Here is a 72089-nt window from a genome sequence, read left to right as displayed (position 1 = left end):
AGGTTGTGCATCTACATTAGGAATGGGGGACCTGCAGCTCTCCAGATATTGCTGGACTCCAGTTCCCATCAAGCCCAGCCATATGGGCAATGGAATAGTTTGGTGTGGTGGGAGTTGTAGTCCAGCAACATCTGCAGGACCACAGGTTCCCCACCCCTGAGCTGCATGAAAACACCCATCTCAGTTCAATAAATACAGTTCTCCACATTTTGTCCCCATTCCTCTTGCAACTCTTACCTCTGCTGGAAATATCAACATTCAGAGCCAATCTGAATTTTTCATATTTCTCCAAGGTCTTCATGAGTGTCTAAAATTGACTGAGAGGTGTGTGCTAACATTTGAAAGGATTGTCTACAATGTCATATGTGACATCTGTGAAAACAAAGCAATCAGTGATAGGAAACTGTCTATCCAGTGCAGCAAAGATTCTTCTAGAAGATTTTTGCATATCCCAAATTAACTGTAAAGAATGTAATTATGCAAATTTACTCATGAGAACTCTTGTTGACATCAGTGCATCATCTCTCAGGAGATTTGCACACTTCCATATGCATGCAACTTCCATCTGAAATACATCACTAATTGGACTATTTTTACACTATGTTCCTGCATTTAATGTTGACACTTGCCATGTACCTGACAAACTCAGGTCTGCACAGATAAGTGGGCTATAAGTTGCACGTCATAGCTCAACATCCTGTTAAATGTTGAAGTGTGCTTCTCTTAAAATGGCAGTGGTTAAGGTGTTGGATTATGACCTGGGATACCAGGGTTCAAATCCCCACACAGCCATGAAACTCACTGGGTGACCTTGGGGCAGTCACTGCCTCTCAGCCTCAGAGGAAGGCAATGGTAAACCCTCTCTGAATACCGCTTACCATGAAAACCCTAGTCATAGGGTCGCCATAAGTCAGAATCGACTTAAAGGCAGTCTGTTTCCATTTCCAACACAGTATACTGAAGGAATGGCCAACATAAAATAGACACCTGATCCTTAAGCGAAATAAGCAGCAACCTGGCTCTACATAATGCTCCCTTGCCCTGATCATGCTCAAGCCATGCATGCAAAATTGACATTGAACTTTGCAATTACAGCATAACACATAGGAAGTGTTCAGCATCAGTCACATTAACAAGATTATGTAAAGTATTACAATGTAGTGAGGTATGCAAATCCTGAGACCAGTGGGACTTTTCTATGGTTCTGTTTCTGAATGGTTCTGTAAAGACATCTTATCAAAGTCACAGATATAGGAAGGCAGACAGGGAGACAGGAGCCCTTCAGCTGATTGCAATGTGATTTGATCGCAGGACTTTTGCAATATTGGTCCCGAAAACCTTTGGGTCCTAAAAAGATCTGCATAGTATGCTTTCAGTTTTGTGGCATGCATGACCACAGGATGTGAGGCCCATGAGCACTGGCATTGGGGGGTGTGACTAATCAGCACAATCCTGCTCTCCATGTATGCCTTGAAAACTTGCAGTGAGCAGCACTAATGTAAAATAGCACATAGAATCTTATATGTTGTGCTCAGAAATAAACCCCATGTTTTCAGTGGAGCTTACACACGTTACAGAACTGCAACCTGGAGCCTCCGTACAGAGCTTCAGTCTGTAGACTGAACCCAGTTTGATCCATTGTTTGTTTCCTGAATAAAAAGCCATTAGTGGGAAACTAGATCCAGCAGGTGAGCCGGATCCTTATCTCCACCCACCCTGTGGGCTAGGTTTAACAGATGGGTGGGGCCATCCACCTATCAGTCACCTGACATCACACTGATGTCAGGTGACCTGTTTTTGCCTGAGCAACTTGAAACCAAATAGTGAGGGGTGAAGAGGCACAGCATGTTGCAAGCCCTGACAATCAGCTGATTGGTGGGTTTTGCACATGGCTGTACAGGTGTCAATGATCAGCAGTACCCACAAAAACCCTTTTGACCCAGCAGTATTTTTACCTGCCCCACACCTGATGTCATATATGATGGCAGATGGGCATGGCTTTGCTGAAACAGCCTGGCAAACCAAATGGGGAGGCTTGGTGCTTCTAATTATAAGGCCCACAGAGATCTCTCCCCAGTTGCTTTAAGCCATCCTAAAAATCAAAGCCTCTACCATTAAATCCCTTCTCTCCAACTGCAGAGGTGTAGGTGTCAGAATTAGTGATGAAAGCCACTCTGCACATGCTTAAAGGTGTTCATGACTTTACAGGGCAGGACTGAAAACAGATTCTAAGATTACTCCTTGTGGCAAAACTTCCACTTTTTTTGGACTGCAATCCGATGCCCACTTATTTACTTACTTATTACACTTATTTACCACCCCATAGCCGAAGCTCTCTGGGTGGTTTACAGCTTACTTGGGAGTAAATCCCACTGAATTCAATGGGGCTTACTTCAGAGTAGACATGTATATGTTTGTACTCTTAATTGGGGCTGGAAGTTAGCAGAGCAAACTCTGAACATAATGATATTAAGTAAAAAATAACAGGCTGCTGCTTTGAATATTGTAAACCATGGCACACAGATTTTTCATCAGCTAATCAATGATACAGACTGTCAATGGATTTTACTATTGCTTGCTGAAGATATGGATTTGTTTAGACCTTTGCTTTGGGACTGAATGAGCCATCTGCTTATGTCCTCTGTGAGTAATTGGAAAGGCAGAGCAGATGTTTCTGGGTTTCCAAGAGAGTTGTAAAGCATCATAGCAGCTGATGCTCCTTTTATCTCCAAGGATAGGAAGGGAAGCACCTTGTTTCTGATTCCTAAGCCGATATTGGGACAGAATCTCCAGCAAGCTGCTTTAACTCACATTTGTATGCAAGCAAATTTGAATTTGAATTGCAGGGCAGATCCTACACATGGCTTCTCAGAAGCAAGCCCCACTGAGTTCAATGGGACTTACTCCCAGATACACGTATATAAGCCTGCCGTCTCAGTTACGGATGCATTTGAATTTATAACATTAAAAAAACCCAGAGTGCACAGGTCTACTAGCCATTGCCAATCCAGAGAGAGCCATGTGGTTAGAGTCTCCTTTGAGTCCAGGGGTAGGGAACCTTTTTCAGCCCAAGGGCCACATTCCCTTATAGACGATCTTCCAAGGGCCACATGCCAGAGGGATAATCGGGCAGAGCAATGAATGAATTTTACCTTTTATAGTAGGCTAGTTTCTACAGATGCTCGCACTCCCCTCTGTAGCTTCCAGCAAGGCAAGCAAGAAGCATTATCAGAGTTCAAGCACACATTCCAGCCAAGCAAAAATACCTGAGGAGGTGGCAAAGCTGGGACGATATGTGGCCTGCTGTGAGTCCTGAGGGTCAAACAGAAAGGCCTGAAGGCATCTGGTTCCTGGAACAGAGATTCTCCATTCCTGTTCTAGTCCACGAAAGCTTGTTACAACACTGTTAGTTTTCATGATGCCATAAGGCAGTTGTTTTTGCTGCCGCAGGACTATCCCTCCAAAAATGAGTATCACATGTCCATTGATTGTTTATGGACCTTAAAAGAGGTGTAGTCACAGGAACACAGGAAGCTGCCTTATAGTGTCACACTGTTGGTCCATCTAGCTCAGTACTGTTTGCACTGACTGGCAGCAATTTTCTGCAGGTTTTCAGACAGGGGGCATTCTGAGCTCTACCTAGAGATGCGAGGGATCGAACTTGAGGCCTTCTGTGTGCAAACTAGATGCTCTACCTCTGAAGTATGGCCCCTGCCCCTAAAGTCAACAGAGCTGCATACCCACCATACATTTAAAGCACATCCACTACCTCCCTCCCAAAAGAATCTTGGGAACTGTAATTAAAGTGTGCCAGGAATTGTAGCTCTGTGAGGAAGAAACTACAGTTCCCAGGGTTCTTGGGAGGGGGGGATGTGCTTTCAATATATGGTGCGTACACCGTCTGAGAAGCAATCAACAGACTGTCTCGTTAGCTTTTGATGAGTATCTTAGGGTGATCTCTCATGACATTAGACCTCATGGACATCCAATGGAGCTGAATGCTAGAAGATTTGGGACAGAAAAAAGAAAGTCCTTCTTCGCACAGTGCATAGGTAAGCTATGGAACCTGTTCCCATAAGAGGCAGTGATGGCCACCAGCCTAGAGGGCTTTAAAAGAGGATTTGACAAATTCATGGAGGATAAGGCAATCAGTGGCTACGTGCCATGATGGCTATGTTCTACCTCCACAATCAGAGGCAGTATGCTTATGAATACCAGTTGCTGGAAACCACAGGAGAAGAAAGTGCTCTTGCACTCAGGTCCTGCTTGGGGACTTCCCATTGGGGCATCTGATTGGCCACAGTGAGAACAGGATGCTGGACTAGATGGGCCACTAGCCCAATCCAGCAAGCTCTTATGTTCTTAAAAATACAGCAGTAATAAAAGAGTCAAAAAACAAGAGGAGGCTACAAACATTAAAGATGTGTTAAGGTTAGGATTGCCAGCCAGGCTCAGGGCCTGAGAATGATTCTGTATCTTTAAAAGAAGAGAAAATTCAAGGTTTTCTTGCAACACTGTAATGGGAAAAACCACAAGGTAAAATTCTCCCTTCCCCCTGCACAACTTCTCAACCAAGACGACTTCTGTATCTTTAATAGGGAGAATTTCACTGTGTGGTTTTTCCCATTACAGTGTTGCAAGAAAACCTGCACTTGGCTGAATTTTCTCTTCTCTTAAAGATACAAAATCATTCTCAGGCCCTGAGCAGGGCAACCCTAGTTAAGGTAGGTGTTCTCACTTGCTGCTATCATAATTCAGATATTGTCATCATAAAAACTAAACTATCATTTTACTTGGGTATTAGACTAGCACAGTGGGGAGCTGTGAATGCTGCCAGATTCCAATCGTAAAGTTCATAATGAACTTGGCGAGATCCACTTCCACAAAAACATTCAAAAGAATCAGGCTGCAAGGCTGCCATCCTGGGCATTTTTCCTTAAGAAGTTAAGGTCCACCACACTCATCGGGTTGCATCCAGACTTCAGAGTCTGAATTCAGTGGGTCTGCTCCAAGTTTGACTAAGGACACATCCAGACAGTTGCTATTTTGCAACTAATTTTGGGATTCACTTGCATATAGGCAAATTGACGTTGCACAATTGAAGTGGGATTTGGTGCTATAAAATGGAAATGGGCTGTCTTCAAGTCGATCCTGACTTATGGCGACCCTATGAATAAGCCTCCAAGACTTTTTGTGGTAAGGAAGGTGACAGGAAATGCACTGGAAAGTGTGGAATTAACAACTACTTGACACACGGGGGTATCCTATGATCACCCTGCAAACAAATTGGAATGAATGTTCAATAAACAGCCAGCTTTGTATAACCTCCTGAACAGTAGTGTAGTGGCAAATTCAGAAGTGCAGGATCCCTTCATGATAGTCACAGCCATGCCCCTCTCTGTTTTTTGGCTGCTAGTTTGAGTATGGGATCCTTGTTAATGCCTTCTCCCATAACAACAGACATCCCTAGGAGCCAATAAAGCAAAAAAGAGTGTTAGCTACTGAAAAGAGTCTTCTCAGTGGCCAACTCACCTCCTTTCACTCTGATTGGCTCCAATTAGCAGGAAAGGACAATGAAGCATGTTAGAAGATTCACCTTAGCGGCTAACTAACACGCTCCCCTTTCATGTTAATTGGCTTATAGGATGCTGGAAACATAGGAACCCTGCTGGGACTCTGCTCCCAAAAACATAAGGGGTCTAAGATAACTACACCCCTGCTCCTGGCAAACACTATGCAAACAAATCAGGAGGCATGCTCAATAAACAGGTCATGCAGAAGTGACAAGTCTGAGTCCCATTGGTTTCAGTGGGTCTCCTCCCACAGGCACAACTAGGTCTGGGCCCCACTGATTTCAAAGGGGCCTTCTCTATTCATGACCAAATCTGGATCCAACCCACTGAAGCTTACTTCCAAGTAAGCATGTAGGCCATCGGGCTGTCAAACTACCAAGTGCTCAGGAAACAAACTTTTTGCAAAGGCTCGTCTGTTTTTGCAGCTTGTGCGCCCGAACTTCTCCGCTTTGGAAAGGCTCTTCCCTTCGTAGCCCCGTAGCCGCCCACTCCAGGATCTTTAAAAGCCGCACCGGGCTAGTAAGCTCCACTCTCCTCTTCTCTCCCCACTCTCCTCTTCTCTCCCCACTCTCCGGTCACCTCGGAGAGGCGCTCTGATTTGTTTCGCTGCCGGCTCACGTGACTAGCCAAGAAGCCGCCCTCGAAACGCACCGCAGAAGTTGGTGAGCCGGCGGCGCCGGCGGCAGAGTGCGCGTGTGCGCTGAGATGCGCGGAGCTCGCAATATTCCTACCTTTAAAGCCAAGCGCCAGCCGGGGTTGGAGGAAAGCAGTGAGTGCTTTGTTAGCGTAGTAGCCCAGATGTGCCCAGGGCAGCAAGAGGGGAGGCAGGTAAGCGAGGAGGCGCGTGATAGTTTTTGAACCGTGATGAGAATGCATGCTTAAATGGAAGAGCTTGTATAATTTCAACACATCAGAGTTGCTTGTTATGTGGCGCTCTTGGGTTTTTGCCTATGTATTTCGCTTTGACAGCCCACTCCTAGGCATGTTTACTCGGAAGCAAGCTTCTGTGTTCAATGGGACTTACCCCTAGGCAAGTGTACGTGAGATCGTACGCTCATATATCTTTAGGATCCTGCAGTTTCTGTTGCTGTTGTTATGTGCCTTCAAGTCGATTTTGACTTATGGCGACCCTGTGAATCAGTGACCTCCAAGAGCATCTGTTGTGAAGAGTATCCAAAATGCAGTCTCTAGTGTCATTGATTTTTTTTTTTTTTTAAGTATTGGAAAACCACATGCTCTTGAGATGAATGGATATACAATCTCCTTTGGGCTGAAATCCTAAGCATGCTTACCAAGACAGTAAGTTCTATTAAAATCAGTAGAACTTGCTTCTGAGTAAAACGCATAGGATTGTGGTGCGTGCCAGTGAATCACTATTGACTTGTTGGTGTTTCCTGCTGAATTGTTTCACAGTTGTCTGCCATAAACCTGTAATACTCTGTAGGTACCAGTGGCAGATTTTAACCTCCTTAAGGAAATGAAACAAAACAAAATTGGAAATTTCTATCCAATTTTGCCACATATTTTACTGATGAATCATCATCAGGGTTGATATAACTTGATTAAATATGTTAATTTAAATATTAAGTATGGGATATGTTGATAAAATGTACATTTATATTATACTTACATAATTGGAGTGATAATAACAATATTGTGCTCTATTATTTAGTGTTCAATAGTTGTAATGGTGATGAATGAAGTATTTAATGTTGCACTAAGTGCTGGACATAGTAACGCACCCAAACAAAAGAACGGCTCCACAAATAAAGAGAGGCTGTAAAGGACTAATTAAAATAAATAAGTCACTTTTAAAAGTGCCAATGGAGCCAAGAATAACGGAACAATCCGATGTATATTTACATGGAAGAAAAAAGACCCATTGCGTTCATTGGGGCTTACCCCCAGGTAAGTGCACAGGGGATTGCTGCCTAAATATGGAAATGGAAAACTGCCTCATATTGAATAAAACTCTAAAGAAGAAATCTAACAAGCTTACAGCCAGACTAATAGCCAGGGCCATTCATTTAATTACCAGCCAGGAGAAGCAGTGATCATGAGCTACCTCCTTTCTTTCCAATCACAAGGGATGGTTTAGCAGTTTCAAGAGATCAGGAGGGGCTAAATGGCTCTGGTCATCCCTAAATGTCAAGGTGTGTAACTGCTCTGTAGTTGTACTTTTAGTGAAGCATTTTCCAGAAATGGCTTTGGGTTCAGAATAATAATTGGAAGGATGGTCATTGTTGTTAGTCAGGCAAGTAGCCGCCAGATAAGGTGCCTTGGTTTTTTTTACATCTGGTGGGATGTACAAGCTCCAAGACAGAAGATGTAGTAGGGGAGAGATGGTGGGGAAAAGGTGACCCTCCTGCTGTTATTAGACTCCAACTCCCATCAGCCCCAGCCAGGATGGCCAATGGTCAGAGACGATGGGAGTTGCAGTTTGGTAATATCTGGAGGGCTACAGGTTCCCCGTTCCTGTTGTAGTGGAAAGAGTGCAGGACTTCAATCCCATGAAGCTGATCTTGGGCCAGTTCATGTCAGGCTAACCTAGTCTGCTATTTAGTTGTGAAGATACAACAGGGCAACCTCAGTAATCTTGAGCGCCTTTTTAGACGAAGATACAAACAGAGGTGCTGAATGTAAGGTGAAGGGAGGGAAAAAATCTTTCTGAAGGCATAGAAAGTAATCTTCCTTGAAACCTTCACTTAGATGTCCTCAATATCTGTTACATAGCCTGCAGTCTTATCAAGCCTGGTGTTACAAGATATATGCGGTGGTGGGGGAACCTGACTTTTCTTACTGTTGATGCTGTGTCGGAAATTTAGTCATAAGAAGTTATTTATTTAAGACACTTGCGTCCTGCTTAATCATTAGCATTTCTAAGCAGTATGCATAAAATAAACCATACAAAAAATAAACAGTAAAAATGTATCATAAAACTGAAAGCTACCTTAAAATGCCTGCTGGAACAAGACAGCCTTAGTCTCGTGACTGAAGTTCAACAAGGAGGGGACCTATCTAATCTCAGGTGGGAAGGAGTTCCACAGGCTTGGGCCCATAACACTGAATGCATGGATTCTAGTAATTATAAACTGTGCATTTGAGCCATGAGGGACCACCAACTGAGACTCTCCCAGAAAGAAGTCTCTGTGATTGGGCCGGGGTATAAGGGATGAGGTGGTTCTTTCTTTCTTTCTTTCTTTCTTTATTTATTTATTTATTTATTTATTAGAATATTGGTATACAGCTATTCATAAAAAAAATTAAGTGGTTTACAACAGTCATACAATACACACACAATAAAACCATGTAAAAATTAAATCAAAATTCATTGACTAGCTATTACAGAAATATCCTGGACCTGAGTTGTGAAAGGCCTTGTGACATTAGTTTCACAACTCACATGTTAGGGCTCTGTGGCAGCTTATAATAATCCCTTACCTGTGCCAACCCCCTTCCGATTCTGCATCTAGAGGGAACATATTCTGAAAACTGAATAATGTTTTTATATTTAAAATATTTAGATCTCAAACCTTTCAGTTAGTGTCCAGCTGCTTCTGCTAACTACAGGAGAGGACTGAGAGTACCTACAGCATAGAAGATCCACACCTGAGCCACTTGATATCCTGTTTGACTTTTGCTAACGTATTTCCACAACCATAGTGGCTAGAATACACCCACCCCCCTGTCTTTAAATGAAATCTGCAATTCTTATGATCCTGAAATCAGTGCAGTGCAGTGATGAATGAACCCCATTGCTGCAGCATTGGATACTCCCCAGTACAAATAAACACCCAAGGCAGAGACTGGATATGTGTGAAGGTTAAAATATTATTTATTTATTAGATTTATATCCCACCCTTCCTCCCTGTAGGAGCCCGGGGAGGCAAACAAAAACACTAAAAACATTCTAAAACATCATAAAAACAGACTTTACAATATATTAAAACAAATCATCTTTTAAAACATGTTAAAACAAAACATCTTTTAAAATCTTTTTTTTAAAAAAAAAAGCTTTAAAAACATCTTAAAAAGCAATTCCAACACACGTAGGTACTTTTCGTTACAATTGAGGAAACTACTAATAATTAACTAACAGGCAAAAAACCCCTTGCGGTTTACAATTGTACCTATAGCCAACAGATATTTCTATTGAACTTTAAAAAGCAGAAAAATTGAGCAGCTCTAGTGAATGCACCAGTGGAGCAGGAGACCTGACCTCCTCTCTGAGATATTGTACTGCCCTACAAATTGGTCAAAATTCAAACACCATTTGGGTTGGTCTTTCACAGTCCAATCCACTTCCTGTGTAACTTGGAAGAATTTGGTAACTTGCCTCTGAGCACATAGTATGTGGCCCTTTAGTGTTGTGGCACTAACACTTTGGAATTCCCTCCCCTTACATATTAGACAGGTACTGTCTTTCCTTCTGAAGTACTGAGACCTTATCCCAGCCTGCTTTTGTATTGTAATTGTTTTTTAAAGATGTTTTTAATTTTTATTAGTGTTTTATCTCTTGTTGTTTGCCTCCCTGGGCTTTCTTTAGGAGAAAGGGTGGGATATAAATGTAATAATAAGGACAAATAAATGAATAAATAAAGGTTAATTGTGTTGCCATGTCCCAGGATGAGCTCTCTGACTTAATATGTCCTTTTCTCTAGGAGAGGGAAGGCTGCTGCTGGCAGCTGAAGGATGAAGTCCCCTCCTTGCTGCATGTCCCTTTCTTCTGGGGCATCTGGAGAAGAACTGGATGAGAGCACATCCCTGGGTTCTCTGGAGTCCAGTGTCTTTTGTAGCGAGGAGGAGCCAGGATCCTTGGTGCAGCCGGTGACCCCATCCTTGGACTGCATCACAGTCAACGTGGGAGGTGCTCGCTTTGTGCTGTCCCAGCAAAAGCTGTGCTGCTACCCGGACACTCGGCTGGGCAAGCTGGCTGTAGTAGTATCGGCTGCCCGAGATGTTGCCGCCAGCCTCCTGGATCTCTGCGATGATGCCAACTTGGTGGAGAATGAATATTTCTTCGATCGGAATTCTCAGGCGTTTAGCTACATCCATAATTATTACCAGACGGGCAGGCTACATGTGATGGATCAGCTGTGTGCACTTTCCTTCCTGCAGGAGATTCAGTATTGGGGGCTGGATGAGCTCAGCATCGATTCCTGCTGTAGGGACAGGTGGGTAATTGATGGGCGGTGGGCCAAAATCCAGTAGGGCAACCTTCCCTCCTCCTCCTCCCTGCCCCAGCCTGCAAGTCCATGTAGGAGGTCACCAGGTATGGGAAGGCTGCGCTAGGGTGTCATAGATGAGTTCAGCTAGTTACAGGCTGGGGGGAGAGGGAGGTGAGCCCAGATGAAGGGAATAAAGATGAGGTGGTAGGACGGGTGGCATTGATGTGAATTCCTGCTACATCGACCAGGTAACAGAGGAAAATAGCAGTGACTGGTGATAACCCCTATTGAAGTAACAGGAATAGCGATCCAATAAGGGGTGCCATTGGCTAAGCGCAACACTTTCTCCAGATTTGTTGATTAACAGGGAATGAGGGATGCAAGTGCAATGGCAGAAGGAGGGGTGATGGGGAATTGGGGGTACTGAACCAGGTTGTAGGGATTTTAAACCAGATTATAGGGATAGCAGGAGAGAGAGGGAAGCTCAGCGGCAGAGCATCTGCTTTGCATGCAGAAGGTCCAGCTTCAATCCACGGCATCTCCAGGGAAGGCTGGGAAAGGCTCCCTCTCTGAAACCCTGGGGAGCCACTGCCAGTCAGCGTTGACAGTACTGAGCTAGATGGACCATTGGTGTGACTCGGTATAAGGCAGCTTCCTATGAGGGGGAGGCAGGCCCACATCTACTGGTCTGGATGTCAATTGCCCCACTGGCCCCACCCTTCCCCATTTGGCAAGAGGCCCCTGTGCACATATAGAGATACGTGCACAGGCATTCCATGCAATCAGCTATTCTGTCTGATCAGGGTTCCCACCTGCATTGGGTCTCTCCATATGTACGGCTGAATAAGCACGGGTGCCACTTTCAGCTGATGTGCAAGGCACACATAATTTAGGGAAGCAATGCTTGTGGGGTGCATCAATCTTAGAACCAGCGGGCCAGTATCTCCCCTCCATGTAGTTTCTTTCCTGCTAATATTAATATTAGAAAGAAAATAAGATACACCACAGTGAGAACCACAATCAGAGAGGTTGTCTATGAAAGTTGTTTGCCTCGTGTCTGAAGTGAGCCCACCTAGCCAGATACTGTAGGGGAAAGGCTGTCGTATCTGGGCAGGAATCAGTTCCCAGAAAAGAGTTCTGGGCTGACTAAACTGAACAGCCTGTTGAGAAGCTTCTATCTTGTGAAGAACAGGTTTCAGAGCAAGTCGTAAGATAACGTAAAAAGACTGTGGGAGGACTGCTGTAGGTGCCTTGGCAATTCTTTATCTTCTTCACTGGCTCTTCGAGTTCCCACTTCCTACAGGATATTCTTTCTAAATAAGACCCAACTTACCCTCTATCTTAGAGAGCCAGTGTGGCACAGTGGTTAGAGTGTCGGACTACGACCTGGGAGACCAGGGTTCGAATCCCCACACAGCCATGAAGCGCACAGGGTGACCTTGGGCCAGTCACTGCCTCTCAGCCTCAGAGGAAGGCAATGGGAAACTCCCTCTGAATACCACTTACCATGAAAGCCCTATTCATAGGGTCGCCTTAAGTTGGAATCGACTTGAAGGTACTCCAGTTCCATTTTTACCCTCTATCTTATACAGTGTGGCTGCTGTTGCAAAACTGCTCGCTTTGGTCAATTCCAATCTTGCTTTGGTATGTGTAAATGTAATCCATCATGGATCAAGTGGCTATTTACCATTCTAACTCTTCCCCCTCATGTTATAGCTAAGGATGGGGGAGAATTTTGATTCAGCTTGCATTTAAAGGTGACCCTACCTAATTTGCCTTTACAGCCATCCTTTGAAATTCGCACTTCTCCAAATGTTGCTATGTAGTTCTCCAACCAAGTAATGTATACAAAAATTATTATTATTATTATAAATTTATTTATACCCCGCCTTTCGGCCAAAGGCCCTCAAGGCGGCTTACAAAAAAAATAAACGCAAGTATAAAAATACATCAATGAAAGCAATACAATTTACAAAAATTAAACTAAATAACAAATAACATAATTAAGAATAAAAAATGTCCAGGAAAGAAACTCAGAATTGAAGACCTTGTCTTAAAAAGACACCCATCCTTTTTTTCTGCAATGTTTTGCAGGAAAAATGTGTATGCTAGGGTAAAGTGTGAATATAAAATGCATGTATCGGTGAAAATAACATACAAAAATGTTTGCTTTGCAAAATTTGCTTTGCAAAAATGTGTACAATGCACAAAATTGTTTAGAAAGAGGTGTATAGTAGGAAAAATTCACACTAAAATGCTGATGAATTCTCATGAGGATTTTTATTTTTTTTAAAAAAATTGCAAACTGATGTAGAAATGTGGAGAACTGAATTTAAGACTGGGAATATGAGAAAAGGAGAGAAACTGAAACTGACAGGTTTGCCCATCCCTGCTTTGGACTGCTGGCATGAGAAATATAACTAACACATACGCACACACGGGGGGGGGTGTAATGAGGGAAAGGCACTCTGCACAGAGCTGCCCCCTTTGCCATGACATTTCCTTCCTTCAAAAACAGTTTTGAAAGCTATGCAGTAAAAACTTACCTATGGACACCTCTTAGTATTTCACACCTTCAGCTGAATTGATGCAGAGGTTGAGCAAGTGCTTGTAGGTTAGGCATATCTCTTTCCTAAACTGGGGTGAAGGTTCTCCCTTTCCAATGCACAATTTTCCTGGTTCTCTTTCCCCATATATTATTATTCTATTCACCCATTGTGAAATATTATTCAGAAAGAAGGATCCAAGACACAGCCAGAGTCCTCTGAGGAACACTAATGGACTGATGTAAGGTTGCCCCTTGTCATATTGCTAAGTGGGCTGGCAAGCCTTGCCTTGAAAGAGCTTGCCCCTGGGATTTGTGTATGTATGTTCTAAAGGAGGGGTGGCTAGCCTGTCGCTCTCTATATGTTGATTAACTACAACTCCCATCAACCCTGGCAATTGGCCATGTTGCCTAGGGCTAATGGGAGTTGTAGTCCAACAATCTGGAGGGTCACAGGTTAGCTACCACTGCTTTTAAGGCAAATGTGATAATGTGGCAGGGCTGAGTTGAGGTTCACTTTACGGATGTCACCTTTGGTGATTAAGACTCATACCTCTAACATTTGCAATGGCACATTTTAAACTTTGTAACCCGTCTTTTTGCATCTCTAATGGAAGCTGGTGACAGTGGTGCCGCACAGGAATGTTGCCATGCATGTTTGCATTTTTCGCTGATGATGATGATTTTGAGAATAGCAGTGTAATATTTGTGGTTCACTGCCCTGCACAGGTACTTCAGACGGAAGGAAATAAGCGAAGCTTTGGATATCAAGAGAGATGCTGAAGAGCTAGATGCCGAAGATGAGGAAGAGGATTTCTCTGGGAGCCTCTGCCCCAGTTTCCGGCAGAAGCTTTGGGAGATATTGGAAAAACCTGGGTCTTCTGTAGCTGCCAGGACCTTTGGCACAATCTCCATGGCCTTTGTCATCATCTCTATTGCCAACATGGCCCTGATCTCAGTGGAACCGAGCTGGTTGCCACCACAGATTCTCGAAATCTTGGAGTATGTGTGCATTGCTTGGTTCACGGGAGAGTTTCTCTTGCGCTTCCTGTGTGCACAGAATAGATTCCACTTCATGAGGAATGTAGCTAACATCATAGACCTTCTGGCCATTTTGCCCTTCTATGTCACGCTGATGGTAGAAAGCTTGCGTGGCAGGCAGAGCTCCCAGGACCTGGAAAACATGGGACGTATTGTTCAGGTGTTGAGGCTGCTGAGGGGTCTGCGCATGTTCAAGTTGGGCCGACATTCGACAGGTAAATCCATATGGCGTGGGAATGTTGCTGTTGTTCTACTTGGAGGAGAGCATGAAAGGGGGAATTCTAAGAAACTGAAATGTGAAGCTGACTTACAAATGAGGAGGGGTCCCCAACATGTTCTTGGCTGCCAGGCAAACTCACCGCAGATCCTTCCTCAGCATAATTTCCACAAGTGAGCAGGTGAACATCAAGCCAGATAGTTTAGATGTCATGCTGAAGGTTCAAGGCAGGGATGCACAATCATCCTGCTGCTCGCCCTGAAAAGCTTTCATCCTTTTGGGAGTGTTCAGACTGAATGCTTGCAAAGGCTTGAGCTTTTTGCAAGCATTTCATTTAAACCCTTTGCAAAAACCTCAGAGGCTTGCATTGCACCAGCTCCTCTTTTTCCCACCTTGCACTGGGAAGAGCAAGTGATGGCAGCAGAGGGATCTTTTCCTGCCAAGACTGGGAGCAGCATGACTCTTCGGACTACCCATTCCTGGAAGGAAACTGTTGCAGAACTGGTTGCAGTTCAGTCATGTGACCAGTCTGAAGTGGCATTGTCCAGAAATCATGTGAGTAGCAACATAGGCAGCTGTCTTATACTGAGTTGAGACCATTGGTCCATCTAGCTCTGCATTGACTGGAAGCAGCTCTCTGGGATTTCAGACAGGAATCTTTCCCAGCTCTGCCTGGAGATGCCAAGGATTGACGCTGGGACCTTCTGCATGCAAAGCAGATGCTCTACCACTAAGCTATGGCCCTTCCCCATGCCGCCATCCCCTAATTATCCCTAGCATGGAATTTGCCTTTTTCACAGCTGCTGCACACTGGGCCGACATCCCTTATTGTCTTCTTGCATTTCTTTTGCCAGAGTTTGTGTTCCTTTTTATTTTCTTCATTCGGACAAGACTTCCATTTTCTGAAGGAAGACTTTTTGCCTCTAAGAGCTTCCTTGACTTTGCTCGTTAACCATGCTGGCATCTTGTAGTTACTTGGCATCAATTTCCACTTGCCATAGGTGACAAGGGGAGAATTTATGCAAAGGAAAATAGGGAATAATGCTATTCAGTGCTTGGTAGTTGCAAAAGAAATTTGCTGTTATCCAGGCCTTAGGAAAGGTATTGAAAATAAAACAGCCGATATCATAATGCCGTTGTATAAATCTATGGTGCGGCCGCATTTGGAATACTGTGTACAGTTCTGGTCGCCTCATCTCAAAAAGGATATTATAGAGTTGGAAAAGGTTCAGAAGAGGGCAACCAGAATGATCAAGGGGATGGAGCGACTCCCTTATGAGGAAAGGTTGCAGCATTTGGGGCTTTTTAGTTTAGAGAAAAGGCGGGTCAGAGGAGACATGAGAGAAGTGTATAAAATTATGCATGGCATTGAGAAAGTGGATAGAGAAAAGTTCTTCTCCCTCTCCCATAATACTAGAACTCGTGGACATTCAAAGAAGCTGAATGTTGGAAGATTCAGGACAGACAAAAGGAAGTACTTCTTTACTCAGCGCATAGTTAAACTATGGAATTTGCTCCCACAAGACGCAGTAATGGCCACCAGCTTGAATGACTTTAAAAGAAGATTAGACAAATTCATGGAGGACAGGGCTATCAATGGCTACTAGCCATGATGGCTGTGCTCTGCCACCCTGGTCAGAGGCAGCATGCTTCTGAAAACCAGTTGCTGGAAGCCTCAGGAGGGGAGAGTGTTCTTGCACTCCCAAAGGCATCTGCTTGGCCACTGTTGGAACAGGAAGCTGGACTGGATGAGCCGTTGGCCTGATCCAGCAGGCTGCTCTTATGTTTTACTCCACACATGCAAGGTTTTCACGGTGTTCACATGACTTTTTCCTCATCGTAATGTCATCTCATATTTGTCCCCTGTCCGATCCAAATTTACCGTTTCCACTAGATTCCCCTCCTCCACCAACTATGCTTTTTTTATGAAACGGCTGTAGCTCAGTGGTAGAGCATCTGCTTTGTATGTGGAATGCCCCAGGTGCAATCCCTCGCACCTTCTGGAAGAGCTAGGAAAGATCCCTGCCTTGAACCATGGAGTGCTGCTGCCAGCAGTGTAAACAATACTAATCCTGACAGATTGCTGGGCTGACTTAGTATAGCGTAATTTCCTAGGCTCAACTTAATCGGATTTTTCCATGGAAATGGCAGATCCAGATTAAATAGGGGAAAATATGAGATATTTTGAGGATGACATTATGTGCAAGGTAGTGGAGGGTGGTCCATTAGAGTGAATGGGGCTCTGCCCTCAGCCAGCCATCACCTGCCTGCCTTCTTACTTACAATCAGCCCAGGCGTTGGCACTGCCTGTCAGCTTCCACCTCTTTTAGTTGCCCTTGTAGAGCTTAGCAGGGAGGAAGATGGGGACAAAACTAGAATTAGTGGCCTCCACCTCTCATTTGCTCAGGCTCCAACTATTGTTGGCCTCCCTGCCTTCTGCCCTACCAGTCCCAATGGGCACCAGCCACCATTGGTGGAGGATGTGACCCAAACTGAAATCCTGTCTTGTCTTGCAGGTTTGCGATCCCTTGGGATGACCATTGCACAGTGCTATGAAGAGGTTGGCATGCTCCTGCTTTTCCTCTCTGTGGGCATCTCCATCTTTTCCACAGTGGAGTACTTTGTGGAGCAAGGTGTCCACGGCACAACGTTCACAAGCGTGCCGTGTGCTTGGTGGTGGGCTACGACGTCCATGACGACAGTTGGCTACGGAGACATTAGACCAGACACAACAATGGGCAAGATAGTCGCATTTGTGTGTATATTATCCGGGATCCTTGTCCTGGCTTTGCCGATAGCCATCATCAATGACCGCTTTTCTGCCTGCTACTTTACGCTGAAGATAAAGGAAGCTGCTCTCCGCCAGCGCGAAGCCTTAAAGAAGCTCACAAAGAACATGTCCAGCGATTCCACTATTAACATTAATTTACGAGATATATACGCTCGAAGTGTCATGGATGTGTTGAGGCTAAAAAGCAGAGACAGAACAAGTACTAGGAGCAGTGGTGGAGATGAGTTTTGGTTTTGATTTAAAACAAAACAGTAGCATGCAGGGGAAGCTAATGTAGTACTATCCAGATGTTATTAGATTACAACAGGGGTTCCCAAACTGTGGCCCGTTATCTTCATTCAGGTGGTCTGCAGCAGATCTGGGAAGAGCCATGGGCACAGCAGCTGTGATCAGCAGGCACAGCGGCTGCTCCTTAGAATCTGGCAGTCCACCCAGAAGATGAGCGAGACAGACCGGAGAAGGAGGCACTTGAAAGGGATGGAGAGGATTAGCAGTGAAGTGAAGGGGGGGGCTAGAATTAATGAGTTTGATCTTGATTGAACAAAAACAGCATCATACAGCATCTAGCACAGTGCTACAATTGCTACAACAGGCAGAAAAATCGTTAAGTGATCCACCAAGAGCTTCAGCAATTTTCAAGTGGCCCATGGGAGAAAAGGTTGGGAAAACTGGATTACAACCCCCATCATTCCTTACCATTGGCAACGCTGGCTGGGACCGATGGAAGCTAGAGAGGACCACATTGGCCATCCCTGTTTAAGATGTATGTCTGACAGCCTCGATAATACTGTGTTGAAAACAAGGCTAACCTTTAATATTCTCTGCTAATAAATTTACTTGTTCAAGTTTTAGAGCATATGATGACAACTAGCCTAGCCCAAAGGCTTATTAAAAGCAAAAACTCTCAGGGTACCGACACTCACTCTTAAAATATAGATCTTTCATTGGGATAACATGGCTGATCTGTCTACATAAAATTATATTTCAGTCATTTGGTTATAGCTCTTATGCTTGCTCTAATATGCAAAAAGTAAAGTGTTAGCAAAATGAAAAGTCTTGCGCTACTTTGTTTTATATTATCAAGGGGGTGGTATTTTTTGCATTTAAATGGATCAATGAAAAACTATGCTGTGTAATTTTTCAAAAACATGAAAAGGGGATATACTACTAGATACCTTATGAAAGTTCCATAATTGGTGTCTTCTGTGTTACATTTAATAGCCAGAACAAGAGCTAAGGAGCCTTTACTAATTGCCTTTACAGTGCATCCACACTAACCAATTTTGGGGTTGATTTATGGAGATGGAGAACCTGAGATGCTTTCTGGATATTGTTGACTCAGTGATGATGGAAGTTGTATTCCAACAACATCTGGAGGGCTACGGGTCCCCATCCCTTTTCTAACGCATATCAGAGTGACTTTCACAATGCATATCTGAATCCCCCTTTCTCTTCCCCTCCCCCAATAAAAAGAAAACTCACAACCTAATCCTATGCTTAACTACTGAGGAGTAAGTCCCACATCGTCTAACGGTATTTCATTGCCATGTGTATGCATAGGATTGCAGCTTTAAACTATCAAAACTGGGGCACAGGAGATTGAGAGGGGACTAAGGTCACACCACACCATACATTTAAAGCACGTGGCATCCCTCAAAGGATCCTAGGAACTGTACTTCACAGAATTACGATTCTCAGCACCCTTAACAAACTATAGTTTCCAGGATTCTTTGGGGGGAAGCCAAATGCTTTAAATGTATGGTGTGGATGTGGCCTTAGAGCAATTGCAGCTTAATAGACCCATACTTCTATTTTGCATATCACTATAACTGCATTTCCTGTTTTAGTAGCGATGCTGATGCTGAACTCTATACGTGTTTAATAATTGATACAGTGGTGTTTGCTAGCTCTGAGTTATACTATAACCCCAGTATATCATGAGGGTGTCTTTTTGTTTGTGGCTTATATGTCATTGACTCTTCTTATCAAGTCCCCTGCTGGTCAGCTGATGAATGCTTTCAGCAACAGTAGCAATTTGTATGTTACGATGATGCCACTGGCACACTGTCAGTGGTATCATCTGTTGGCATTTCCATTTCGAGGCCTGTGGAGCATGTTGTTGCTTGGTTTCCACTCTGTGCATAAGGACGTCATCAGCACAACTGAGTCCATAAATTAACTGTGCCTTCTGGATCTCCTTATTGCCAGGACACAAATAGGATCTTGTGACACACCTGTACTAAGACACTGGAGAAAAACCAAACCTTATGTTAAATTTACAGAAAAATAGGACCACCTAAGCCATACCAGAACACCTTTAACTAAAACAAGTGAGACCTGCTGCAAAGTGTTGCAGTATATCCTCATTCCCTAACAAGAGTTTTCCTGTGCAGAGCTCCAGGCCAGCCAACCATTTCTGCCTCTGGGATTACTATAAGCTAGGGATGGCCAATGTGGCACTCTCCAGATGTAGTTGGTCTCCAATTCCTATCATCCAACTAGCTGTGCTGGCTAGGGCTGATGGGAGCTGTAATCCAACAGCATCCAGAGGGCACCACATTGGCTATTTCTGCAATATGATGTCAGCAGTTCAAAAAAAGCAAATTTACTCTCCCTACTTCAGTTTTCTAGTATACACATGCACACACACTGATGATCACTGAACATGTGCCAGCCTCGTAGGGCTGTGTTTGTTGTTGATGATTATGGGGGGGGGTTCTTTTGTCCTTAGATGTTTAAAAGTGGTGGGCTTTCCTTTTTTTGTATTTTTGCAAACTCCAGGGTCCCCTTGAGCATGCTGATACTTCCTTCACATTTCTCAGTGGCCAGATAGTGTCAAGCCAGACCTTTTGGTAGTGAAGATAACATACAAAATGCATTGTGTTAGGAGAATTTGCTTGCAAAATCTGTAAATCAGTTAAAACTATGTACAAAAATGTGCTTATTAGGAGAAATTTGCATGAAAATGCGGAAGAATTTTCATGAGAATTGCTGCAGAATTGAATTTAAGATTGGAAAAATGAGAATCTGAGAGAACTGAAATTGACAGATCTTTCCATCCCTAGCCATGGCACTAAGCCTGGACCCAATAGAGTCATTGTTTGTGAAAATATGTACATTAGTCAAAACGGTATCCAAAAATGTGTGTTAGGAGAAATTTGCACTAAAATTCTGAAGAATGTCCATGTTTGTTTGTTTAAAAAGCAAATTGTTGCATAAATGTGGAGAACTGAATTTAAGATTGGAAAAATGAGAAAGTGAAAGAACCAACACTGACAGAACCTTCCATCCCTATTTGAGATGAATCATGCTCATAGCCTAATTCAGGGATGGGGAACCCCAGGCCCTCCAGATGTTGTCAGACTCCAACCAGTGGTGGCTGGTGCCTGTTGGGACTGGCGGAGCAGAAGGCAGGGAGCCCACTGACAGGGACAGACAGCCAATGACAGGGACAGCCAGCTTATTCTAGACTTGTCCCCATCATCTTCCCTGTGTCGTTCTACAAAGGCATCCCTGAGACTGAGGAGGAAGAAGCTGACAGGGATGGGTTGCAAATAAGAAGCAGGCAGGTGGAGGCAGGCTCACATTGGTGGGGCGGGGGCCCCTTTTGCAACCAGCCCCCAACTGACTTCAGCTCTCACCATCGCTGACCATTGGCCATGTTGGCTGGGGTTGATGGGGAGTAGGAATCCAACAATATCTATAGGACCACAATTTACTCACCCCTGGCTTAAATGGCCAAAGCAAGTCATTTTTAACTATTCATGCTTCTTTTTGCAGGGAAGATGTGTTTATGCTAAAATCATGTGAGGCCTATTTAACTCATCTATAGTTTTGAAAAAACAAGGCTGGGCATCAGAAGCTAATGCAAGAATCATCCTTCTCTCACACCTTTGATGTGTAACTTAGGTAGCATTTCACATCATTAACCTATTTGATTATTATCAGTGATGTTTTTTGGTAAATAATGAAAATGAAGTGCTGGTACTTGTATCTTGATAAAAAAAACCCATGGACGCCAGCACAAAATGGCTTATGTGGGCAGTAAAAAAGAGGTGTCAGTCCTGGGGACTGTTGTTGTTGTTATGCGCCTTCAAGTCGATTTCGACTTATGACGAGCCTATGAATCAGTGACCTCCAAAAGCATCTGTCATGAACCACCTTGTTCAGATCTTGTAAGTTCAGGTCTGTGGCTTCCCTTTATGGAATCAACCCATCTATTGTTTGGCCTTCCTCTTTTTCTACTCCCTTCTGTATTTCCTAGCATTATTGTCTTCTCTACTGAATCATGTCTTCTCATGATGTGTCCAAAGTATGATAACCTCAGTTTCATCATTTTGGCTTCTAGTGACAGTGTCACAAAACCCAAAAAGCATTGATGATGACGATTTGATTTCTATACCGCCTAACGCCAAGATGGTATTTCCAATTCAGTTCTCTTGAGTGCTGCCATTTGTGTGGCCAAGATGGTAACAGCTACACATAAGAAGGAGGTAGCAACAGATGTGAGATAACCCTAAGGTTTGCAGAAGTACACAAAAAAAATCTTTAGGGAAAAGGAAGATGGGAAAAACTTGCCAAAATAGCCCAGTGCTCACAGAATGCTGACTTGACTGTTAAGAGAAAAAATCTTGGAAACCAGGTGGGAATGGAATGGAGTGGCTGGGAAAGGAAAGTGGAGGTAGATATAAAAACAGAGAGAGCCAATGTGGTGTAGTGGTTAGTGTTGGACTAGGACCAAGGAGAGCAGGGTTCAAATCCTTTCTGAGCTATGAAGCTCACTCCATAACTTTGGGCCAGTCATTGCTTCTCAGCCTAATCTACCTCACAGAGTTGTTATGGGAATTAAATGTGGAGGGGGAGATCCATGTACTCCACCTTGAGCTCCTAGAGAAAAGGTGGGATATAAATGTAATAAATAAATCATCATCATCTGAATAGGTAATTTCCTGCTTCACCCTGAGAAACTGTTGTTAAATGCCCTCAGGAGCAGAAGCGAAAGAGTTTCTCAAGATGGAATGTGGGAGGTGGCAGCAGATGTTCCTCCCACTTTCCATTTTAAGACTATGACCAGATGCAGGCCCCATGACTTCACCATCAGCCAATGTTCTTTCCTTCCTTTCCCTTTCCTTTCTTAATCATATAACCTGATTGAGAGTTCTGGAGAACACAAAAGGTTGCACACTATTTTGGGACATTCTGGTTGACCCAATAAAGATGTTGCCCTAATATGGACGTTGGAATTTCACTTAGATCTAGTTACACATTAAAATGATATAGATATAGATGCTGGCTGTATTATGCTGATTGCATGTTAATAATCCAGGATAGTTGGCTGATGTTTTATGAATGGGTTACGAGATGCTATCCTGCGGGAATCTCTGGTTTTTAATGACAAGTTCATCAGAGCTTTTAGATGACACCAGTTCATCTTAAGGAGGGAACTGCTTTGCATTTGAGAAACAGGAGGGTGAAGACACAGAGACAGAAAGAGAGAAATCTATCAATTGGCCATAGATGAAGCACTTTGGAGTGTAGGACCTCTCTCTGGGGATCTGATGAGGGTTATTTGATATGCTGCCTTTTAGAAGTGCCTCTTTGCTTCCACTTAAGTTCTGCCCTTATATTTGTAACCAAATCAATTTTTGGAATATGCCATATGTTGCCAATGCTCTGTCATCCAGAGATAACTAAACCTAGCAACACAGCTCTTTAGCTCAGAAGCAGAATACATGTTTTGTGTGCAATTAAAAAGATGAAGAGTGATGTGAAAGATTGCTCTATGCTTCAAATGCTGAAGAGCCACTGCCAGTCAGAGTAAGACAGGGATAGCTAACATGGTGACCCCCAGAGTTTGTGGACTCTAACTCCCATCAGCCCCAGCCAGCATGGCCATTGGTCAGGGATGATGGGAGCTACAGTCCAAAACATCTGGAGGACACCTCTGAAGTAGGTAATACCGCTCTAGATGGACAAATGGTCTGACCTGGTATAAGGCAGTTTCCTATGACTCTGGAATTTCTTACTGCTTGAGAAAGTGGGAAGTGGCTAACTATTTTTTAAATGCATATGGTTGTATATTCTCTGTACTTACAAAGAAAAGGCCAGTGTCTATGCTGACCTTCCCCAACCTGGTGCCCTCCAGATGTTTTAGACTATAATTCCCATTGTCCCTATCAATGGACCTTGCTGGCTTGGCATGATGGTAGGTCTAGTTCAAAGCATCTGGAGGGTACCAGGTTGGAGCATGCTAAACTATTCTAGCACAAATCCTGCATAAAAAAGCCACATTTTGCAAAAAGAATGCATTTAGGAATACAAGCACATTTCATCAAGTCATTTATTAGTGTCATTTACATCTAATTCAGCAACAGTGCAAGAGAACCCACAGTTTGCATACTCCACCTCTTGCAAGTGAAAAGTGCAAGCTAGGGGGCTGGCCCTGGCTTCTCTGTTATATTCCACATTTCATTTGTGGGAATGACCTAGTGTAACCACTTTGCTTAAAGCCTTGTGATAGATTGGGACCTAGATTTCTCATGCTCAGACTCTTCTCCTGCATTACCTTTGTTGTAAGCCAAATTGTCATTTCTGGCCAACTTCTTTATTAAAAGAGCAATTCACAGGAAAATTCTCCCAAGTCACTCTTGCCTGCCAGATATGCCTGAATTGTGCAGAGGGATAGAATTCTCCATGTCTACTTGGAGTGAGGATTGGAAGAAGCTACTTTGTTATAACACACCTGCTACCACAGTCCATGAACATTTGCCAGCTCTGATTATTTTTATCATAAGTCTAGGGACTGCAAGGTAGGCATTTAAGAGAATATTGCTGTCCTAAAGCTTCAGCTGCTAGGGGAAAAAATAAATTGGAATCTCAAGCTTTAAAACATTTGTAGAGATGCATTTTAGAAAGAAAGAAAGAAAGAAAGAAAGAAAAAGAAAGAAAGAAAGAAAGAAAGAAAGAAAGAAAGAAAGAAAGAAAGAAAGAAAGAAAGAAAGAAAGAAAGAAAGAAAGAAAGAAAGAAAGAAAGAAAGAAAGAAAGAAAGAAAAAGATCCAGCATATGCAGGTTTGAAAAAATAACCAGGAAGGTATAAAACATTTGGATTTGAAAAACAAAGACAACTGAACAACAATAGATGATATTTTAAGAACATAAGAACATAAGAAGAGCCTGCTGGATCAGGCCAGTGGCCCATCTAGTCCAGCATCCTGTTCTCACAGTGGCCAACCAGGTGCCTGGGAGAAGCCTGCAAGCAGGACCCGAGTGCAAGAACACTCTCCCCTCCTGAGGCTTCTGGCAACTGGTTTTCAGAAGCATGCTGCCTCTGACTAGGGTGGCAGAGCACAGCCATCACGGCTGGTAGCCATTGATAGCCGTGTCCTCCATGAATTTGTCTAATCTTCTTTGAAAGCCATCCAAGCTGGTGGCCATTACTGCATCTTGTGGGAGCAAATTCCATAGTTTAACTATGCACTGAGTAAAGAAGTACTTCCTTTTGTCTGTCCTGAATCTTCCAACATTCAACTTCTTTGAAGGTCCACGAGTTCTAGTATTATGAGAGACGGAGAAGAACTTTTCTCTATCCACTTTCTCAATGCCATGCATAATTTTATACACTTCTATCATGTCTCCTCTGACCCGCCTTTTCTCTAAACTAAAAAGCCCCAAATGCTGCAACCTTTCCTTGTAAGGGAGTCGCTCCATCCCCTTGAACATTCTGGTTGCCCTCTTCTGAACCTTTTCCAACTCTATAATATCCTTTTTGAGATGAGGCGACCAGAACTGTACACAGTATTCCAAATGCAGCCGCACCATAGATTTATACAATGGCATTATGATATTTGCTGTTTTATTTTCAATACCTTTCCTAATTATCCCTAGCATGGAATTTGCCTTTTTCACAGCTGCCGCACACTGGGTTGACATTTTCATCGTGCTGTCCACTACAACCCCGAGGTCTCTCTCCTGGTCGGTCACCGCCAGTTCAGACCCCATGAGCGTATATGTGAAATGAAGATTTTTTGCTCCAATATGCATAATTTTACACTTGTTTATATTGAATTGCATTTGCCATTTTTCCGCCCATTCACTCAGTTTGGAGAGGTCTTTTTGGAGCTCTTCGCAATCCCTTTTTGTTTTAACAACCCTGAACAATTTAGTGTCGTCAGCAAACTTGGCCACTTCACTGCTCACTCCTAATTCTAGGTCATTAATGAACAAGTTGAAAAGTACAGGTCCCAATACCGATCCTTGAGGGACTCCACTTTCTACAGCCCTCCATTGGGAGAACTGTCCGTTTGTTCCTACTCTCTGCTTTCTGCTTCTTAACCAATTCCTTATCCACAAGAGGACCTCTCCTCTTATTCCATGACTGCTAAGCTTCCTCAGAAGCCTTTGGTGAGGTACCTTGTCAAACGCTTTTTGAAAGTCTAAGTACACTATGTCCACTGGATCACCTCTATCTATATACTTGTTGACACTCTCAAAGAATTCTAATAGGTTACTGAGACAGGACTTTCCCTTGCAGAAGCCATGCTGGCTCTGCTTCAGCAAGGCTTGTTCTTCTATGTGCTTAGTTAATCTAGCTTTAATCATACTTTCTACCAGTTTTCCAGGGACAGAAGTTAAGCTAACTGGCCTGTAATTTCCGGGATCCCCTCTGGATCCCTTTTTGAAGATTGGCGTTACATTTGCCACTTTCCAGTCCTCAGGCACGGAGGAGGACCCAAGGGACAAGTTACATATTTTAGTTAGCAGATCAGCAATTTCACATTTGAGTTCTTTGAGAACTCTCGGGTGGATGCCATCCGGGCCCGGTAATTGGTCAGTTTTTATATTTTATATTTTATATTTTGGTAACTTTGTCTCTCCCATGGCTATACTGACGAACACAGAATGGGTGTTTTTTTCCCAATAAACGACCGCTTTGGAAGTGGTGAGGATTACTACAAGAGAAATTCTAAACAATGGTCAACATGATTGGCCCCAAATTAAGCAAAAAAGGTGAACGCCATAGCCCCAAACTCTTAAACTATCAAGGTTCAAAAAATGGTTTCTCAGTTTAAGTAACTCCTGGACAAGAAACTGGTTTCTTCAGACACTTCCTCAGCAACTGATCCTCAGTGACTCACAGTTAACACTGCAAGCAATGTTACAGAGAACTGTTACCCCAAGATTAGTGAGGCTGCTAGGGATGTGAGATAAATTCAATTCAGTTCACATTTCAAGCCGAGTCTATCAAATCTGCACTTTCTGAAACATGAAAATCAAAACACCAATACAAAATGTGTTTATTAGGAGAAATTCACATTAAAATGCTCGTGAATTTTCTTGAGGATTTCTTCTTTAAACATGGCCCCCATCAGTCACCCCATCAATGGAGGGAAAGGTTCCTACTTCAGGCACCACCATACTCACTCACAGAGATAAGCACTTTGCACCTCTCCTCTGTTCAGAATGAAAAGGAGGGTAGGTCCTGGCATCCAGTGAAATGTGGGAATGTTTAAAGGGGCATGTTCAATGCAGGGAAGACTGAGCAAGAAAGAGGAACAAGTGTAAAATTGTGCATATTGGAGCAAAAACCAAATCTTAATTTAACTTGTACACTCATTGTGTCTGAAGTCGTAGTGACTGGCCAGGAAAGAGACCTTTGGGATGTAGTGGTTAGCTCGATGAAGATATCAACCCCAGTGTGCAGTAGCTGTGAAAAAGGCAATTCCGTACTATAGGTCATTAGGAAAGGTATTGAAAATAAAACTGCCAATATGATAATATTGTTACACAAATCTATGGTGCAGCCACATTTGGAATATTGTGTACAGTTCTGGTCACCTCACCTGAAAAAGGACAGTGTGGAGCTGGAAAAGGTACAGAAAAGGGCAACCAAGATGATCAAAGAGATACGGTGTCTTGCCTATGAGGAAAGGTAGCAGCATTTGAGGCTTTTTAGCTTAGATGAAAGGCGAGTAAAAGGTGACGATAGAAATATATAAATTATGCGTGATATTGAGAAAATGGATAGACAGAAAGGTTTTTCTCTCGTATAACACAAGAACTCATGGACATCCAGTGAAGCTGAATGTTGGAAGATTCAGGACAGACAAAATAAAGTACTTCTTCACACAGTGCATAAACTGTGGAATTTGCTCCCACAAGAGGCAGTGATGGACACCAGCATGGATGGCTTTAAAAGAGGATTAGCCAGATTCATCGGGAATAAGGCTATCAATGGCTCAGAGCCAGGATGGCTGTGGTCTGCCTCCATAGGTGAAGGCAGTATGCTTCTGAATACCAGTTGCTGGAAACTGCAGAAGGGGAGAGGGCTCTTGTGCTCAGGTCCTGCTTTCAGGCTTCGCATAGGCATCTGATTAAGGATACTGGTGGAGACACTTGTCCCCATGGGTACTATAGGATTATAGCCCTAGTTGTGAATGCTGCTATTACAGCTACTGAGATGTCAACTCTAGAGCTGCCCAAACTTCTGTGAAAATATTGTTGTTGTTGTTACGTGCCTTCAAGTCGACTACGACGTATGACGACCCTATCAATCAGTGACCTCCAGCAGCATCTGTCGTGAACCACCCTGTTCAGATCTTGTAAGTTCAGGTCTGTGGCTTCCTTTATGGAATCAATCCATCTCTTGTTTCGCCTTCCTCTTTTTCTACTCCCTTCTGTTTTCCCCAGCATTGTTGTCTTTTATAGTGAATCATGTCTTCTCATTATGTGTCTAAAGTATGATAACCTCAGTTTCATCATTTTAGCTTTTAGTGACAGTTCTGGTTTAATTTGTTCTAACACCCAATTATTTCTCTTTTTTGCAGTCCATGGTATCCGCAAAGCTCTCCTCCAATACCACATTTCAAATGAGTGGATTTTTCTCTTATCCGCCTTTTTCACTGTTCAACGTTCACATCTATACACAGAGATCAGGAATACCATGGTTTGAATGATCCTGACTTTAGTGTTCAGTAATACATCTCTGCATCTGAGGACCTTTTCTAGTTTTCTCATAGTGGCCCTCCCCAGTCCTAACCTCATTTCTTGAATATTGTCTCCATTTTGGTCAATGACTGTGCCAAGGTATTGATAATCCTTGGCTAGTTCAATGTCCTATCTATTGATTGATTGATTGATTGCACTTGTATACCTCCCCATAGCCGAAGCTCTCTGGGCAGTTTACAGCAATCAAAAACATTAAAACAAATATACAATTTAAAACACATATTTTAAAAACAATTTAAAACACAATTTTAAAATTTAAAACAATATAAAAACAATTTAACACACATGCTAAAATGCCTGGGAGAAGAGGAAAGTCTTGACCTGGCACCGAAAAGAGAACAGTGTTGGTGCCAGGCGCACCTCATCATAAAAATCGTTCCATAATTTGGGGGCCACCACTGAGAAGGCCCTCTCCCTTGTTGCCACCCTCCGAGCTTCCCTTGGACTAGGCACCCGGAGGAGGGCCTTTGATCTTGAACATAGTGTATGGGTGGGTTCGTATCAGGAGAGGTGTTCCATCAGGTATTGTGGTCCCAAGCCATGTAAGCCTTTATAGGTCAAAACCAGCACCTTGAATTGAGCTCGGAAACATACAGGCAGCCAATGCAAGCAGGTCAGAATCGGTTTTATATGTTCTGACCATCTGGTCCCTGTTACCAATCTGGCCACTGCATTTTGCACAAGCTGTAGTTTCCAAACCGTCTTCAAAGGCAGCCCCACATAGAGTGCATTGCAGTAATCTAATTTGGATGTTACCAGAGCATGGACAACTGAAACCAGGTTATCCCTGTCCAGATAGGGACCTAGTTGGGCCACCAACTGAAGTTGGTAGAAGGCACTCCATGCCACCGAGGCTACCTGAGCCTCAAGTGACAGAGATGGTTCTAGGAGAACCCCCAAGCTACGAACCTGCTCCTTCAGGGGGAGTGCAACCCCATCCAGAACAGGTTGGACATCCACCATCTGGTCAGAAGAACCACCCACTAGCAGCATCTCAGTCTTGTCTGGATTGAGCCTCAGTTTATTAGCCCTCATCCAGTCCATTGTCGCAGCCAGGCACCGCTTCAGCACATTGACAGCCTCATCTGAAGAAGATGAAAAGGAGAAATAGAGCTGCGTGTCATCAGCATACTGATGGCAACGCACTCCAAAGCTCTGGATGACCGCACCCAATGGTTTCATGTAGATGTTGAACAGCATGGGGGACAGAACTGACCCCTGCGGAACCCCATACTGGAGAGTCCAGGGTGCCGAGTAATGTTCTCCAAGCACCACATTGTGGAGGCAACCTGCCAAGTAGTAGTGGAACCACCGCAATGCAGTACCTCCCACTCCCAACTCAGCCAGTCTCCCCAGAAGGATACCATGGTCGATGGTATCGAAAGCCACTGAGAGATCAAGGAGAATCAACAGAGTCACACTCCCCGTCTCTCTTCCGACAAAGGTCATCATACAGGGTGACCAAGGCTGTTTCCATGCCAGAACCAGGCCTGAAACCCGTCTGAAATGGATCCAGATAATCGGTCTCATCCAAGACTGGCCTGCAACCACTCGTTCCAGGACCTTGCCCAGGAATGGAACATTTGCTACCAGCCTATAGTTATTAAGATTTTCTGGGTCCAGGGAGTTCCTCTTCAAGAGTGGTCTCACTACTGACTCTTTCAGGCAGCCAAGGACCACCCCCTCTCGCCAAGAGGAATTAATCACTTCCCTGAACCCGGCCGGCTGTTCCATCCCTGCTGGCTTTTATTAGCCAAGAAGGGCAAGGATCCAGCACAGAAGTGATTGCACGAACCTCTTTGTCAACTTTAAAGTTACATAAATCTTCTGTTGTCATTACTGTCGTGTTTTTGACATTCAGCTGTAGTCCTGCTTTTGTGCTTTCCTCTTTAACCTTCATCAGCATTCGTTTCAAATCATTACTGGTTTCTGCTAGTAGTATGGTATCGTCTGCATATCTTAAATTATGGATATTTCTCCCTCCAATTTTCACACCTTCTTCATCTTGGTCCAATCCCGCTTTACGTATGATATGTTCTGCATATAGGTTAAACAAATAGGATGATAAAATACACCCGTCTCACACTCTTTCCAATGGGAAACCAATTGGTTTCTCCATATTCTGTCCTTACAGTAGCCTCTTGTCCAGAGCATAGGTTGCTCATCAGGGCAATCAGATGCTGTGGCACCCCCATTTCTTTTAAAGCATTCCATAGTTTATCATGATCTACACAATCAAAAGATTTGCTGTAATCTATAAAGCACAGGGTGATTTCCTTCTGAAGTTTCTTGGTCCATTCCATTATTCAACGTATGTTTGTGATATGATCTCTGGTACCTCTTCCCTTTCTGAATCCAGCTTGGATGTCTGGCATTTCTTGCTCCATGTTTGGTAAGAGCCTTAGTTGTAGAATCTTAAGCATTGCTTTACTTGCATGGGATATTAAGGCAATATTTTGATAACTACTACATTCCCTGGGATCCCCTTTCTTTTGAATTGGGATGTATATTGAAAGCTTCCAGTCTGTGGACCGTTATTTAGTTTTCCATATTTGCTGACAATTTTTTGTCAAAATTTTATTCAGATTCAGTCTCAGTATCTTGTAACAACTCTATTCATGAGCCATCTGTTCCTGGTGATTTGTTTCTTCCAAGTATTTTAAGAGCAGCTTTCATATCAGGCAGAAGGCGCCTGCAACACCCTGTATTTTCACTGGAAGTTGTAATAGTTTTTTAATAATGTTATTTGTTATTTTATTTTATTTAATTGTACTGTTTTATTCATGGATTTCTATATTTGTGTTTTTCTTGTAAGCCGCCTTGAGGGCCTTTTGGCCATAAGGCAGGGTATAATTAAACTATAATAACAATAACAACAACAACAACAATAATCACATTCTAAAATTTCTGATTCTTCTTCATATGGTTCCTCCATGAATGAATCTGTCATCCTGGCATCTCATTTATAGAGTTCTTCAGTATATTGCTTCCATCTTCCTTTTATTTAGTTTCGGTCAGTCAGTGGGTTCCCCTGTTGATGATTCAACATCCCTAGTTTTGGTTTAAATTTCCCTTAAATCTCTCTAATCTTTTGGAATAGGGCTCTTGTCCTACCCTTTTAGTTGTCGTCTTCTGTTTTGTTGTTGTTTTTGTTATGTGCCTTCAAGTCGATTACGACTTATGGAGACCCTATGAATCAGAGATCCCCAGTAGCATCTGTCCTGTTCAGATCTTGTAAGTTCAAGTCTGTGGCTTCCTTTATGGAATCAATCCATCTCTTGTCTGGCCTTCCTCTTTTTCTACTTCCTTCTGTTTTCCCCAGCATTATTGTCTTTTCTAGCAACTCATGTCTTCTCATGATGTTTTCAAAGTATGATAACCTCAGTTTCATCATTTTAGTTCCTGGTGATAGTTCTGGTCTAACACCCAATTATTTGTCTTTTTCACGGTCCATGGAATCCGCAAAGCTCTCCTCCAACACCACATTTCACTTCTGTTTCTATACAATAACGATTGTCATAGTTCTCTTTGTCTCTAGTCACTGTATTATTGCATTTAGGGTTCTAACCGTTTTTCTATCTCCTTTTGCTTTTGCTTTCCTTCTCTCTTGAACCATTTTAAGAGCTTTGTCAGTCATCCGTTGAGGTCTTTGTTTCTTTTTAATCAGAGGTATTGTCTTTTTGCATTCTTCCCTGATAATCTCTCTCACTTCACTCCATAGTTCTTCTGATTCTCTGTCTACTAAGTTGAAAGCCTCAAATCTGTTCCTTATTTGATCTTTATATTCTTCTGGGATGTTATTTAAATTGCATTTTGACATTGTGATTGCTTTGTTGTTGTTCTTCAGCTTTACTCTAATTTTTTATATGACCAGTTCATGATCTGTACCACAGTCTGCTGCTGGTCTTGTTTTTGCAGAAAGTATAGAACTTCTCCATCTTCTACTTCCAATTGTATAATCAATTTCATTCCTATATTGACCATTTGGTGATATCCATGTGTACAGTCATCTTTTCAGTTGCTCAAAAAATGTATTTGCAAGAAACAAATTATTGGCTTCACAGAATTCAATAAGTCTTTCTCTTGCTGCATTTCTATCTCCTAAGCCTCATTTTCTCACAATTCCTAGTTCTTCTCTGTTTCCTACTTTTGCATTCCAGTTCCCCATGATTATCAGCACATCTTGTTTTGGTGTATGATCAATTTCTTCTTGTACTTCTGCTTAAAGTCTCTCCAATTCCTCCTCTTCTGCGTTTGCCATTGGAGCATAGACTTGGATGATGGTTATGTTAATAGTCTTCCTGTTAAATGCCATTGATATCTCTCGCTTAGACCTTGCATTATAGCTCTTAATTGTTTTTGCTACATCACTTCTCACTATTAAAGCAACCCTGTTCTTTCATAATTTCTCATTTCCTGCATAAAATATTTTATAGTTTCCTGATTGAAAATGTCCCATTCCCGTCCATTTTAATTCACTCACGCCAAGTATTGTTATGTTGATAGGTTCCATTTCTTGTTTGACAATTTCTAACATTCCCTGGTTCATGTTTCTCACATTCCATGTTCCTATTGTGTGTGTCGTACAACTTTCCTTTTGCATAAAATATAGATGGAGGAAATACAGATGGAAGAAAATGGAGGCAAACTATCAACAGAGATTCCTCCTTACTCAACTTTCCAGTGAATGCTTCAGCCAGTGAAAAGCGTTTTGTTATGGATCTGGGTCAGGTATCCATAGCAGAAATCCAGCACTGATGTCAAGAAAATGACATAAACAAAGAGCATTTTGTAAGCAAGCAATTTAAAAAGCTGCTTGGAAGCTAATTATTTTGCCTGAAAGTTGTTACCCAAACTTATAACATGTGATACTGTCACCACAGCAACTCAGACGTGTTAACAATACTGTGAGTCATGCAGAACACATGAGTACTGCATGTACTTCTTCCGTTAGTGACTCGAATTAAGGCTACAATGGACTGTGTTTATTTGCTGCTTATTTGCTGTTGGCTCCTTTATGGCCATTGTTGCATCAATAGCGATATCCATCTGCTGGAAAAAAAATCAGACGCTTCCATGGGAAAGTCATGACTATTTGACATATACATAATACTTCACTTAATTTGCAGTCCTGCTTGCACTCACCTGGGAGTAAGTCCCATTGAACTCAGTTCTGAGCAGACATGTATAGGATTGAAATGTCAATTCTTTAGATAAAGGATAGGGAATCTGTGGCCATCCAGATATAGTTGGACTCCAACTTCCATCAGCCTCAGCCAGCATGGCCAGTGAGCAAGTGTGACGGGAACTGTAATCCAGCAATTTGTAATCCAGTTCCCCATTTTTCTTTAGAAACAAACTAAGGGCCTACTGTGATCCTACCACTCAGCACAAAACAAGAAATTAAGGGAGTAATAACAACCTCTCCCCCCCCCCGAAAACCTAACCACGTAGACTGGATGGAGTCAGATACAGTGCTATCATTAACTTATTAATGGTTCATCAATTATTATTCACTAGATGGGTGTTTACATATTATATTCAGTGAGTATACAACCTGTGTACAAAAATAGTTGAGTTGTGCACTCATGTTATTCACATGTAATGTTCAATGTACAGTCTGTGTACACAATAGCTGAGCTGCACAAATGAACAAGTGCACACTCTTTCACACAAATGCTTGTACATGCGTAGAGACAGCTTGCACTTTTGTTCCGTCAGTGTAATGCAGGGCTGGGAAAACGTTGGCCCTTCAGATGTCATTGGACTACAACTCCCATCATCCCTGACCATTGGTCATGCTGGTGGGGGCTCATGGGAGTTGGAGTCCATCAACATCTGGAGGGCCAAGGGTTCCCCAACTTTGGTATGAAATGTGAAAAAAAACTTAGGTAAACATTTAATAAGTTGTAAAATTTAAAATTTCATGTTCGTGCTAGGGCCTGACTGTCTGTCATAGAACTTCCCAAGACAAGACAAGCTGGCATAATATCAACATATCTTATTCTGCGCCCACCTCCCAACGTTATGTGAGCACAGGCTTGTTCTGCCTGTTGCCTAGTCACAGATTTGTGCCTATAGTGACCAGTTTCAAATAATAAACATGAGTTCGTTTAAGTGAACATTTCACAAACATTTCATGCACCTAGGAATTATTCATCTGAAGGCTTCAACTCTTTTAAATGAGTCATGAGCACTTAAAAATAAAAAAAATAGGCTGGATTTACATACAATTCATTGGGGTGAAAGGCTATATTAAAAATGAGGTACACTAGTTCAAACTAGAAACTGGGCATTTAGTGTTGCAGTGCCAGCCCTCTGGAATCAGTTGCCAAATTAAATTAGAGAAGCATCTAGCATCTTGATATTTAGGTGGATATGGAAGATGATAATGTAATGCAGTGTTTTAGGGATGGGGGACTTCAGGCCTGGGGGCCAAGTGCCCTTCTGGCCTCTCTAACTAGCCCTCAGGCCTCTCCCTAGGCGACAAGCCATCCTCACCAGCCGTGTTTTGCATCCTCCTCAAGTGTTTTTGCCTGGCTGGAATGTGTTCTTGAACTGATAATGCTTCCTGCTTATCAGGAGAGAGTGGGAGGCTGGAAACTAGCCTACTGTACAAAAACAGTGCATTTTACATTTGTTGCTCTGCCCACCCATCAATGGCATGTCAGTGGGAAGTTGCCCTAGAAAGGAAGGTGGCCCTAAGGATGAAAAAAGTTCCCACCTTCGCAATACGTCATTCCATGGCTGCAGACAGAGGCATAATCACGGGATCTGTTCAAGTCTCTTAGTCTCCTACCCTATGTAGCTGGCCTTTGGGTGGATATTATTTACCATGGAAAGGGACAGTTTTCAGGGGTTAGCATTGGTGGTCAGCTGCTGAGGCCCACAGCCAAACACGGGACCCACTGCCAACTCCCAGAGTTCTCTGGCCCTGCTCCTCCCCTTTTCTGTATCTGTTTGCTCACCTGCACTCTCTAGGTATGCAAGAAGTGTTGATAGCAAGGAGGAGGAGCCTCTATCTGCCTTGCAGTTTTCTTAGGGAAGTGGTATGGACTGGTTTCCAGATTGGTGGGGGGAGAGGGCTCCAATCAATCTGGCAGTGAGCAGCAGCAAGGAACTGGCACCCCCTAAGGAGGTGGGCCCACAAAGAGTATCTTGGCCCGATGGTCCACCAAAAATGTGGAACCAACACCAACAATGGGAGCCCAGTTCATACCACTTGTATAGTGGCACATTAATCTCTTTTCTTCCCAGACTGCAGGTCATTCCCTCCTAGACCAGGTGTAACTTGCTGGGTGGAGGTCTGGGGAAGAGAACAAGTAGTGAATTAGAGCTGTGCTCCTCTGATCTGTCAGAAGAAAATAAGAAGAGCCCTGCTGGGTCATGCCAAAAGCCCACCTAGTCCAGCATCCTGTTCTCACAGTGGTCAGCCACATGCATTGGTTCCAAGGGCCATATAGAGAGGCCTGGAGGGCTGCATTTGGCTCCTACTCTTGTGGTTCCACGCCACTAGTCTGGATTCACTAATGTGAATTAGTGAATTTCCCTGCTTTTTAGTCTGGGAGGTAAGAAATGGGATCCTGTGCAAGTTTGCTGAGAATGGGATGATCATTTGCATGTTTATTGAGTTCAGTGGGATTTACTCCTGTGCAGTCAGGTCTAGGATAGGTGAAACGGGCCTGGGGGAGGGGCGGGGAGAGGAGGAGGGCAGGAAGGGGAGGGGAATGGGAAGAGATTGGGTGGTGGGCACTGGGCAGAAGGGAAGCCCCTTTCCTTTCAAAAAGGAAAACATCATTCTTTTTCAGTGTTTCCCCCACCTTTTTATTCTACAGCAGGCACATGTAGCCTCCCACCCAAATTTAAACCAAAGCTGTTCCTGGCCACATCCACACCAGACTGTTATTTCACTTCACACAGTCATGGCTTCTCCCAAAGAATCCTGGGAAATGTAGTTAGTGAAGGGTGCTGAGAGTTCCTAGGAGATGTCCTGTTCCACTCACAGAGCTTCAATCAGAGTGGCTGACTGTTAAACCACTCTGGCCACTGGAGCTCTGTCAGGGGAATAGGAGTCTCCTCTCAGCACCCTTCACAAACTACACTTCCCATAATTCTCTGGGGGAAGCCAGGACTGTCTCACGTGAAATCAAAGTCTGCTGTGGGTGTGGCCCCTGATTAGGCAAGCCCAGCAGCTGTGAATCTAGCTTTTAGAACACTGATAGTGGGTTCTTACCGTGCATGCTTGACAGTATCATTTAGTTAAAGCCAAAATTTCTGAAATTAAATAAAAATCAGCGAGGCTTTTTTTAACTTTTAAACTGCAGAAGATGAAGGTCAGAGCATGAGGCAAGGTCAGTAATAGGATTACAGGTACTCTGTGATCATGGCTGATTTTTAATTAATTTCAACAAATTATGAGAACTCTGACAGAAAAAAACTCCAAAAGGGGTCTGGTTTTTCTCTCTCTCTTTACACTTTGAACTCTCTATTCTCCCTGACTGTTTTGTGTATCACCATGAAAATTTAGAGGGTTGTTAAGCAAGCATTTCTGAGTTCAGGACTATACGTTTTGTAAGGTTTTGTCTTGAAATGAGCTTATGGGAAGGATCAGAATGGCATGGGGCGTATTTTCAATTTAACATTTCAAAATGCAAAAAATCCATGTTGGCTATAATATACAGCTTGATCAGTTGTTCTAGCTTGAATTTCAGACTCCTTAATCTACCACAATGTTGGTGTTTCTTCTCTAAATAAAAAGCATTTTCATTCTGCATTTGCTCCATCCATCCATCCATCCATCTATCCATCCATCTCCTAATCGCTTGAAGATGTTTCAAATCTGCCATGCTTTTGAATAAATTTCCATTTTTTTCTCAATATGACGAGGGAAATGCTATAGCTTTTTAATCCTCCAAACGGCAGCAGCCGTTGAAGTGACTAATGCAACTTTTTGTGGCAAGCACTTAGCACTGAGTGGTCATTCCCTTGCCTCCAAAAACTGTTTGTGAGGCTCAAAAGCTGTTTGAGCTTCATCTAATGTGACAGCTGTATGGACACTAAGGAATAAACACGTTTCCGTATGTGTAATGACCTTACAGGGTGCACAGTGGCAGAATGGCAAATTGATTAGTTACAGGATGTTACCCTAGACAGTTCAGCGTGTATGCATCTCTTTATACACCTTTTCTTTTCTTTCCTTCTTTCTTTTTTTACCAAAGGTCTCATACTACACAATCCTAAATTATTAAATGCAAATGGATTGTGATAGCTACCAAGCTGATTGGCTTTATAAGTGGATTAAACAAATTCCTGCAAGACCAATTCTTGCAAGACCAAATTCATGCCATCAATGAGTTTTAGTCACTTCTACCTCCACTGTCAGAGGCAGTATGCTTCAGAATACCAGTTGCTGGGAGTAACAAGTGGGGAGAGCGCTGTTGCACTCAGATCCTGCTTGCGGGCTTTCCACAGGCATCTGGTTGGCCACAATGAGAACAGGACCCTGGATTAGAAGGGACACTGGTCTGATCCAACAGGATTCTTCTTATGTTCTTAAGAGTGTCAGTGCCTGGATGCAAGTGCCTATATTTACCCAGCTTCCTTTAACAGAAAGTGCAAAAGGCCATAGCTAATTAACTTGCTTAAGAAAGATATTTAATTTTTAATTCCCTGGCAACTAAGTAACAAATAATTAATATCGAGACCATCTGAAAAACCACTAAACAAGAAACCCAGGGAAGTATGAATTCATCCACAACCTTTAATGCAATTAATGCAAATTGCGTCTAAGCAGCCTTCATAAAAGTAGTTAAAAGCAAACATAGTTTCCAAAATGATTTCCAATTACTTTGGAATATAATTGTCATAATGAGAGTGCTCCAAAGCAAAGCTAGAACATTATATTAAACATACCAGATGGGAGCTGTACCATACCATAACAAAAATTGCAAATGTAATCATTTAACAGAAAACAAGAATCCCTAAGGTGAATGCAACGATAGATTCAGATATATTTTTACTGTTCCACATAAAAACAAGCCTTTGTATGCATTTTAACTGCTTCTATAACAAGAGAAGAATTAATTACAATGGTGTGCATGAATTTTGGCCTATGTTATGGCAAGGTTTTTCTTCCATTCAGTGCTGATAAGACAGGTGTCCTGTTGGTAGGTAGCTCATTTGACCATTTTTTGCAAAATATACACAATATTATTGTAAATAAATAAATCTACAGCAAAGTCATATATACAAAACCCAATGTTGTTGGTTTTGATGTGATCTTCAACAGGTTTGGAACAGTCTGTACTATCCCTAAATGAGGAGGCTCATGGCCTGGGGGTACTAATAGGTCATGTATAGGTCCTTGGTAGGCCTTACAAACATGAGGTTATCAAGAAAACTGCCTCTGAAGTTACAAAGAGCTCTAGGTTTGACAGTCTTATCCTCCATGTTTCAACACGGGAATCACATGCTCCCTTCTCTGGACCCCTGTTAATAACACGACCTCTACCTTCTCAAACAGTTCTATGCCTGGTTAAAAACTGAAATGGTTCTGAGGCAAGGATTTGTGGGGGGGACATCTTGCCTGAAATAGGGCCTCTGAGAAGCCCATGAGATTGCAGTTCTCACAGATGAAGCTAGTTAATTAAGCTATAAGCAACAACACCTGCTTATCAGTTGAGACTGGTACTTCAAGGCCAATCGGCCTTGGAAGGTTGGTGAGTGCGTGACTGTTAGGCATGAAAGCTGCAGCAGGTTTCATCATCAGAAATTCCCCAATTGGCTAATTAATTCCAGGCTGTTGCTGGACATTTTCCCATAAGAATAGGATTCAGACCTTAGCTTTTCTCCTCAGTGTTCTTGATGTTGAGGTTCCATGTTTCATCCAGGCTATGCTATGCATGTCTGGGGAGATGTGGAGCCATGAGTTGCAGGACCGGCCCCAGACATACCGGGGCCCCTCCACTTCCCTTCTGCGATTCATGGCAGGGTTACTGTCACAGATTGCACACCAATAGCTCCGGAGCCCCCGCCATTTCCTTAAATCAACCTACCTTTCTCAGCTGTTGTGCTATTGCACCCACAGTGCTCCCCTTAACCAAGATGGTGGCCAAGGTTTCCCTAAGGGGCTGAAGTCTCTGCTGCCATCTTGGCTCGTGGCACGCATGCATGCTATGCACGTGCATCCCTGCCATAAGCCAAAATGGCAGCAGAGGCTTCAGCCCGTTAGCGAAACCTTGGCCACCATCTTGGTTAAGGGCAGTGCTGTGCGTGCAACTGCACAACAGCCGAGAATGGTAGGTTGAAGCAAGGGAATGGTGGGGGCTCCAGAGTTCTCACTGTGCGATCCACGGCAGCGATCGTGCCGCGAATCACAGAAGGGGAGCAGTAGCCCCAGGGTCCCTCAGCCAGGGCCCCACCTGGCTGCCCTTTGGAGCCGGCCCTGATGAGGTAGTTTGCTGTTTACCTGTATTCTAAGTATAGATTAGGCTAGACAGTTTTGTTATTTTTATCTGTAACTCTCTGTATTTTACCTGGCCCTCAGGTATGTGGGTTTTAAGGAATTATTTTGCTGCTATATTTGTGCACTTATATTTTATTATAGAAGAAACTACTACTAGAAGAAGCTATTATAGAAGAAGCTACTTCTTATTTACCTGTGTGTGTTCATTGCAGGGGAGATTTGGCTCTGAGTCTAGCACCTTGGCCAATTAGCCACAGACTACCATACAGTTGGATATTTTGCTTAAAGGCTCTAGGACAAGGGGTGTTCTTTTGGCTCTTGTCTTTGGTATCCTTGGCAGGGCTTTTCCTGGTACTTTGGGTTTCCCCTTGGCCCAGAGTGGGTGACCAGGTTTAAGGGGTGGTGGCAGTCTACCTAACTTGTAGGGTTGGTGTTTGTTTACTCAGCCCTGGTAAGGGAGGCACAGGTTGTGCCTGGCCAGGGTCAATTGCCCTGGGTTTGGGAACTGAGTCCTGGGACTGAACTGGCAGCAGTTCATGACAGCTGTAGTTTCCAAATACTCTTCAAAGGCAGGCCTATACATTCTCTGACCCCTTGATAAGATCTACAGTAAAAAAAAAAAAAGCACATGGGAAACTGTTTCAAGTTCCAGTTGATTACATGGACAGCACCTATCTTTGATAGGAACTTTAGCAAATCTGCCCTCTAGCATCTTTGAAGGTAAAATACTACATGTGCCAGCCAGCTCTTTTATATTAGGTATTGTTAATAAAAAGTATAAGTATGGCATACATTGGTTAGAGGCAGACCAAATCAAACACGGTGAGCATGGTGAACATGGTCCATGGGCTAAAGCATGTTGCTCTTTGTCATCCATATCTATTAATGTCTGTTTAACAATGGATTGAGCTTGCACTGGGTCCAAGGACAAGAGATAGAAAGGGGACAAACCAACAGTACTCATTTTACTGATTAGCTCTTTTTTTCAGGTAGATGTAAAAGAATCAAGTAGCACTTGATAAACCAGAGACACTGGAGGAGGCAGGCCTATGTAGAGTACATTGCAAAAAACCAGATGGGATATAACTAAGGCAGTATAACCATGGTGAGATCTCTCCTTGATAAATTTATGTTATCCTTTTTTTCAGAATTTCAGTGGAAGGACCATCTATGCATGTTATGCTTCCCACCTCTACCCCAGTAAAGAGAGTAGCCCTTGCAGGTTGGGGACATTTGTGTGCCCAACATTGCCCACACATCCGCACGTGACTGCTGGAACAAGGCAATAGAGTGTTTAAATTCTCCTGTTACCAGAATGGGCCCTGAGGATGCTGATAGATTACAGCCCTTGACTATTTCCATGTAAGGGATTAGTAGCTTCCCACTTTTGTCCTCGTTGCTTATGTTGTTGAAACGAAAAGTCTACAAAGATTAAAGCACTTTCTCATTTTTGTAAACACTGAGCTTGTGTTCTCTCTGTACTTCGATAAAAGAACAAAAAATATGACCTTAGCCATGACAGGATCATCTTTTGCCTGTTCTGCTCCTCTCAAGATGTTATTACAGGCAGATAGCAGCACAAAAAAAAATGATGTTTTGATAAACATCATTCCGTATTTCCAAACTGCTGGTGTTATTTTCAGTCTTGTTGCTTTACCCTTAATTGTTATGGGGCTCATGTTATATATTTGTAGCCATTAGCAGATCTCTATAGTACCAGCCAACTGCAAACATTGATATACTTAGAAATCACTCTGTAAACATTTAAAAGCCTGGCTTATCTGGGAGGCTTGGAGATGGACAAGACATCTTTTATAGTGTGCTAAACTGGTAGTCTTCAACCTGTTCATATCCATGACCCATTCTTAACCCCACATTGCAATATGGAAAAAATTCTTGAAATCACCCCCCCCCATTTTGCATGATTATCTAAGTTATACTTCACAGGTATTTATTTATTTCCATTTATGAATTGCTTCCCATAAAAAATCTCAAAGTAATTTCACAACAAAACATCAGCAATAAAAACAATTACAGAATACATTGGCAGGAAGGCAGCCCTCTCCCTCCCTGCCTCTCTGCTAGGTAAGTTTCACCTATCCTAAGCATGATTGCACAGAAGTAGACCCGACTGAACTTGATAAACATGGAAATGATCATACCTGCTCTCCCCTCCTCCCAGCCACAACAACAGTGATATATTGTAGGTGAGGCAGCCCCAGAAACAATTTGGAAACTGCAGCTGTTGCGAAATGCCACAGCTTGCCTCCTGACAAGCCAGGGGGGTAGTAAGATCACTTAAAAGCAGTACTGTGGCAATTGCATGGGATGCCAGTCAGTGCATGTGGGTTCTTTAAAGCTGCTGGTATTGGCCTTTGAAATCTTTCAGGGATTGACACCTGCATTTCTCAGTCAGTGACTCTGTCATATTCACACCTTTCCCCATAAAGATCACAAAGGGAGTCTCTGTAGACCAGCCTTTCCCAACCAGTGTGCCTCCAGGTGTTGTTGGACCACAATTCCCATCTTTCCTGACCATTGCCAATGCTGGCTGAGGCTGATGGGAGTTGTAGTCCAACAACATCTGGAGGCACAGTGCTTGGGAAAGGCTGCTGTAGACAATAATCCAATACAGGCAAATCAAAAGGTGGTAAGGTTTCCTATCAGTTTTTACTTGGTGTGATTTTTTTTCCTTGCCACACTTTCTAAATCAGGGACGGGGAACTTGTGGCCCTCCAGATGTTGTTGAACGCCATCTCCCATCAGCTCCAGCCAGTATGGCCAATGGTCAGGGTATGATGGGAGTCAAGGCGTTTTTAAGTAAATAGTTGTGTGTCCAAACGGACACCCAGTCCTAAAGTTTGGACATCGAGTGGGCACAAATGGACACATAAAATTTAAAATTCAGATTGGAAGCCACTGAAACACCGATTCGAGGGATGAATCTTTATTGAAATTGAATTGAAACAATAGAACACAGGGGCATATTACACAATTGTGAGGGCTCTTACTAATCACCAGCCTTTCTGAAAAAACTAACAAAATCTCTCTTCCAGTACACTGTGATGTCTGGTTTTCTGTATATTTGTTCTTTTTTTATAAGAATTCTGCTACAGTTGGGTGTAGATCCTAAGTAGCAGTTCCTATGCCATTCAGTGAAACAAACAGTCTTGCATTGATAGATATTTACTGGTAGGTGGGTAGGCTAGTAAGAATTTTGCTAGGCTAGCAATTTTGGTAAATGCATTTGCAAGGCTGTATTCAGTCCCTGCTGAGTTGTTTTTTCTCTAGTGTGAACCACTTTCACCACAATCCAATTCTCAGGGCTTGTACATGGTAGAGAGGTTTCCATTGGCAATCTATTTAAATGAAAAAATGGATACCCAGTAACAATTCCTTTAAAAATTGTCCTGATCAGAGTTGGAATCCAGCAACACCTGGAGGTCCCAGATGTTCCCCATTTCTGTAATAAAAGCTGTGGTTCTTATCACATGGTAAGACTTCCTCACTATGTGTTAAGTTGGTCATCTGTATTCACCCAACCTTTAGTAATGGCCATGACACTTTGAAATGACCTATCCGGTGTGTGTGTGTAGGGGGACTGACTGCATTTTAAATATCTTAATATTAGACAGGCACCATCTCTGTTATCCTTTTGGTGCCTATGGAAGACCTTCCTCTTTCAACAAGCCTTTTAAGCAGAGACCTTATCCCAGCCTGCATCTGTTAGAATTGATTTTTTAATATGTTTTTTAAACCTTTTTTAAAAATCAATATGTTTTAAACCTTTTTTTAAAGATGTCTTCAAAGCTTTTTTTAAAAAAATGTTTTTAAAGGTGTTTTGTTTTAATGTATTTTGAAGTCTGCTTTTGTGGTGTTTTAAATTGTTTTTAGTGCTTTTCTTTGCCGCCCTGGGCTCCTGCTGGGAGAAAAGGTGGGATATAAATCAAATAGTTTCAGGCCTTTGACAACTTGGAAGAGTGGAACCTGTCTCTCCTGTTTTATCTATGCTACTGAAGAACTATATAAAAGAGATGCAAGGATGACAGATTCAACCAGAAATTTTAGAATGTGAAGTGAATGCTGCTCTTAAAATCCTGAGAAGAAACAAATCGCCAGGAATAGATGGCATACCAATGGAGTTGCTACAAGTTACTGAGACAAAATCTGTCCAAATTTTGACAAGAATTTGTCAAGAAATACGGAAAACTAAACAACGGCCCACAGACTGGAAGTGTTCAATATACATCCCAATTCAAAAGAAAGGGGATCCCAGGAAATGCATTAATTATTGAACTATTGCCTTAATATCCCATGCAAGTAAAGTAATGCTCAAGATTCTACAACAAAGGCTCTTACCATATATGGAGCGAGAAATGCCAGACGTCCAAGCTGGATTTAGAAAGGGAAGAGGCACCAGAGATCGTATCGCAAACATACATTGAATAATGGAATGGACCAAGGAATTTCAGGAGAAAATGACCCTGTGCTTCATAGATTACAGGAAAGCCTTTGATTGTGTGGATCATGAAAAACTATGGAATGCTTTAAAAGAAATGGGGTTGCCACAGCATCTGATTGTCCTGATGTGCAACCTATACTCTGGACAAGAGGCTACTGTAAGGACAGAATATGGAGGCACCATCGGAAAGGGTGTGAGACAGGAGTGGTATTTTATCACCCTATTTGTTTAATCTATATGCAGAACATATCATACCGGAAGTGGGATTGGAGCAAGATGAAGGAGGTGTGAAAACTGGAAGGAGAAATATCAATAATTTAAGATATGCAGATGATACTATACTACTAGCAGAAACCAATAATGATTTGAAACTAATGCTGATGAAAGTTAAAGAGGAAAGCACAAAAGCAGGACTACAGCTGAATGTCAAGAAGACTAAAGTAATGACAACAGAAGATTTATGTAACTTTACAGATGACGAGGACATTGAACTTGTCAAGGATTATCAATACCTTGGCACAGTCATTAACCAAAATGGACACAATTGTCATGAAATCAGAAGAAGGCTAGGACTGGGGAGGGCAGCTATGAGAGAACTAGAAAAGGTCCTCGAATGCAAAGATGTATCACTGAACACTAAAGTCAGGATCATTTAGACTATGGTATTCCCAATCTGTAAGACGTGATTTACTGGAAAAGGCAATAATGCTGGGGAAAACAGAAAGGAGTAGAAAAAGAGGAAGACCAAACAAGAGATGGATTGATTCCGTAAAGGAAGCCACAGACCTGAACTTACAAGATCTGAACAGGGTGGTTTATAACAGATGCCCTTGGAGGTCGCCGATTCATAAGGTCACAATAAATTGTAATCGACTTGAAGGAACATAACAACTGCTATGTAGTTCATTGTTTCCATCTAAAAAGGAGGCTAAGGTTTTAAGCTGCCTTTTTAAAATTATTGTTGTAATGGTTGGCCATTCTAATGGTTTCATAGCTGCTACATTTTGTAGCAAACTACTTCAAATAAAGGAGAACTGGGTATAAATATGAAATGCAACACTAAAAACCAATATACGTTACCTGGAGAACTGCAGTTAAGGCTGAAGTCCATTACATGTCTACTCAAAAGTAAGTTCCATTAGGTTCAATGGGACTTACTCCCAGGTAAGTATTATTGGATTGCAGCCAAAGTCATCCAAGAAATTCCAGATGCTACAACTTTTAATGAACAGGCAGGTCCAATCAGAGTGGAGTGGGATTTGGCCTCAAGCTCAAAGGGGAGGGCATTTGATAAATTTCACACCTTGCTTTTATGCACATTGGATCAAACTGTGGCATGCTCTCTCAGCTTATAATAATAATAATAATAATAATAATAATAATAAACTTTATTTCTACCCCGCCCTTTTTCCAATAGGACTCAGAGCGGCTTACAACTAAAAACAACACCAATTAAAACATACAGAAGTATACAATTAAAAAGAATTAAACTATGAGAAAAATTAAAACCATAAAACATAGGTTAAAAACAGCAGACAATTTAAAATAATAAAATCATATAATGTAGTCATCAAACCTATGACACTTAATCCTGGTCCTAGAGCTGCACATTTAAGCAAATAAGAGATGTGATGTGATAAACTGTGTTAACTGATACAGATTTTGTCCTATGCTTAACATTATTTATTTTTTCTCAATAATTAGTACATTGAACAGAAAATGGCTAGAAAAGTATCTGTTAAAAATATTCAAATCATGTATTTCTTTTTTAGTGCCTTATTTTGTCTGAATGTGTCATCATTTTTTGTGCCGCATTTATTATGGCTAGGGCCCTCAAAAACGGGAAGTGGCCCAGGGTGGTTGAAAATAGCTCAATGAAGATGTCAGCCCAGTGTACAGAAGCTATGAAAAAGGCAAATACTATGTTAGAGATCATTACCACCTGGGGCTCCTGCTGGGAGGAAGGGTGGGATATAAATTAATAAATAAATAAACAAATTAGGAAAGGAACTGAAAATAAAAGTGATGATATAATGCCTTGATACAAATCGATGGTGAGGCCGCATTTGGAATACTGTGTAGAATTCTGCTCACCTCACCTCAAAATGTAGAGTGGTTAACAGGATGTGTTCCTGTGACAAATTAGACTTATGAAACTATATCTGCATACTTTTTGGATCTACTCTGAATTTATAATCCATTTTTACCTATTTTTGTTTAAACTTTGTGCTTTTCTTTCTTTCTTTTTCTTTTTTTTAATAAGGCAATATGCTTGATCAAATAATCTACGGAAAATATCCCGATCAGGTCAGCCGTAACCTGTAACAGAAGAATCTTCTTGAAAAGGTTATTTTTAAATGTGATTAACCTGATTTTCTTATCACAGCTGCACATCCTATTAAGCTGGCTAATTGGCAGCACAGATTTTTTACTTCAGTAGGCAGAAAGACAGCCATTAAAAAATAAATAAATAAATAAAAGGGTTTCAGCAGCAGTCTGTGGTCCACGGGGAATGTTCAAGATTAATCTTGTCTCACTCTTTTCTTTAAATGGCATTATCTCTGAAATCATGATGATATGTGTTTATAATAGATGTCAAGTCAGGGTGAGCATCTCTCAATAAACAAGCTTTAGATAAGGATCAGTCATGCAAGCACACAAAGAAAATGTCTTAGGAGAGAATAGGAGGCATAGCAAATTTTGAAATGGGTTTCAAAAGCCCTTCTGTTATAGACAGCTGGGGGTGCTTCTCCCAGATTTCATGTGTTTGTTTATTTTTGGTGCAACGATTAAACCAGCCTGCCAGCAGGCTCTCACAGAGGCTTATCCAAATGTTTGCAATGAGAATGGAAAAGAATGACAAGCAGGCAAAAACCCTAAGCAGGCATTCAACGAGGATGCTGAACTTGTCAAGGATTATCAATACCTTGGCACAGTCATTAACCAAAATGGAGGCAATAGTTAAGAAATTAGAACTCTAGGACTGGGGAGGACAGCTGTGAGAGAACTAGAAAAGTTCCTCAAATGCAAAGATGTATCACTGAATACTAAAATCAGGATTATTCAGACCATGGTATTCCCAATCTCTATGTATGGATGTGAAAGTTGAACAGTGAAAAAAACAGATAAGAGAAAAATCCACTCATTTGAAATGTGGTGTTGGAGGAGCCTTTGTGCATACCATGCACCACAAAAATAACGAATTGCATGTTAGAACAAACTAAACCAGAACTATCACTAGAAGCTAAAATGATGAAACTGAGGTTATCATACTTTGGACACATAATGAGAAGACCTGATTCTGTAGAAAAACAATAATGTTGGGGAAAACAGGAGGGAGTAGAAAAAGAGGGAGGCCAAACAAGAGATGGATTGATTCCATAAAGGAAGCCACAGACCTGAACTTACAAGATTTGAACAGGGTGGTTTATAAGAGATGCTGTTGGAGGTCACTGATTCATAGGGTTGCCGTAAATCTTAATTGACTTGAAGACACATAACAACAAGAAGCCAGCAGGCTCTGACAGAGGCTTATCCAAATGTTTGCAACTAGAATGGAACAGAATTACAAGCAGGCAAAACCCTGTGCAGGCATTCCAAGCCTCAAGCGCTGGAGAGATGTTAGCTGGGCCTGCTACCTCTTTCTTGCATCCTTGTCACCTAGCCCTTCTGTCCTCCAGATGTTGGAAGGAGAAACTTTGCAGTCAGCAGCCTGCTGTATTTGGGAAGGCTCCTTACCCCATTGGCAGAGAAATCCAAACCCTCCTTGCATTAGGGTGGGGGTGGGGCTTGGATTAGGTGGAGGTATCTGTCCACCTATGTTTGCTGACAAAGCTGTAATTCCACTGACCGCTGTCAGTAGAGGGCATCATTCTTCCAGTGCACTGGAAGGATGCATGGGTGGGCAGAAGTTCTGCTAACAGGATCCCCAGAGGCAGTAACCTTCCAAGCTACACAGGAAGTGGATTGGACTGTGAAAGATCAACCCAAATTGTGTTTGCATTTTGACAAATTTGTAGGGCAGTACAATATCTCAGAGAGAAGGTCAGGTCTCCTGCTTCCATGGTACATTCATTATAGCTGCCCAATTTCCCTGCTTTTTAAAGTTTGATAGAAATATCTGTTGGCTATAGGTACATTCTTAAACTGAAAGTTTTTTTACCTATTAGTGAATAATATTCTGTTTTGTGTTGCCTTTTGTTGCTGTGTCTTTAAAGACAAATCTAATGACTCATCCAGTTTGATGGAAGGGAGGGTAGGCCCCTTTCATCAAGCTTGGAGGTGCCTGGAAAAGGAAAAGGTGCTCCTCTCCCAACTCCCTGTCTCTATCAGTGATGGCAGGATTCCTTGTTGTCAAAGATGGTGGGCAGTTGATGCCCCCACAGCAACACTATCCTCACTGGCAACCATTCAGTTTTATGGGAAAATGGAAAAAGGTATGTTCATAGAAAATGCTGAGGTAGAAATCAAGAGTCAGCCTTGCTCTTTCTAACCCTAATCTTAGTTATTTTTCTTAGTCACTCCAAAGCATGACAGATATCGGGAGAGGAATGGAATGTATGAGAGATAGCTAGACAGATTCTGGGGTGTAGTTGACAGGGGTCTTATAGGGCCTTAGGCCCCTGACCTTTGTGGGAGCAGGTTCCCTCTGTCTCCAGCATCCTACAAGACAATCATCATGAAAAGAAAGTGTTTTAGCCACTGAGAAGAATCTTCTAATCTGCTTCCTTGTCCTTTCCTGCTGATTAGAGTCAATCATAGAGAAAGGAGGTGAGTCAGCCACTGAGAATACTCTAACACTCTACCCCTGATCTAGATGCACCCACTGAAATAGTCCTGTCTTTTGTTCCATTTAAATGTGCTTCCATCATAGCTGGGGAAAGGGCAGAAGAAGCTGGTACAACCTGGTCAGCAAGGTAGAGTTTCATTTTTGGTATATAAATATGTATATAAATATTCACAAAGGAAGCATAATAAATCAGATTTCTATATTTGTAAGTGTGGGCCAAGTTATGAGTCCAGCATAATTTCAGGCCATCCGCTGCAAAGTCACATTTAGGGATGGGCCAATCTGTTAATATCAGTAGCTCATTTGTTTCCCATTTTTCCAGTATGAAGTTCAGTTCCCCTCATCAGTTTGCAGCGTTTTTAAAATTATTATTAATAGCATTTTAATGTGCATTTCTCTTAATATACACATTTTTGCAAGCAAATTCCCCTCTAATGCATTTTTGTATATTGTTTTCACTAATGCATGCATTTTTATGCAGGCATCCCTCTAAAATAAGCCTTTGTATACATTTGGGGAGGGGATGGCTGGAGATCCACATTGCAAAATCAGATAAGTGTGGATTTCAAAGAATAGCTGATTTGGTTCATATATTTCACCAAATAAGATAGGCTCATTAAAATGTGAATCAAAGCTAATTTCTCCCCCACCCTTAATGCATTAATTTTCTACTCTCTCTAATATCTACCCTCCCAATTTTAATTTTTTCTTCCCAGATTTCTAATAGGGACACAATGCTGCAGGAAGTTATAAAGTTCCTGTAATTCTTTCTTTATTTAAAGTCCATTGCCTTAACAGCTTTGGCAACTTAATATGCCATTACTTGTAAATTTGTGTAATGCTCAGACACTGAGTCTGCACAGTGTTCTTCTGACAGAATTTCAGCTCATTTCCTTCTCTCTCTTGCGGAGGGGAATCTGATTATTGGCATTGACTATATGCCACAATTTTGTACACTGTCCATTTTTTCTTCCACACCCCAACATAATCGAGCTTTTTTTCTCTAGTGCTATATACACAGCATACATTTGAAGCACATTGCTTCCCCCAAACAGTCAGTGGGAACTGTAGTTTATCCCTCACAGAGCTACAATTCCCAGCACCTTTTACACACTGCAGTTCCCAGGATTCATGGGAGGACATCAGGTGCTTTAAATGTGCTTTAAATGTATGCTGTGTGCACAGCTTTAGTCAGAACTATTATACATGTGGAAGGGTTGTGCTTATCCTCGCATGATGCTAAGCCCCAGTCCATTCCTACAACTGGGGTGCAAGAACAGAGACCGCACATAGGATAAGCAAAAAAAACCTGCCTATTAGCTACCGAGTCATTTTCAAGATCTGCTATATAAAGCTTTGAACTACCTGGGGGAGAAATTCAATTCGGTTTGCATTTAAAGCCTAAATTTGCCTAATTCATATTTGCCAAAACAATACAAGGACCAAAACACAGCCATCCTTCAAAATTTGCTCTTCTCTGAATTTTGTGATGCAGTTCTCCAGCCAGTGTTTACAAAAATGCATATATGAGGGCAAAGTGTCCATAAAAATGAATATATTGCTTGCAGAACTATGTACATTAGTCAAAACTGCATACAAAAATGTGTTTATTAGAAGAAATTTGCACTAAAATGCAGAATTCCCACGATGATTTTTTTAAAAAATTGCATACTCCTGCAAAAATTTGGATAACTGAATGTAAGATTACTGATGTGAAGTCCCAGAAAAAAATCTGGAAAATTTTGACAAAAGGGGTTTTTCCATTGTTCCATTTTTTGGGGGGGGACCCCCCAAAATGAGGTGGGTTTTTTTCAATGTTTCCATTCCCCCCCCCAGGTCTTCAGACTGCAAAAAAAAAATACTTAGAGAACTGAAATTGACAGGTCTGTCCATTCCTAGTTGGGACCAGGCTACCTTCCCACATATACACCTGCTTGATAATGAAGATTATCAGAGGAGGCCTTCTTGGTCATGCCACGACCTGCAGATTGCCATCTGACAGCAACTCAGAAACGGACCTTGTCTGTCGTGGTTCTTACCCTCTGGAATGCTCTCCCCGCTGTTATCTGGGAGGCACCAACTATAGCATGTTTCAGGCACTTCTTAAAAACATATTCTTTTTTCCAGGCATTTCCTGACTTTCAATTGCTGCGTTGTTCTGCTCAGTATTTTGACATTTTGGATATCTTAAAGCTGGTGATACCTGTAGAAATTTGTGGATACATGCCATGTTTTAATGCATGCTTTAGAGTTTTGATTGTTCTTACTGTAAGCTCTTCACTTCCTACAATAAATTACAACGGCTGCTGTGACCATCTTCAATGTCTTCCCCATCGCCACCCCCTTTCCTCTGGATGAAACCTAGATTTTGTCTCAGTTGCATTGCATTCTCCATTTCTGTCCCCACAACAGCAAGGAGCAGTGCCCCCCCACAGGGTTAGCTCTCACCCTACGTGCAGTTAAGCCCTTCTGTTGGTAAAAAGAGGGCACTCTGCTCCAACGATTGCTACTGCTGGCCTAACACTCAGGAGCACTTTTCCCTTGCAGGATGAGAGTCTGGACACATGGAAAAGAGCAGTCTGTTCTTTCCAGGGCAGCTGGTGGCTCCATGTCAGTGGGGCAGTGGAATCCACTCTGGATTTTAATGCAAACTTTCAAGGAGCTGTCCAAGGTTGTCCTTGGACAAAAATTCAGACTAAAACTCAGAGTGGATTCCTTCACATGCAGAGTTTCACTGCAACCCCCAAAAGGGAAGTACGGCCTCAGGCAGTGCAGTCCTCCCCCGCTTCCACATGACTGGGGGAGAGGGTGCTGAGGCATGAGCACTGGCAGAGCACTCAGTGCCATCATTTGTTCTTTTATGCCTTCAAGTTGATTACGACTTATGGCGACCCTATGAAACTTTTTAATATATATATATATATATATATATTCATAGGGTTGTCATGGTAAGAGGTATTCAGAGGTGGTTTACCATTGCCTTCCTCTAAGCCTACGGCACCCAGTATTTCCAGGCGGTCTCCCATCCAAGTACTAACCAGGCCTGACCCTGTTTAGCTTCCGAGATCAGATGAGATCGGGCGTGTTCGGGTAGTATGGCTGTAGGTGGTATCATCACTAGGAGTCATTAAATCAGTCTTGATATTTTTAAAACTCTCTTCAGATGTCCTTGAGAATGGTGTCGGCTTTATGTGGTTGCCTTAAAGGGAGAACAGATGTTCGTTTGTTCCAATTAGCTCACTCTACTGGAGCTCAAAATATGTTTTTGGGTGATTTTGTAAGAACAACCACCTCCCCTCACCTGCCACTCATAAGGCGGGGGGGGGAGGAGAGAGCGAGCCCAAACTTCTTGTTGACTTCAGAAATATACTGCTCTATATAGTATGCCATATGTCATCTCTTTTTTAAACTGCAAAAAAAAAAATCCACTACATTTCTGTAGGCAGTTGCAATGTTAGGTGAGACGATGCAGTTTCTGATGCCTTTTTAGAAAAAAATATACCTCACCGCTAAGGGTCTGTTCCAGGCCTGCAAAACGTCAAGCACACCCACCTCAGGATCAAACACAGCCCACCAACATATTCATCTTCTGGATTTACTGTCAGCTTGGTGGGTCACAACAGCTCTGCCTTGTGCACACAACCATCTCAGCAGGGGAAGTCCAACCTCGTAGGAACATGGGACCCTGCCTTATACCAGTCAGACCTTTGGTCTATCTAGTTCAGTTCCATCAACACTGATTAGCAGCTCTCTCCAGGGTTTCAGATAGGATTCTCCCCCAGCCCTACTTGGGAATTGAACCATAGGAGACGGCTTGAGTGCAGATGGAAACGGACTCCTGACGAATGCAACTTTGCACTGGTGAGTGCTTATAATAAGACGTATTTTGGGGCAGTGCGGGCAGCAAAGAAACAACATATCACTGCCTCTATTCAATCTTCTATTTCCCGTCCAGCAGAGCTTTTCAAACTGTCAAAGGGCTCTTACATTCTGGCCCTAAGGACGTGATTGAATCTTCTAAAGCTCGCTGTGACGAATTTGCCAAGCACTTCCAGAATAAAATCTCTTGCATTCGTCAGGACTTAGACTCCAGTGTTATAGCAGTGGGATCAAATGAGGTCTCCGGAGCACAGTCTGGTCATATTTTATTGGATGAGTTTCAATTGGTGCAGCTTGAGGACGTTGACAAGGTGCTTGGACAGGTGCGTGCAACCACTTCTGTGTTAGATCCTTGCCCCTCTTGGCTAATAAAAGCTAGCAGGGATGGCACTGCCGGCTGGGCCAGGGAAGTGATTAATGCCTCACTATGTGAGGGAGTGGTCCCGAACTGCCTCAAGGCGGCAGTGGTGAAACCACTTTTGAAGAAATCTTCCCTGGACCCAGATAATTTGAATAACTACAGGCCATTCAAATGTGCCATTCCTGGGCAAGGTTCTGGAAAGGGTGATTGCATCCCAGCTCCAGGCACTCTTGAATGAGACCGATTATCTGGATCCATTTCAATCGGGTTTCAGGCCTGGTTTTGGCATGGAGACGGCCTTGGTTGCCCTGTATGATGACCTTTGTTGGGAGAAAGACAGGGGGAGTGTAACCCTGTTGATTCTCCTTGATCTCTCAGCGGCTTTTGATACCATCGACCATGGCATCCTTCTGGGGAGGCTTGCGGATTTGGGAGTTGGAGGTACTGCTTGGCAGTGGTTCCGCTCCTATCTGGCAGGTCGTCTCCAGAAAGTAGTGCTTGGGGAGCACTACTCGATACCCTGGGTGCTCCCATATGGAGTTCCGCAGGGATCAGTTCTGTCCCCCATGCTCTTTAACATCTATATGAAGCCGCTGGGTGCTGTCATCAGGAGTTTTGGAGTGCGTTCTCATCAGTACGCTGATGATACACAGCTCTACTTCTCCTTTTCATCTTCTTCAGGTGAGGCCGTCAAGGTGCTAAACCGATGCTTGGCCGTGATAATGGACTGGATGAGAGCGAACAAATTGAAGCTCAATCCAGACAAGACTGAGATGCTGTTAGTAAATGGATCCCCTGACCAGATGGATGTTCGACCTGTTCTGGATGAGGTTACACTCCCCCTGAAGGAGCAGGTGCGCAGCTTGGGAGTCCTTTTGGACCCGTCCTTGTCACTTGAGGCGCAGGTGGCCTCGGTGGCATGGAGTGCTTTTTACCAACTTAGGCTGGTAGCCCAGCTACGCCCGTATCTGGACAGGGAACACCTTGCTTCAGTTGTTCATGCTCTGGTAACCTCGAAATTGGACTACTGCAATGCACTATACGTGGGGCTGCCCTTGAAGACGGTTCGGAAACTGCAGCTTGTGCAGAATGCAGCGGCCAGATTAATAACCGGAACCAAGCGGTCGGAACATGTGACACCGATTCTGGCCCGCTTGCACTGGCTGCCTATATGTTTCTGGGCCCGATTCAAGGTGCTGGTTTTAACCTATAAAGCCTTACATGGCACGGGCCCGCAATACCTGATGGAACGTCTCTCCCGATATGAACCTACCCGTACACTGTGCTCAACATCGAAGGCCCTCCTCCGGGTGCCTACTCAGAAAGACGCCCGGAAGGCGACTACAAGAAAGAGGGCCTTCTCAGTAGCAGCCCCCGAACTATGGAACACCCTTCCTGACGAGGTACGCCTGGCGCCTACATTACTATCCTTTCGGCGCCAGGTGAAAACCTTCCTCTTTACCCAGGCGTTTTAGTATTTTAGTATTTTGTATTTAATGTTGTAAAGATAGTTATATGTTCATCTTTTTCTAATTACTTTTTGACTTGTATTTAATGGGTTTAATTATGTTAATCTTAGTTTTTGCTGTATGTTTAAATTGTTGATTTGATGACCAGGTGGTTTTAAATTGAATATAAAGTGTTTTTACTTGATGTACACCGCGCAGAGAGCTTTGCTATGGGGGGTATAAAAATTGAATTAAATAAATAAATAAACCTGGGACCCTCTGCATGCAAGGCAGATGCTGTACCAGTGAGCTCTGATTCTTTACCCTCGGCTCATGTGAAGCTGCATCAAACCACAATGAAGTGGTCATGCAAACCTTTCCTGTGTGGGGAATTCAGTTTTGCAGAATTTTGTTTTATTTTATTGGAATGCTGCTGCAAAACCTACCTAAAATATGCATTCTGGGGCCTCTGGATCAGGGCCAGCTCTTCCATCAAGCAAACCGAGGCAATAGCCTCTGATAGTGGGTGTGGCAAATTGGTGTCTGTGTGTGCACGCACACAGGCATGTGGCTCACCTCAACTTCTGGCTCAGCTGTTCTTGCTGCTCAGACATCCAGTCAGTCGGTGAGGGTCTCTGCTTTGCTCTCCTCGGTTCCTGCCTCATTCTAATAAGGTATTAATCTTTTTTTAAAAAATAGGCATCACTTTTCTCCTCCACAGCAAACCACGCTGGTAGCAAGGGCACTCTCAGAGCCACCCCACCCAGAATGCCTCATTCTAAGATAGGGATCGTGGGGAAATTCAATTTAGTTCACATTTGAATGTATCAAAGTTGCACATTCCAAAACAATATGAAAACCCAAGCACAGCCATCATTCAAAATTCACCAAATTTTGTGATGTAGTTCTCCAGCCAGCCAATGTTTATATAAATGCATATGTTAGGGGTAAAAATGTGCGTTAAAATGAATATATTCATGAAATTAACATACAAAATGCATTATATTAGGAGAATGTGTTTGCAAAAATGTGTACATTAGTCAAAACTCAATGTGTTTAGTAGGAGAATTTTCTGCTAAAATGGAGAAGAATTTTCGTGGGCATTTTTAGAAAAAGAAACCTCAAATTGCTGCAGAAATGTGGGGGACTGAATTTAAGACTGGAAAAACGAGAAACAGAAAGAACCAAAATGGACAGAGCTTTCCATCCCTACTCTGAGGAAAACCACCACCCCTTTGGTCCTTCTTAAAGGGAGGCAGAAAGGGAGGTGGCAGTGAGCCTGGCTGGCACTGCCACTGCTAAAGCAACAGCAAAAGGGGGGGATTAAGCCACGAGGAAGGTGACAAGGAGGGTGAGTGCAGCCATCCCCACCTCCGGGGAAGATAAGAAGAGGAGGAGTGGAAGCAAGGGCAGTGGCTCAGTCCTATTTGGACACTGTCATGCAGAGCCAGAAGGACAGGAGAGACATATCTGAAGTGTAGGGCAGGGGAAATATCACAGCTTGCAAAGACATCCCATATTTGGCATTCATATCATGAAAGCTCTACCCTGACTATTGGCATGTGCATATGACAATGGTAAACCTGTTATGATAATAAAATGGGACGTCACTGTGGCGTTGCATGATGAGATGGGGAGTCCAGAAGACTGGTTAGTGGCTCCTGAGTGTGGGAGCCTGGAAAAAAGCTTTTAGCACATGTGAGGAGGAGGAGGAGGAAAGTCAGCAGTAATGAGTGGATGGGTCAGGAGAAAACTTATTAGCTTCCTTTGCTGTCCAGCCCATTGATAAAAGCAGTCCCATATGAATGGCTATGCTGTACAGGCATTCCATATCTTAAAAATCTCACGCCTGGTCTACTGCTAGTATGGCTTTATTTCAGGCCTCTTGCTTCACAAGCCAACTTCTAGCTCAGGGGTAGAGTAGCTGCTTTGCCTGCAGAAGGTCTCAGGTTCAATCCGCTGCATCTCTAGGTAGGGCTGGGGAGGAATCCTGCTGGAAACCCTGAAGAGGCAGTGCTAGTCAGTGTAAACAGTACTGAGCTAGAGGGACAATGGCCTCACAAAGCAGAAGGCAGCTGCCTATGTTCCACCAATGTCCCAGGTTACTTGCACCAGAAGGTTTGGTCCTTCCATAGGCCTCCTCTCCTGAGATGTCTGGCTTCTGTGCTGTTGGCCTTGGCGGGCTTAAGTCCAGAAGTGCTATGCCTTCCTATGGAAGAAGGGGGTTGGGTAAACCTAGGATGCAACTATCCCCTCTTTGGCATAGGGGGGAGTGCCTGAAGATGGCAAATGGCAGGGGAGCAAAGGGCAGCCCCCTTTCTCTGCCTGGTGGAACCTCATCTAGAGGCCACGCTATCCCGACCTGTGCTTCTACTACCCCCTTGTAGTGCCACATATTTCCGGAAGAATCTCGATGTGAAGGCTGAGGGGATAGTATGGCATGCCACATTCCCCTGCTCCATAATTCATGCCTCATGAATTAATAAACCCCTGATTGATTGGGGTGCTTATTGCTTTTTTCATACTGTCATATTAGAGTCTGAAGAGCTTAAAACACAGGCTTTCTCATAATAAGCTAAAAAATGTTTCACTCTGTGTTCAAAAACAGCACTCAGGAAAGTTGTTCAGTTAACCAAAACAATCACTGTGTCTCACACTCCTGCTTCCCCAGGTGGGCTTTTGTATGGCTTTCCCAAGCTCTAACGGGACAGTGAGCATAATTGGTTTATGAATGTTCTCACCCTGCTTGTGTAAACAAAACTCTGGATAATCAAAATAAAGCAGTTATGCCCATGAGCTCATCAGGGGAAGGCATGAACAAAAGCTGGCAACACATGTCACAACTGTAGCACAGGCAGGGTCAGGAGAGGTAAACAAAAAGTCACCTGAGGGGGAGACCTAGCAACTTGGGTGCTGGGAAGATGATTTCACAGGCATAACGTGCCCTCTCCCAGAGGGTCTTTTGGGTATAAATAAAGGACCACTAGATCAGGGAGATTAACCTCAAAGTAGCATCTAGGAATGCCTCAAAGTAACAAAAAGATTAAGCCTCAAGAGGTCAAGAAAGCAGAATTTCAAGCAAGAGTCCTCACTGTGCTGTTCATGAGGCTTCCAGCCTACTAAGCAAACATAAGATAAGGGCAAGGGGGGGAGGGACCCTAGCCATTAGTTTTGTTTTAGAGTTTTTATTGCCTGCAAAGACAACTCAATGTAAACAGCTTGCTTCAATAAACCATTTAACTTCTTCACCACCAGAAGTGTTCATTGCATCCTGAAATTTCTAACTAATTTGCTTTGTGCCTCACTAGGAGCTAGGCATTTGGCAAAACACCTCTCCCCCTCTTTCAGACTTTTTTATAACCTCCTGTTTTCCCCACTCTTCACTCTGGCTGAGGCCCTGCAGCTGTTCCGTCCTATCAGGCAGATGAATAAGAATGTCCACCCTGCTCCTTTTAGTACAGGAGTAGCCTACAGGCAATGTTTATATGTGGCCTTCTCAGCACGGCCAGCACCAGAGGGCAGCCAGGTTGGGCCCTGGCCAAGAGAACCTGCAGCCCAGAGGGGCTCCTAAAGGATCCCTCCTTAGGATGGGAGGGTGGTGCTCCCATTCCATGATCCACGGCAGTATTGGGTCTTGCAACCCAACCCCGCCATGGATCATGGAGAGAGAGTTTCTAGGCATCCTGCCATACAGACAGTGCAGGCTTCAATAAACCCACCTGCATGTCCCACCTACCTCTCCTGTCAGCGTGAAAGCCATGCTCACTGTGCATGCATGCCTGCCATCACCCAAGATGATGGCGGGGGCTTCCCTAAGGGGCTGATGGCCTCACCACCTTCTTGGATAATGGTAGGCATGCATGTTTTGCGCACACATCATTCACATGACACGAGATGTAGCTGGGGGTGTGTGTACAGGCTTTTTGAAGCCTGTGCTGTCTGGAGTGGGGGGTTGTCGGGGAGCTCCCTCTCCAAGATCTGCAGCAAGGTTAGCTCCATGTCTCCTGCATAGGGGGGTGTTGGGCTATGGCGCTGCAGGCACAGGGCAGGCTGGTGCCCAAGGGTCCAGTCATGCCTGGTGCCAGCCCTGCTCCTCAGGAGCCATTGCCTGACTGGTGTTTCGTGGTGTGGATCAGAGCTTACTTAAAGGGCAAGGTGCCAGCAAAGGATCAGTAAACCCCAGCAGCCATTACAATATCGTGCTGAGAGTTGCATACTGTATTGATAATGTTCACTAAGAGGCAAAAAACCTTGCAGTTTAATAACACACCTATAACCAACAGATATTTCTATCAAACTTTAAAAAGCAGGGAAATTAGGCAGCTATAGTGAATGCACCAAGGAGGCAGGAGACCTGACCTCCTCTCTTAGTTATTGTACTGCCCTACTAATTTGTAAAAATACAAACACAATTTGGGTTGGTCTTTCACAGTCCAATCCACTTCCTGTGTAGATTGGAAGAATTTGGTAACGTGCCTCTGAGCATATGGTGAGTGGTGGCAACACCGGCAATCAGTAAACTTGACCATGGGGGAGGAGAAGGGGTTGGGGAGAATAGAGGGAAGGAGAAAGGGGCAGAGGGGAGCAGAAGGAGGTGGGGAAGGAGGGGATTGGAAGGGGAGAGGAGGGGTGAAGGAAGGGGCAAACGGGGGTGATGGGAGGGAGAAAAAGGAGAGGGCAGGTTTGCTCATATGCATGCTTTTCAGTTCAGTGGGATTTCTTCCCATGCAATCGTGCTTAGGATAGGTAAAACTGACCATAGGGGAGGGGGGAAGAGGGGAGGAGATTAAATGGGTGAGCACTGGGCAGAGGGAAAGCCCCTTTCCTTTCCAAAAGGAAAACATTGTGAACAGTATCATTTTTTTTCAGGGTTTCCCCCACCTTTTTATTCTACAGCAGGCACATATAGCCTCCCACCCAAATTTAAACTAAAGCTGTTATTGACCACATTCACACCAGACCTTTATTTCACTTTAGACAGTCATGAATCCTGGAAAGTGTAGTTAGTGAAGGGTGCTGATAGTTGCTAGGAGATGCCTTGTTCCACTCACAGAGCTTCAATCAGAGCAGCTGACTGTTAAACCCCTCTGGCCACTGGAGCTCTGTCAGGGGAATAGGAGTCTCCTCTCAGCACCCTTCACAAACTACACTTCCCAGGATTCTCTGGGGGAAGCCAGAACTGTCTGACATGAAATCAAATCTGGTGTGGGTGTGGCCCCCTGATTAGCCAAGCCAAGCAGCTGTGAGTCTGGCTTTGAGAACACTGACAGTTGGTTCTTACTGAGCATGCCCAACCTTATCATTGAGTTCAATGCAAAATTTCTTAAATTAATTAAAAATCAGCCAAGCATTATTTTTAAAACTTTTAAACAGCAGAAAATGAAGGTCAGAGTATGGGGCAAGGACAGTAACAGGATACAGGTACTATGTGAATATGTAAATATGTCTGATTTTTAATAAATTTCAACAAATTATGAGAACTCTGACAGAAAAAAGTACAAGAGGGGTCTGGTGTTTTTCTCTCTCTTTTTACAGTTTGAACTCTCTATTCTCTCTGACTGTTTTGTGTATTGCCACTAAAATTTAGAGGATTGTTAAGCAAGCGCGTCTGAGTTCAAGACTATAAGTTTTGTAAGATTTTGTTTTGAAATGGCCTTATGGGAACCATCAGAATGGCATGGGGGTATTTTCAATTTAACATTGCTGAATGCAAAAAATCTATGCTGACTATCATATACAGCCACTCTTGTGGCTGTATAATAAATAGTATTCCGATATTCCTATGTAACTATCCCTATTTGTCTTTACTGCTTTTCCACAAATGAATAGGCCGCCTGATTCTAAATGCATTATATGGAAGTGTCTTCTGTGAGATTCACTCGACTTTCAAGTAATCTGTTTAGAACTGGGATGACGATGTTGAAAGTGAAGTTGGAACAGTGGGCTACCAGGGCAATTTACTTCTGATATTTTTATGGTCAAGAGTAGGGATGGGGGAGAAATTTGAATCAGTTTCCATTTAAAGCCGAATCTATCTCCACACTTTTTGAAAAAATGAGAACCACATCACAGCCATCCTTCAAAATTCACTTATCTGAATTTTGTGATGCAGTTCTCCAACCAAAGAATGTTTACAAAAATGCATATATTAGTGAAAGTGTCCATAGAAATGAATATATTCGTGAAAATAACATATGTTATATTATGAAGAAATGTTTGCAAGAATGTGTACATTAGTCAAAACTGCATACAAAATATGTATGTTAAGAGAAATTTGCACTAAAATGCTGGTAACTTTTCATGAGGATTTTTTTAAAAAATAGCAAAGTGCTGCAGAAATGCACAGAATTATATTTAGGAATAGGGAAATGAGAAAGTTGGAGAACTGAAACTGACAGATCCTTCTATACCTAGTCAAGGCACACTTTCCCAAAAGAACATAAGAGTCTGCAGGATCAGCTATCTAGTTCTCTACCCTGTTCTCACAGTGGCCAAACAGATGCCCGTTGGAAGCAGTAGAGTAGTGGCAAATTCAGAAGTGCAGGGTCCCTTCATTATAGTCATGCCACACCCTCTCACAGCCATGCCCCCTCACGCGCTAGCATGCTCTCTGTCGTCATCTCCGCACTCTGTCCCACATGCACCTTCTCCCACAACAACAGATGTTCCTAGGAGCCAATTAACATGAAAGGGGAGTGTGTTAGCTACCGCCAAGAGTCTTCTCAGTGGCTAACTCACCACCTTTCATTCTGATTGGCTTCAATCTGCAGGAAAGGACAAGGAAGCATGTTAGAAGATTCTTATCAGTGGATAGCATAGTTCCCTTTCATGCTGATTGGCTTGTAGGACACTGGAGACATACGGACCTTGCTGGGACCCTGCTCCCCAAAAAGTAAGGGGTCCAAGACCCTTTGAGACCCCAGACGGCAACACCCTTGATTGGAAAACTGCAAATAGTTTTAATTAATTAAAGATCAGCAAGGCATTTTTTAAACTTTTAAACTGCAGCAGATGAAGGTCAGAGTATGGGACAACGTCAGTATTACAGGTACTCTGTGAATATGGCTGATTTTTAATGAATTTCAACAGATTATGAGAACTCTCAGAGATAAAAGTCCAAAAGGGCTCTGAGGTTTTTCTCTCTCTTTTTACACTTTGAACTGTCTATTTTCTCTGATTGTTTTGTGTATCGCCATGAAAATTGACAGGGTTGTTAAGCAAGCGTTTCTGAGTTCACGATTATAAGTTATGTAAGGTTTTGTTTTGAAATGAGCTTATGGGAAGCATCAGAATGGCATGAGGGGGTATTTTCAATTTAACATTGCGGAATGTGAAAAATCCCTGCTGGCTATAGTATACAGCCACTCTTGTGGCTGTATAACAACAATTAAGTAGTCAAAAAACCCTTAAAGTTCTGTGGTGGCAGATATCAATAGTATGTAAAAGCCGTGGCAAACTGATTAATTTTTTTTAGCAGGTGTCAAAATTGCACTAAAGTTGGGGCATGCCTTATTTCTAGGGAAAGGCTCTTCCAGATAGTGGGCACCATCACAGAAAAGGTCCTCTTCCTGTTTGCTGCCAGATGGATATCTGAAGGCTATGGCACAACCAGGAGAGTTCCTCTTGATGATCTTATTGTTTGGGCAGGTATGTATGGGAAAAGACATTGTCTCAGATAACCTGCCCCCAATTTGATTAGGGCGTTATAGGTTAAAATAAAAACCTTTGGGAATGGGCTCCAGCTCAGTGGTAGAACATTTGTGCTGTGTGCAGAAGGTCCCAGATTTTCAGTTCTCAGCATCTACTTCTGTCTGAAACCCTAGAGATGTAGGGTCCATGTAGACAAAACTGAGCTAAATTGATCAGTGGCCTGACTCACAGATAGAGTCATAGTAGAGTTGGAAGGGGCCTATAAGGCTATTGTCCACCCTCTGCTCAATGCAGGAATCTAATTTAAAGCATACCCAACAGATGGCTGTCCAGCTGCCTCTTGAATGCCTCCAGCGTTGGAGACCAGAGCTTGGAAAAGTTACTTTTTTGAACTACAACTCCCATCAGCCCAATCCAGTGGCCATGCTGGCTGGGGCTGATGGGAGTCGTAGTTCAAAAAAGTAACTTTTCCAAGCTCTGGAGAGCCCAACACCTCCCTAGGTAATTGGCTCCATTGTCGTTGTTAGGAAGTTTTCCCAGATGTTCAGTTGAAATCTGGCTTCCTGTAACTTGAGCCCATTATTCTGTGTCCTGCACTCTGGGATGATCGAGAAGAGATCCTGGCCCTCCTCTGTGTGGCAACCTTTCAAGTACTTGAAGAGAGCTATCATATCTCCCTTCAGTCGTCTCTTCTCAAGGCCCAGCAGAAGGCAGCTTTCTGTCTTGAGCAGAATGGATGCAGATATATATTCAAATGCTCATTTACATGGCAAAATCCTTGCCCACTTACATAGAAAAAAAAGTGAGGCCTTTAAGGTGTGTGTTCATTGGGTGTTAGGTGCCTGTTTGCCTTATATGATATGGATCAAACCACATTGCAAGAAATAGGGGAAGGCAGATCTCCAACCACTGTTGTAGGCTATGTGTTCATCACTCCATGTGACTATACTTGGATTCGTCCCTACATTACTCTCAGTAGTGTACCAACAGCTAATGCAGTTCCTTAAACAATGGTGTTACATGTCCGCAGCTAGACACACCATTCAGTTCCCTACCCACTTCATTCTGCACTAGCTGCTAACTAACTAGTTTTGGTAATGGGGAATTTTATATATAAATACATGTATAGCTAATGGGGAATTCAATATACATAAACAATAAGCAAAATGTATTCTTTTATAAAGCTATAAAGTGTCATAACATTTTAATAGTATAGTAGGAAACCATATCTTTTTCTCTTTGGAACTGACTTCCCTGACCATGCTGGTTTGTTTGGAACTATTTGTACTCTAAATAATTGATAACACTGTGCTGAACATCTCAGTATCCCTAAGATGTAGAAAGAAAGAATTGCAGTAATAAAATGTGTAACTAAATTGCTTTGCTCACTAGCTGGAGTGCTTAGCTCACTGTGAAAATGTACTTTCATGTGAAGTACTGAACATTGCCAAATTCATTAGAACACCAAATTCACTAGAACACAATGCAGAGAAGTACAGTACCTATGCAATGCCTATGCAAAATGCCTGTGTAATACTGTCATGTCTATGTCCTTCTGATGTGTTAAAGTACAATGTACCTATGCAAAATGCCTGTGTAATACTATCGTGTCTATGTCATTCTGATGTGTTAAATCCTGATTGGTAGATGCTAAAGTCTTTGTCCTGAAATGTATAAAAAAACCCAGGCAAACAGTGCCAAGTTGCAGTTCTCCACTCACTCAGAGGGAGACTGACCAAGTGTACACTTGTCATCCAGTAAAGGCCTACCTTTTTGCTCCAAGCCTGTGTCTTTAATTTTTATTCATGGACTCCCAGCAAAAGAATCCACAGGAGAAATACAAAATTCTCCAACATTGGTTGCATTACAATTTTTGTATAATTATATTATGCCGGAAGCTTCCTTGAGATTTTTTTTTACTCCTATAAATGATTTAAATAATCAATAATAGAAATAGTAAAGCAGCATGCATTTAGGATAATCTTTAAAGATGGCTATTTGTTTTTGGTTTTATTATATATTAGGATACCTGTCTTTTGAAAAAAAAACTAATGGGATAAAATTGCACATAATTTATGAGGGGGCATAAAATGTCTATCTCCTGTGTTATGCATCAGTGTGAAATGTACTTTTTGAGTGGCTTGATTGTTAGAGCAGCGACTGAATATAAATACAATCCAAAATCAATAACTAGCTCAAAAATGTGCCATTTTAAAGATTGTTGTCTCCCCTTATTATCCATTATCCAAGCTGTTGGTGCCAAGGTTCTATCTATAAGTCTCGCTTGGGGCCAATTTGATACTACAGTAAAGACTCATGGCTGCATTTATTTCTTGGCCTGCTATAAAAGAGATTTACATGACATGACCCAAAATTATTATGTCTGCTGTTTGGTGAAAACAGGTAACAGATACCTTAGCTGTTCTCTATTTTTAGGGCTGTTTATATTGATCAAATATCAAGGCAGCATATATTAACACTTTGTGGTTTCAATGCCTCAGATGGCATATTTCTTCAAGCAGTGACAGCTGGAAGAAACATAAGATTTAGGGAGACTGTGGAAAGAGGAAAGAATAGGAAGCAGCCATGAGGCGCAGTGAGGCAGTGGATGCTAGAGGTACAGTGCAATGGTAAGTTGCTATGGAAAGGGCACCACCAGCCCTTGCCCCCTAAATTCAGTTGCAGTGAATAATATATCCTGTCGCCACTGTTGAAGTCAGATTCATGTGTTAGTCCAATCACCTTCTGTACATGGAAGAGAGTGGTGGCAACACCTGCTGTCTCTAAAGATGGAGAATTATATTTTTGTATGTCTCGGTGTTTTTCTTACTTTGCTTCTTTCCTGTGTTACTAATGTTTCTACAGAGATCTAATCTAGAAAATTTTATTTGCTTCATTATTCATCCTAGAAATCTGTGTCAAATTTATTTTTATTATTTCAAAGCCTTTTTATTGGTCAATGTCATATGATGGTGAAGACAGCCTTTTGTGTTTCAAATTGGAGGTTATGTTCTATTTCTATTTTGGGTGCATTAACAGTTGCATCTGAAACTGCAGTTTGATGTAAAATCAGACTGATTACAATATGTTGCTACTTCAGCAAAGACTGTAGCTGTTGGAAAGAAGAGGATGCATATTTTCAGCCTGCTATGTTTAAACCAATTCATTTAAGGCAAGGTGGGCACGGTCAATTAAAGAGCACACCTAGAATTTTGCTAGAATGTATTTCATCTCCCACTGTTTTATCTCTTGTACAAACTGAGACACTCCTGATGTCCACTGGAGACTATTCTGCAGAATAGTCAGTGCCATTATTCCACAATTATTTTTGAAGTTTTCTTAGTGTACATTTTGTAAAGTGTTGCTGTACTTAACATATTCACAGAAACAGAAACAAAAGGAAATGATTTCCTATCAGAAACTTCACTAAAACTGCAAAGTAAATCAGACTTATTTAAAGTGACCATCTGAACTATATCAGCTGTCTTGATAATGTTGCTTCCTCCCTGCTAAAACAAGATCAATCAGAGAGAATCCAAAGTTCAGAGACTATAAAAAGTCCAGGCCCCTGTTGGACTTTTTTCCATCAGTGGTCTCATAATCTGTTGAAATTAATTAAAAATCAGCCATGTTCACAGAGTTCATGTAATCCTATTACTGACCTTCATCTTCTGCAGTTAAAACATTTAAAAAATGCATAGCTGATTTTTAATCAATTTAAGAAAATTAATATCAGAGTCTATGATAGCGCAGGCATGCTCAGTAAGAACCAAATGTCAGTATTCTAAAATCCAGACTAACAGCTGGTTTGGCTAATCATGGGGCCACACCCATGCCAGATATTCATTCCACTTTAAACAGTCTTGGCTTCCCCCAGAGAATCCTGGGAAGTGTAGTTTGTGAAGGGTGCTGAGAGTTGTTAGGAAATACCTATTCCTCTGACAGAGCTCCAGTGGCCAGAGTGGTTTAACAGTCAGCCTCTCTTCCCAGAGAATTCTGGGGACTGTAGCCCATTCCCATTCCCAGGAGAATGGGAGTCTCCTAACAACTCTCAGGACCCTTCACAAACTACATTTCCCAAGATTCTTTTGGGGAAGCTATGAACATTTAAAGTGGAATGGATGTCTGGTGTGGATGTGGCCAGGGACAGCTTTGGTTTAAATTTGTGTGGAAGACTGCATGTGTCTGTTGTAGAATAAAAAGGTGGGGAAAACCCTGAAAAATAATGATACTGGTAACAAGTTTTTCCACAAAAGGAAATAGGCTTTCCCTCTACTCAGGGCCCACCCACCCAATCTCCTTCCCTCCCTCCCCCTCCCCCTCCCCCTCCTCTCCCCCTACTCCTACTCCTCCACCTTCCTCCCTACCCCTAACCTTCCTCCCCTGGGGAATAAATTCAATTTTGTTTTCATGTTAATGACTAATTGCCTAATTTGTACTTTTGGAACCGATATACAAATAAGAACACAGCTATCTTTTGAAATTTGCACTTCTCCAAATGTTGTGATTCAGTTCTCCAACCAATGTGTACAAAAATGTTTATATTAGATGTATATATTAGCGGAATGTGAGCATAAAAATACATATATTCATGAACACTGCATTAAATGTATTTCTTAGGAGAAATTCACACTAAAATGGTATAGCTGTGGAAATGTAGGGAAATGAATTTAAAATGGAAAAATTAGAAACTGAGAGAAACCACAATTTGAGAGATTCGTGCCAAGGCAGCAATCTCTGATAAAACAGAACTCAGTTGGAAATGCAACTGCAGGGATCATTCAGTACATAACTCAAGGGTTAATTCTGTTAGTGTTAGAAGTCAACTAGCCAAGAGGGGTGGAGGTGGAGGAGTTGCTTAGCAACCAGGCAGAGTGGTGTGATCTTCAGTGAGGCAGCACATGCTGTGATTAGCTGTATAGTTCCAAGGGAGTTTTCCTCTGTATGCTTGGCTGTATGCCTCCCTTCTATGTACAAGGCCTGAACTGAAAGACAAGATCTCTGTGATCCTTCTTCTCAATTTATACACAGTTTTTGTTCAGTTTGCTTAGTAAAGCATTATCAGGACTTTTCTCTCTGGACTCTGTCTGCATTATTTAGGTAACTTTGCTTACAAACTCTACAATCATGTCCCTATTTTAGGCTGCAATCCAAACCGCTTTACACCAGACCAGGGATGGGTTGGATTGAGCTGAGGCAACCTTGCAGCCACTTCTGCTACCTCAGCCGATCTGCCAGCCACATCTACATGTCACTCTACCAGTGCAGACCTGTCCCCTTCTACCTGCCAGCAGAACCAGTAGAAGGTCCTGAAATGGGACATTCCAAGGGTGAGGTTGAGCTGCTGTCACAGACAGCATTGGCCAACCTGATTTGAGCCCAATCACTATGCCAGCCTGGAGCTGGCGCAGGGTTCAGGCCCAATGTGCCGCCCCTGTTACCTTTCACCATGGCAAGAAGCCAGGCTACAGATGCAGCAGCAGCAGCAGCAGCTCAGTCACTCTGCAAAGCCTCAGCAGTGGCAGCAGCATGTTTGGGTTGCTCTGTTATTTGTGAAAAGCTGCATGCTATACAGATGCTTACTGATGCAGCTCCCATGCTGCTGTAACATTGCATTAACTCTGCTTCTAATTTCCAACCTTGCATCTGTGACAGAACTAAAGGTTCAAAGTCTCTATGTGCTACCTTTTTATTTATTTTGCTTCCACTCCTATGGGTAAAAAAAAATACTCCTGAAAGCACTATGTTGTCAAATGGCAGCATAACTGCTGATTATCCACAGTGCAATACTGTTTAATTGTAAAAAATGGTGGACCAAGATTTAATCTTCTTTCTCTCTCTGAAGCTGGAAGAGGGAGCATCTGCTCCTATTTTCCTGCTTCAATCCACAATGTTTGTCATTTTGTGCCATGTGGCAGGAACACCGGGATCTGCTGAAGTGCAGGATTGCTGATCGCAGGGGTGGAGGGGATTGCCTTTTTAAAATAAAAGATGGTTTCCCAGCTCTGCTGTGGAGAAGATGTCTCTAAGTCTTCTGGGGTGTGTGAATCATTAGCTAGGCTCCTCTGGCTCATTAAACTTTAAATGGTGGCTTTCCTTTGCTTCATCCAGAGTGCCTGGAGCTCTTTCATTCTGGGAACTGCTGAATATTATTTTGTACTGGAACGCAAACTCTCTTCGTTCAGGGCTTGAAAACTGCACAGTGAGCGTCCCAGTAAGCATGTTCCAGACAGAATTCTAAACTGGCCTTTGATCCCCCATCCAACCAGTTTTCTAGCCCTACCGTAAGGCAGAGTGAGCCAGCATCCTCAGGCAGAGGATGCTGGTAGGCAAAGAGTAGTGGCAAGTTGTTAGAGGACCTGCTGCCCTGGATGCAATGGAGGAGGCTGTCGTGTCACCAGTACTGAAGATTCTGTATGTGCACACACTCCTAGCTCCAGGCTGGCATAGTGACTGGAAACAAATCCAGGGGTGGGGGATTTATATACTTTTTAATGGAAACAGTCACAATTTGTAAATCTAATATACTGAATGTATTAGAGCATTGTTTTCCAACCTTGGATCCGCAGAAATGGTTGGACTACAACTCCTATCATCCTTTCCCATTGGCTAAGCTGACTGGGGTTGATGGGAGTTGTAGTCCAACAATGTCTCGGGATCCATAGTTGAAGAAACACTGTACTAGAGTACAGAGAAAGAAATGGAACAGTAATATAGGAAAACTCGGAAGCTGCCTTAGTCAGTCCACTGGTCCATCTGTAGTTCATCACTGACATGCAATGGCTCTCCGGGGTTCCCAGCCCTACCTGAAGATGGCAGGAATTGAACCTGGGATCTTTTGGGTGCAAAGCCCATGCTCTGCTCTCCCACTGAGTCACAGCCCTTCTGCATACACATAACAAAGTAACAATGTGTGAATTGTGAAAGTTTGCTAAGTAGGAAGGACCATAGCACTCAGTGGTTGAGAGCACATGTCATGCATGTGGGAAGTTCCATCCTCATTTTCTCCTATTCAAAGGATTCAGTTGGGCTTCTGGCTGAGGCTCTGATGATTTGACAGTCAGAACACACAGCATTGCATTAGATGGAGCCCTCAGCTGATTTTTTTAAAGGTAGCCACGTGTCGTCATATTAGAGAAGGTCATGTAGATTCAGTTAAGTAGTTAACCTTTCCAGCTGCAAAAGCTGGCAATGAGTTGCATTTGCTTTGCAAGGTGTCATAAATGCATTTTGTATATGGACTTGGACAAGTTGCTAATGTCTTTGGTCCCCCATCTATACAAATTAGAATGATAAGGACCTACCTCGTAGGATCACAGATACCCAGGGACTCTCATGTTACCAAATTCTTCCAAGCTACACAGGAAGTGGATTGGATTGTGAAAGACCAACCCAAATGGTGTTTGCATTTTGACCAATTTGTAGGGCAGTACAATATCTCAGAGAGAAGGTCAGGTCTCCTGCTCCCCTGGTGCATTCACTATAGCTGCCCAATTTCCCTGCTTTTTAAAGTTTGATAGAAATAGCTGTGGGCTATAGATACATTCTTAAACCACAAGGTTTTTTTGTCTATTAGTGAATCTATCCAGATTTGGCACTACTCCCTCTTCCAGTCCTCTTTTCTGCCCTCTAGGCTTTTCTTCCTGCCTTTGAAAGCTTCCAGCCTCCTCTTCTAGGCCAGTGCCTCTTTCATTGTAATGTCCCTATATACAAAGCTATGACGTGACCACACTTGGAATACCCTAAAGAAGGGCCGTGATAGGTCAGTAGCAGAGCATCTGCCTTGCATGCAGAAGGTCCCAGGATCAATTCCCAATGGCATCTCCAGGTAAGGCTGAGAGAGAGTCCTGCCTGAAAACCTGGAGAGCCGCTGCCAGTCAGTGTAGACAATACTGAGCTAGATGGGCCAGTGGTCTGACTCGGGACAAGGCAACTTCCTATGTTCCTATGCTTCTACTGTGTACAGTTCTAGTCACCACATCTCACCAATAGAATATTGCAGAGCTGGAAATGATGCAGAAAAGAGCAACCGAAATGAGCAAGGGGTTGGAACAACTCCCCTATGAGGAAAGGTTACAGTGTTTGGCGCTTTTTAGTTTAGGGGGAGAAAGTAAGTAAGGGAGGGCATGACAGAGGCCACAAGTGACGAGACTGCTGTTACACGCGGGTCCTGTTTGTTGGCTTCCCATAACCCTCTGGCTGGCCACTGTGAGAACAGGATGATGGACTATAAAATTATGCATGGTGGAAAGAAAGTGGATAAAAAGGAGTTTTCTCCCCCTGTTATAACCAGTGAAGCTAAATGATGGGAGATTCAAGGTAGAGACACACTCACTGTTCTGCTAGTTCCAGGGCGTCTCCAGCTCTCTTTTCTGAAAATCGGGGCACACAACGCTGGTCAAACCCTTCCCCTTTTTTCCTGTAAAATCTGGTGGGATCAGCATGAGTGCTTTTTTTTTTTAAAAAAAATGCTTCTAAGAGATTTTGCAGTTAATTAGCAGATCAACTTGTTCCCCCTCCAGGAGTGGCCAATGGAAACGCTTTGCTGTAAGCGACTAGTACGCTCACAGCCTCAGGTCAGACTAGAATAAATACTTGGCATTCTATGGAACCTCAAAATGTATGGATGGCCACCAACATGGATGGATTTAGACAGGTTCACAGAGGGTAAGGCTATCCATGGCTAATAGTCATGTTAGCTAGGCTATCTCCAGGAACAGAGGCAGCATGCTTCTGAATACTAGTTGCTGGGGAACAGCGCTGGGAACGGTTGTTTGCTGATGGAAACAGTATGCTCGACTAGGCACTCCCTTGGCGTGATCCAGCAGGGCTCTTCATATGTTCTTATTACTCCTTTCCCAGACCTTTATGCTTGCCCCACTTCTTAAAGCAGCTCATCTAATAGCAGCCATTTCCAGCCCAGAGGCCCCACTATACTACCATAACATCCTTTAGAATATTAAGATATGGATTCCCTGTTGGCTATGGATAGCAAAATGAAACTAGGCATAGTGATAGAGTGCAACAGATTTAAGAGTGGGAGTCCATATAAAGGATGTCCTTGGAACCAGCTCCTTTCTCTGTTGCTGTAACACTACTTCCCCTTCTGTTTTGTATTTCCTTGTATCTTGTTCAAACTTATTATAAGCTGCACTACCAATTTCCACTTTACCTGTTGCATTATGGGATTCAGTGTTTCACTAGTTTCACTCCTTCCCCAGCTCTTCGGTTTTATTCTAATGTGTTAAGGGTAGTAAACTTGAAAATGTAACTCTTCCCTCCCACCCCAGAGAAAAGTTTCCTCCCTCTGTTCTCCAGCATACATCTATTTATCACAGATGGCAAAATCCATATGAGCTCATCTCTTGCCTGGCAGTGATACTTAACATGGTTCTTACAGTACCCTCTGATTTGGCTGAGTTGCCAAAGCATCAAACTCAGCAATGACTGATAAATTATTGTCATCAAATAAAGCGGGGAAGTGCAAGGAAGATAATTAACTTTCTTGCATAATGGGTGGGAGTGTAACAAGAATGTGAAGCCATACAAATTATGCTCCATGTGTGATAGGAAGTCAAAGCTTCAGGTCAACATTTTATACTTTGTTTGACTGGGGGGGGGGAGGGAGAGACAACAACAGGCCAATGGCAAAATGCTAGCAAGATGGTTGCTATAGAGACCTGTTTTTGCTATAA

General features: G+C 42.8%; 1 protein-coding gene and 1 pseudogene across 2 annotated transcripts; one reads left to right on the top strand and one right to left on the bottom strand.

Moving 5' to 3' along the window:
* The first annotated feature begins 6121 nt into the window (after positions 1-6121).
* On the top strand, positions 6122-18572 carry KCNV1 (potassium voltage-gated channel modifier subfamily V member 1). 2 transcript variants are annotated; one of them, XM_061607469.1, is made up of 4 exons: positions 6122-6342; positions 10235-10747; positions 14016-14542; positions 17061-18572. In XM_061607469.1, exons 2-4 carry the CDS (start codon positions 10266-10268, stop codon positions 17570-17572), a joined length of 1521 nt encoding a protein of 506 aa, XP_061463453.1. In that variant the 5' UTR covers positions 6122-6342; positions 10235-10265; the 3' UTR covers positions 17573-18572. The 2 variants fall into 2 exon arrangements, with proteins under 2 accessions (XP_061463453.1, XP_061463452.1); XM_061607468.1 differs by having other exon boundaries at positions 6122-6401.
* Positions 18573-52045: 33473 nt separating this feature from the next.
* LOC133375758 (5S ribosomal RNA) lies at positions 52046-52163 on the bottom strand (annotated as a pseudogene).
* Positions 52164-72089: the final 19926 nt, after the last annotated feature.

This window comes from Rhineura floridana, chromosome 1 (genome assembly GCF_030035675.1).
Source record: "Rhineura floridana isolate rRhiFlo1 chromosome 1, rRhiFlo1.hap2, whole genome shotgun sequence".
Lineage (NCBI taxonomy): Eukaryota > Metazoa > Chordata > Lepidosauria > Squamata > Rhineuridae > Rhineura > Rhineura floridana.
Note: the sequence above shows the minus strand (reverse complement) of the source record. Positions and strands in the feature narration are given on the sequence as shown.

Excerpts from the sequence above, each read along its gene's own strand:
- KCNV1 (XM_061607469.1), top strand. The coding sequence starts at position 10,266 with ATGAAGTCCCCTCCTTGCTGCATGTCCCTTTCTTCTGGGGCATCTGGA. Across the intron at positions 10,748-14,015 it reads GATTCCTGCTGTAGGGACAG|GTACTTCAGACGGAAGGAAA; the intron begins GTGGGTAATTGA and ends TGCCCTGCACAG. Across the intron at positions 14,543-17,060 it reads GTTGGGCCGACATTCGACAG|GTTTGCGATCCCTTGGGATG; the intron begins GTAAATCCATAT and ends CTTGTCTTGCAG.